The sequence below is a fragment of the Pinus tabuliformis genome, chromosome 9, assembly GCF_031772625.1.
Source record: "Pinus tabuliformis cultivar Carrire ecotype Pingquan chromosome 9, CPIR1, whole genome shotgun sequence".
Taxonomy (NCBI): domain Eukaryota; kingdom Viridiplantae; phylum Streptophyta; class Pinopsida; order Pinales; family Pinaceae; genus Pinus; species Pinus tabuliformis.
The window spans coordinates 1656748063-1656820151 of record NC_142307.1 but is presented as its reverse complement, the minus strand read 5'-3'; the positions used below and the strand labels follow the sequence as shown (position 1 = coordinate 1656820151).

The 72089-nt window shown below is 38.1% G+C and overlaps 1 protein-coding gene and 1 pseudogene across 1 annotated transcript; one reads left to right on the top strand and one right to left on the bottom strand.

Moving 5' to 3' along the window:
* Window positions 1–44933: 44933 nt before the first annotated feature.
* Window positions 44934–47724, bottom strand: LOC149155223 (uncharacterized). The gene is made up of 2 exons (XM_089445186.1): window positions 47531–47724; window positions 44934–45965 (listed from the first exon to the last, which is right to left on the bottom strand). Exons 1-2 carry the CDS (start codon window positions 47694–47696, stop codon window positions 45283–45285), a joined length of 849 nt encoding a protein of 282 aa, XP_089301312.1. The 5' UTR covers window positions 47697–47724; the 3' UTR covers window positions 44934–45282.
* Window positions 47725–47867: 143 nt separating this feature from the next.
* LOC149155222 (non-specific phospholipase C2 pseudogene) lies at window positions 47868–64922 on the top strand (annotated as a pseudogene).
* Window positions 64923–72089: the final 7167 nt, after the last annotated feature.

Sequence of the window (72089 nt, the reverse complement as noted above, 5' to 3'; positions counted from 1 at the left end):
CATTTATGTTTTAGTCATTAATACATATTTGTTATTCAACATATTCTATTAATTTGGAAAACAACATATTTTATTAATTCTGAAAACATTTGTAAAGAAGAATTTTAATCATTACTCAACTTCGAGTTTCACTCTGAACATATTTTTTGGTTGTGGGAGGAGTACCATTTTACCAAAAAAGACACCACAAAGATAGGCGTTGATATACCCAGAGATCAAAACGTCGCCAAAAAACATACAAAATGTATAAGAAACCAAACATGAAAACAAAGACTAAGGGACCTGGTCTTGACAATGCTCTGAATGGGTTGGTGGATGAACTACTGGGCATTGACCATTGTGGACATGGAATTCCAAATTCTCTATCCTTCGATCACTTCCAGCCTTTCAAATTTCCACCTTTGATTTCTCCTCACTGATGACACCCTGTCCAAAATATCCTTTTGTTGTTACATAACATCGTTGTAAGAACCAATGACTTCCAAAAGGTCTTCCTGCCGAAGACAAACGAGCTCCGCTTGCTGAGATGAAATCTCTTGAAGTTTCCCCACAATAGACGAGAACGAGGGAGGCTCTCTCTCTTGGCCCGAAGCTAGGTGAATTTCATGGGCCAACGCGCTTGCATTTAGCTCGCCAGCTCTAGCGCCATCCTAGATTCCACCACCCACACAAGTAGACCCTCCTAGGGAAATGCCTCCCCGATGTGCACGACCCTATTGGAGAAGCATGGGGACCAACACCTCATACCACGAAAGACAGTGCAACAACACTGCAACGATACACCACGTCCAATACAACTTGATAGTTACCCCTGCACAAAAGCCTTCTTGTTGGACATCTTCCTACCCCTGAAGATGGGAATAGAGCCAACACCAAAACAATGACGACACCACACAGACCAACCAAATGCTACATAGGAATTTAGACCCTTACCACCCACCCGGAACAACATGACCTCCAACTAGGCTTCATCAACCGGATCAGCCCCACCCCCAAGATGACACTTCTCGACATAATGACCTTGCACTAGAAACCCCACAACAAGAGCCCCTGACTCCTTAAAATAGGAAACAAGAACCACATGGGAGCTTAACAACCCAGGTTGTAGCCCCCCATTCTCAATGTTAAAAAAATCAACATTTACAATAAATTTTTTTAAGTTATATGTTTATCTATTTTCCTATATATCAAATGCAATGCATATCACATTAAAAATTAAATTAAAAAAAGAAAAAAATGATGTAGAAGAAATACAAGAATGTGGCTGAGATATGTTTTTTTTATAAATATAAATAATTTTACTAAGAACCTACATAGAGCCTTTCTATAAAATAGAAATTTACAAAGTAATTACTTTAGATTGTTAAGTGTAAATTAATTGGAAATGTAAACTAAAATAGGTCTTTCTTAACTCTAGATCACCCAGCCCCTAGAGGAATCAAATCTCTCTAGGTGCAAACATTTCCTTGATCTCTCAAAAAGAGGCTTGTTTTTAGAGATTCAATTCCTCTCAATGATTGGTATATATGGAGTATATTGATTATGCCTATAAGCATGTGTATTTTGGAATATGGTTTCTAGAATTTTAATTTGTTTATAGGAAATTATTATGTAGATGGTAAAGACTTAACTTACATAGTATATTTTAGAATTTTCTTAATAATATACACAAATCAAAGAGACTATTATTTCCAAAATAATTTTTTTTTCAATTAAACTCATTAATTAAAAAAATCAAATAAGTAAATATCATGTAATATTGATAATCTATCATAGTAACCTATGGTGTTGTAAGAAAAAAAGGTCTATTAATTATTTAATATACAAATGCACTACTTGCAATATTCCATTACAACGTTTGCCACCTAAATTTATTGAAAATATTATAAAACAAATATGTTTGTCCCTCTATGGAATCTTTGCGGGGATGGTTTAAGATGATATTGTCACACCTCTGTTACTAAATACATAAATAATTTTTTATTTTTTTTTATCGTAGGTCAAACCCATATCATCATTAAGCACACATCAAGTTCATATTCACCTTGACATTTAACACTTTATGGCACACATTATATCTATTCGGCATTCGACCCATATGGCACATATTATAATTACTTGGCATATAGCACATATGGTTTCGGTATTTACAGCTATACTTGTATTTGTAAAACGTAAGCATTCAACCTTATATATATGCATCAAAGAACAGTCAACTGTCTTATTCATGTTTCAATGTTCAAACACTATATGCATAAAGGGTCGACTACATACATATGTTTTCCACATTCGTGTGCCATGTGTAAATTAATGTGGCGTGGGCTGTAATGGTCTGACCACAGTACTTACAACCACCGCTGCACTATCAACTTAAAGACACCAGTCCGGAGAGGTTTAGGTGGCAGTCTCAGGCTTCTCCAGCCATGTGACTCCTTGGGTGCGGGGATCTCGGTTTCGACGATCCCTTTTCCCGCCTTAACTCTACGGCTCAGATCTAAACCCTCAATCCAACGGATGACAATCGGTCAAGGTTTTACGGGGATATTTATGCCCCTTCCTATGCCTCCGGGTTCATTTGCTTGTTCACTTGTATTCGGCTCCGGCTCTGCACACCAGTCCAGGGTTTCTTCTACCAGCATCGTCGCTTTGCTCAGCGAATGTCTAGCAGATGATAAATTTTGCCCACTGGTCTCTACAGGTATGCGTTTTTGATTTAATGGCGATGAATTCACAGTTCATATTGCTCCATTGAATTACAGGATTTACAATTCGTTACAGTAATGTTTAGCTTTTTTATTTGCTTTGCTTCAGCCAGCATGCGCATGCTATGTCATGGAACGAAGCTGGGTTCCAACGAAGGTTCAACCCTCTGGTTTCCATGTAAGCTACGATTACCTCACTGTCTGTCATATATTCGCAGAATTTCTTTAGATATTAAGACAAGGTGTTTGGATGTGCAGGCCTCCGCCTCCACGCGGGCCTTCTTGCATTATCTGCAGAGGTACTCTCTGTCGAGAACCCTCCTGGTTGCATTCTCCTGCCCTTAGGTTATTTAACAGGGCACTATGGTTATCTGGTTATTTTCGTAGACTTTCGTTCAGTTCCAAAGTTTATATTTACTAGATTTACAGAGACCTTTGTATAGTTTTGAGTTTTGCTTGCGGGTTGAGCCTCCGCGCTCAAGCCCTGCAACCGGCTTACCGAAGCCTATGATTGTCATAATTTTTGTTCTTGACATTCCAGGGTTTATTTTACTCCCTGTGTTATTCGGGTTTTGTCCGGCGGCCGAGGAGATGGCCAAGTTATTGACCCGGTGTTGTATAAACAGATTAATAGACTTATACAGTCCATAGCATTGTTTACAGTTGAGGGACAATACTCTATTCTCCTTTTGTTAATATCGTGATTGTTCATAGGATTTGTTCATTTCAGCTATGATTACATGCTTCAAAGGGCGGCGAACCCCCACTGTTCTTATGCTATCAGTATTTATAACTTTACTCTGTGCAAACTTAATTTGTATCGGTTACAATGCATGCATTCCGGCACTGCTCGTTTACTGTTCTTTCGTTCTCTAGAAATGCACGCATAGCTTTTACAATTATTCTGGGTTTTGTACCATTCGGTTGCATGCATAGTTCTGCATATGGTTTATGCGTCTTTCCACAGTTATACAAATAGTCATCTATGTTCTTTGGTTATAATCTCATGCACAGGGTAAATATATTACTTGCATCTCTATCATAGTTTAATATAAACGCACAGTTTAATATAAATGCATGGATGGTAACATAACCATGATGCCCTTTCTAGATTTGTATATGCGGGTTTACAAGAAATACATATGGTTTTCCTTCTAGATTATACCCGAGCTAGCTACCCTCTGCTATGCTCTCATGACTCACCTCTGACCACAGTCGAGGAATAACGGCATTCGCTTGATTCAACTATACAGTTTAATATTATTACCCATGTTTATCTATGCGTTTACAGATTCTGTCACGACTTTCTGTGCATAGTTTCGATAGGGTTTCCAAGGTTCTTTATTTCAATTCGTTTACCTACAGTACCGCTACACCTGTCTCAGCGGTTCACCCTTGTGAAGTTTCGATCCTCATACCAGTATTTGGTACAATAATATCTGCTAACAGAATCCATATTTCAACCCGTGAGGGTACTTTATCTCTGTCACTGAGATCAGTGCTTAATAATTTCTCGCTGGTTATAATACCCTAATACACTGGGTATTCTGCAATGACTCTCTTTCGCTATGACATTCCGTCATACAGAGAGGAGTCTTTCCTGTATAATCACATTAACTACAGCTTCTAGAGAAATCATAACGCATATTTCCTATTGATTCTCTTAATAAATAAAGCAAATACAACTGCTGTTCAGGGGTTTTCACAGTTTTGGGACCATACCTGGTTCACCCGAACTGGATTTGGTTCTCAAACAAATAAGTCACCTGAACTTTAGTTCTGCTCGTCCACCCAACCTTGAGACTCATCACTCAGATGCAGTTCTCCCCCTGAGCCATCCTGCAGGCCTTCAGCCCTCAACAGGTTCTGTGCACCTCTGTGCCAGGTTATCTGATCCTCATCAGACTTAACCCATTCATTTCTTTCTTTTCTCTTTCTCTGTTCTTGGAAAGATTTTCCTTTTTCCTTCTGTCTGTCTCTCAACAAAGATACAGATCGAACACGTGACCTTCAATCATATTCTGTCTCACGCTCTTCCATCCAAAAGACACCCAGACCAGCATCCCCTCGTTCCATTTTACAGGAATCAAGAATCGGTTCAATAACTGATTCAAGAATCAGTTCAACAACTGATTCGTAAGTTTTTTTTTTTTTTTTTTTTATTTAGAATTACTTTTTACTCAGGGTAGTTGCAAATAGGGATATGACATACTCCCCCCCTTAACAGGAACACCGTCCTCGGTGTTCATTTCTTGTTGGAACTTTAGATTGTATTCAAGGTATAATCATCTAATCCATACACAATGATGATCCTTCCTCTTTGGAATCCAAGATTTCATTCCAATTATTGACAATACCCGAAACAGTAATGATATAATCATAAGAAATATCATTAGTTATAAGCATCAATAATCATAAGCATTCGTAATTGCAAAATATGCTCGCCACCACCTGGCCCTTATTCATTCATAATAAACAATTCTGTGTGAACTTACCATAGCCTACCATCTTATGCTTTGAAAATCATGAATACTTTCATGTAAGCCTTTTAATAGAGGTTGGACAATTCTTCAACCTTCCATGGTAAATAGTTCCTGTAATATATGACTAACAAATTCAACCACATTAGTCACTATATTTTGAGTCAAATGAGATACTTTTGACTAGCAATCAATTGTGCAATGTTAGATGCTTTCTAAATCACAGTACTTTTACAAGTACTTGAAGAGCACTAACACTAATCATCAAATGATGAATCACTGCTCACGTGCATACTGAACGAATTGTCACTCAATACATTCGTAAAGTACTTCGAGAAGTATCAAAAGAGCACCTAGCCCTCTAATCATCAAAACAGTCAATCACTGCATTAAGCAAGAATTGTCTTAGCTCCCACTAAGATGTTCACAACATTAATAACACAATAAAGGGAATAAGATTCCATTTATCCTTTATTGAGCACTAAGCTCATTTCTTGTTAAATGTGCATAACATATTTTACACAACTATATGTAAAATTCATTTTTAACATGACATATAGCTGATTAGTTAATTCCTTTAGCCATGAGACCACAATGGACTAAAGAATTCCCAATCCATGGAAACTGGTTCTCACAACCAAATCGAGTCATTTTCACATCCAGACAGTTTCTTTGATAGAGACCTTACCAGGTCTAACATGGAATTCCACTGGCCCACCAGCTCAAGAATTCCAGGGAGAGGAGATCTGGGCAGACAAGTACCATCAACCCTTCCGGGCAGGTAGCTGCCATCAACCCAACTCCGGGCAGACAAGTACCATCAACCCCTCCGGGCAGGTACTGCCATCAACCCAACTCCGGGCAGACAAGTACCATCAACCCCTCCGGGCAGGTACTGCCATCAACCCAAGCACTTGCAGGTCCTACTCGACCGCAATTACACTGGTCTCGCCAGTAAACGCTATCTGATCCTAACCAGACATAGCGTACACAGGAAAATTCTTTTCCTCTTATGCCATCTGATCCTAACCAGACATAGCATGAATATTTTCTCTTTTAATACTCTTTCTCAAAGCAATTTACACAATGAACCATATGAACATTATCATTAGCACAACAAACATGCATGTATACCATGCATTTACACTTAACCCCAACATGGGTCCACAACATCAAGATTGATGGGAAACATATCCATCATACACGTTGTATGCATGCAAATTTTTCAAATAACATAATTCATGCATATCATATAACATCATTCTTTCTCATTTATAATTGTATTTCACATTGCAGCAATTTATGTGATGAGTTTTCTTGTTGCCATTAAGCTACCACTACTTAATCTCATCAGCAACGTTAGTTATAAATATGCATCAGTTAGCACGTATTCAATTTCCAAGAATTCTCATGCATATAATATTGTCATGTATAAAAGCGTATGCAAATATTCAACAATGTATAAATGTCGACAACAGTTGAATTAATAATCTAACCATTTCCAATTTTGCCATAGTCTGTGGTCTTACTCCAATCGTCATTACTGGAGTGTTATCTTACGTTTCATTATGGCTAACTTTGGTCATGCATTGTTAGTGTAATTAAACATAATTTCTCTAACATATGAGAACATAACTCTCATGTCACGATGACTAATCTTTGTGCATACTATTGCTTATCATATAAGCCCTTCTTTAATGTATGCAACACTTACTCCCTTCACTAGAAGACCACCATCATTTCATACGACAAACCACATACCTCTTTCTTAAGGAAGTCATTTTAATCCTCATTTCTCTATCTTTCGATGTGAGGATTTCTCAAGATTCCCTTTCAAGAAATTATTAAAGATGTCTATCTTTTGGCATAAAAACCAAGATACAAAAACAAGGTTTACTTATCCTTTATGCATCAAATCAAGCAATCAACACAGCTCTTCCAACAAGACAATCTCTCCAAGAGAGTATTATTTTCATGGAAGCTAACATGACCACTTTCTCTAAGTACACACAGACTCATAATTCCAAAGTCAAAATAGCTACCAATATGCAACATGTGTTCTCCTAACACAATTATTTTACTTTAATGTACATAGTTCCTTTCACGAAACAATTAAGACTTTTTGGTTCTTGTATGAACACTATTCTAATGTGTTCTTAAAGGACAGAACCTTTATTTCCATTTTCAAGAACTCTCTTAAAATCCTTTATCTTCATACATGAAGTATGCATACTCTTAGGATGAGACTATATTTACGTATATAGGTAATATACTCTTTCCTCAAGAAATTAGGGATAAATATCTATGTGCCTAGAAGCACATCCTTAGTTATCTTTTATCATGCATGTAATGCATAATCATTTCACTAGAACTTAGAGACTAACTAGAATCATAATGCAATTAGCATATATATATATATATTTTCCAAGAAGCTTTTATCAAATAAAGATACATATTTTAATTCCAGAAAACTTGACCACCTTCCATGCTATGTCCTTGGGACATTCATATGCCTCATCCTCTTCTCTCAAGAAGATACTTTGGCTATATTTAGCAAGGATTTTACTCCAAGAAAAACAACGAGAGACAAACATTTCTCTCACAAGACTCACATGTAGTCCGACTAGGAGGAACTACCAATTCTTTTTACTAAGAAGCATATAAAATAACCAATTCTTTTACTGCAAGTATTATCATAAGAAAACATATAAACAGTCAATCTTTAACTGCATGCCTTATCCCATTTTCTTTACCAAGAAAATCTATAAAAGAACCATTCTTTTATTGCATGCATTCAAATACTTTCTCTACTAAGAAATCATATAAGACATTCATATGTGTTCTTCAAGAAAGTGGACAAGACACTTATCTTATCCCTGGATCAACATGCATAACTAACAAGTTAACCACCCTTACCGAAAGCAATGGCTCTACTTTATGCGATTAGAAGCATAATCTCCTAAGTGTCACACATGCACCAGAGTTACCACTTGATGCTAGACGCAACAACTATCATAACGGTACTATGTGTCCATTTCAGAACAATGACTTCAAGGAAGCATTACGAAAATCATTAACATCAATACACTATAGTTATCTTTTTCCAACTCCTTAAGCATGGTCAAGGGAATACTCTCATGCACATCAAGCACTATCTAGTCATTTCCAGACTTAGAGTTTTCTGCAAGATTCTGATACCCAAGCTTGCTCTATCTGGTCATCACCAGGCTTAGCGATTTCTTTTCCCATCTCCGTCTGTCCCTACAGCACGGTCTTCTTCCTTCTTCTTGCTTCCTTTTCCTTTCGAAGCATCTATGGTTGGGGAAGGTAATTAGAGTTTATTGACAACTGTATTAACACAGGTAGTTTATTTATGAATAATTATCACATGTAATTATACCATGAATGGGTCCTAGAAATGTTACCCATCGAACATGCCTCTACCCTTAACTTCACACTGGAATGCAACATGCATAAGAAATCCATCATTCCCATAGTGGAGATAAATTCAACCATCATTTAATCGAGGCTCCAATGGTTTTTTTTTTTTTTTTTTTTTGTCTCCCAACAAGTAATGATTAACATCAGCACATACCATGCTAATGGATTTCAGTCAATTAGAGGGTAATCATCATTAAAACTATTAGGACATAAGCATATACTATTCATCATGCATTCTCATGGTGAATAAAATTAAGAACTCTTCTCGTGCACAACTGGACTATAGCACCGAGAGAGTAACAAAAATAAAATCTTCATACACACATTTCATGCATGCGACATCAATCAACTTTCACTTGGTTACGATCTGTAACGATCTTAGTTCAATTGAATTAACACTAACCAATCTCAACCACCAATCGTCTTCATGCATCCATGACAAGACTGATTCAAAAGTTAGTTATGACAATTAAGTCTCGTTGCTTGACTCATTGCATGTTTTCAATATCTAAAGGGGTTCTTCTAATGTCCTCTTAACAATTTTTTCATCCTATTCAAGGATGTTCCCCTAAGTTTTGTTCATTGTAACTTCAATTTGTTCATTAAATACATCATTGTTATTGCCATATTTGCAAATCAAACTTGGTAGTTGATTGTCACTTTCGTCAATGAGTGTTCAATATCGTTCTTAAGTGCGACAAAAGTTTCATTGTCTTTTATCCTCATCAGGAATCCAACGTTATGAACGTAGTTATGCAACAACTTATCACCTACTTCTCAAAGAAGTTATAAACATGAATCACACCTGTCACGCCGAAAGTAGTGTACGACATAAATGAATATGCGAATGATTAAACTCATACCTGAGTTAATGGCGTACTTCAATATCCTTTCCGCTTACCAATTCCCAAAGGCGCCAGTATTGCAACCTTTGGCTCTGATACCATTTGTCACACCTCTGTTACTAAATACATAAATAATTTTTTTTTTTTTTTTTTTTTTTATCGTAGGTCAAACCCATATCATCATTAAGCACACATCAAGTTCATATTCACCTTGACATTTAACACTTTATGGCACACATTATATCTATTCGGCATTCGACCCATATGGCACATATTATAATTACTTGGCATATAGCACATATGGTTTCGGTATTTACAGCTGTACTTGTATTTGTAAAACGTAAGCATTCAACCTTATATATATGCATCAAAGAACAGTCAACTGTCTTATTCATGTTTCAATGTTCAAACACTATATGCATAAAGGGTCGACTACATACATATGTTTTCCACATTCGTGTGCCATGTGTAAATTAATGTGGCATGGGATGTAATGGTCCGACCACAGTACTTACAACCACCGCTGCACTATCAACTTAAAGACACCAGTCCGGAGAGGTTTAGGTGGCAGTCTCAGGCTTCTCCAGCCATGTGACTCCTTGGGTGCGGGGATCTCGGTTTCGACGATCCCTTTTCCCGCCTTAACTCTACGGCTCAGATCTAAACCCTCAATCCAATGGATGACAATCGGTCAAGGTTTTACGGGGATATTTATGCCCCTTCCTATGCCTCCGGGTTCATTTGCTTTTTCACTTGTATTCGGCTCCGGCTCTGCACACCAGTCCAGGGTTTCTTCTACCAGCATCGCCACTTTGCTCAGCGAATGTCCAGCAGATGATAAATTTCGCCCACTGGTCTGTACAGGTATGCGTTTTCGTTTTAATGGCGATGAATTCACAGTTCATATTGCTTCGTTGAGTTACAGGATTTATAATTCGTTACAGTAATGTTTAGCTTTTTTATTTGCTTTGCTTCAGCCAGCGTGCGCATGCTATGTCATGGAACAAAGCTGGGTTCCAATGAAGGTTCAACCCTCTGGTTTCCAGGTAAGCTACGATTACCTCACTGTCTGTCATATATTCGCAGAATTTCTTTAGATATTAAGACAAGGTGTTTGGATGTGCAGGCCTCCGCCTCCACGCGGGCCTTCTTGCATTATCTGCAGAGGTACTCTCTGTCGAGAACCCTCCTGGTTGCATTCTCCTGCCCTTAGGTTATTTAACAGGGCACTATGGTTATCTGGTTATTTTCGTAGACTTTCGTTCAGTTCCAAAGTTTATATTTACTAGATTTACAGAGACCTTTGTATTGTTTTGAGTTTTGCTTGCGGGTTGAGCCTCCGCGCTCAAGCCCTGCAACCGGCTTACCGAAGCCTATGATTGTCATAATTTTTGTTCTTGACATTCCAGGGTTTATTTTACTCGCTGTGTTATTCGGGTTTTGTCCGGTGGCCGAGGAGATGGCCAAGTTATTGACCCGGTGTTGTATAAACAGATTAATAGACTTATACAGTCCATAGCATTGTTTACAGTTGAGGGACAATACTCTATTCTCCTTTTGTTAATATCGTGATTGTTCATAGGATTTGTTCATTTCAGCTATGATTACATGCTTCAAAGGGCGGCGAACCCCCACTGTTCTTATGCTATCAGTATTTATAACTTTACTCTGTGCAAACTTAATTTGTATCGGTTACAATGCATGCATTCCGGCACTGCTCGTTTACTGTTCTTTCGTGCTCTAGAAATGCACGCATAGCTTTTACAATTATTCTGGGTTTTGTACCATTCGGTTGCATGCATAGTTCTGCATATGGTTTATGCGTCTTTCCACAGTTATACAAATAGTCATCTATGTTCTTTGGTTATAATCTCATGCACAGGGTAAATATATTACTTGCATCTCTATCATAGTTTAATATAAACGCACAGTTTAATATAAACGCATGGATGGTAACATAACCATGATGCCCTTTCTAGATTTGTATATGCGGGTTTACAAGAAATACATATGGTTTTCCTTCTAGATTATACCCGAGCTAGCTACCCTCTGCTATGCTCTCATGACTCACCTCTGACCACAGTCGAGGAATAACGGCATTCGCTTGATTCAACTATACAGTTTAATATTATTACCCGTGTTTATCTATGCGTTTACAGATTCTGTCACGACTTTCTGTGCATAGTTTCGATAGGGTTTCCAAGGTTCTTTATTTCAATTCGTTTACCTACAGTACCGCTACACCTGTCTCAGCGGTTCACCCTTGTGAAGTTTCGATCCTCATACCAGTATTTGGTACAATAATATCTGCTAACAGAATCCATATTTCAACCCGTGAGGGTACTTTATCTCTGTCACTGAGATCAGTGCTTAATAATTTCTCGCTGGTTATAATACCCTAATACACTGGGTATTCTGCAACGACTCTCTTTCGCTATGACATTCCGTCATACAGAGAGGAGTCTTTCCTGTATAATCACATTAACTACAGCTTCTAGAGAAATCATAACGCATATTTCCTATTGATTCTCTTAATAAATAAAGCAAATACAACTGCTGTTCAGGGGTTTTCACAGTTTTGGGACCATACCTGGTTCACCCGAACTGGATTTGGTTCTCAAACAAATAAGTCACCTGAACTTTAGTTCTGCTCGTCCACCCAACCTTGAGACTCATCACTCAGATGCAGTTCTCCCCCCGAGCCATCCTGCAGGCCTTCAGCGCTCAACAGGTTCTGTGCACCTCTGTGCCAGGTTATCTGATCCTCATCAGACTTAACCCATTCATTTCTTTCTTTTCTCTTTCTCTGTTCTTGGAAAGATTTTCCTTTTTCCTTCTGTCTGTCTCTCAACAAAGATACAGATCGAACACGTGACCTTCAATCATATTCTGTCTCACGCTCTTCCATCCAAAAGACACCCAGACCAGCATCCCCTCGTTCCATTTTACAGGAATCAAGAATCGGTTCAATAACTGATTCAAGAATCAGTTCAACAACTGATTCGTAGGTTTTTTTTTTTTTTTTTTTTAATTTAGAATTACTTTTTACTCAGGGTAGTTGCAAATAGGGATATGACAGATATAGTTTGCAATCTGCAAAGCAACGTGGTAGTCTTTGATTTTTTCGTCAATCCACTGATTCCTCATGGGGAATTTAAGATTTTTGCTTTCCATGGCGAAATAGAGGGGTCTCGAGTCGATGCATATTTAATACAAATCAAGAGTGACAGCTTCAAAAGCTGTATACTGGTCATTTATGTTCAGTGTTGCATATGTTGAGTCTCCACTCTCGAGTCTCGAGTATTGTTGTTGGTCGTTTTTGTATATATATTTTCTTTCCGCCAATATTCTCTCACATGATCTCTGATTCATTTGTATTAAAAATACAAATAAGAGTTACATTTTTCAAAAGCTGCATGTGGTCAAATAAGTTCAATGTTGCAGGAGATGCTGAATCTGTTTGTCGTTCTCAAGGGTTCAATATTTTGCCTTTCAGTCAATATTCACTGCCCTGATTTTTCAAGGCAAGGATAAGTAGCCATGTTGAAACACTAAATTGGAATCTTCATAGTTGCTATTTTGCCTTTCAGCCAATATTCACTCCCCTGATTTTTCAAGGCAAGGATGAGTAGCCAAGTTGAAACACTAAATTGGAATCTTCATAGTTGCTATTTATTTAATCACGCATCCAGCCAAGAATCTACACGAAGTTTTTAACATTTTTTTATTGATAGATGTTTCTATCATTTTTTTATTATTGATATTTTTCAATGCCTTACAAGGTTCGCCTGTATGGGACAAAATAATTCGGAAATTCGCCTGTACAATTTGATTCGCTTGAAAATACGCCCATCTTAACACGATACGGAATTTTGGGTTGACTAAAAAATATCTTAAAACGGAGGAGAAATCGAGGTTTTTAGGTTAAAAAGTGATAAGAAATCGACGTTCTTATGTTAAAAAGTTATAAAAATATTATATTGAAAAATTGCAATCAAATAATGGTAAGGTTTTTTATTAAAAGATTGTAGACGACGTAAATTTTATATATAAAAATTTTAAATTTTATATATAAAAAGATTTTAATTTTAAAATACATTTTTTGAGTTTTATAAATTTTTTTGATCATTAGAATTATTGAATTATAGTTTTACTGAAAAACAATGGTATGGAATTTAATTAGAAGAGTTCATCTTTTGTGGTATGGAATTTATTTAATGTTAAATAAATTTGGATATGATAGGAATATGATTTAGACATAAATTTCTTAGCAGGTGGAGATCACTCTAAGTCTACTTTTAATATCCATTACTTCATTCTTTACATTGAACTTCAACTTTGAGGTTTTCTTGTTATTAGATTTTACTTACGGGTTTTCTTACTATGCAATACTAATAAATTTGATGCATTTTGTTCATCATTATTTTCCGATCATCTTATATACACATACAAGACTAATGTTTGAGATAAGTAATAAAGAGTGTCCATATGATTGAAAGATTTAATGACTTTTCTTTGAAGTTTTGAAATCAGTATTATAACATGTTTAACTATACACATTAAAGATCACACACCGCCAAAAAAAAAATTCTTACTAAGGTATGTTTACACATTCATGTGACAATACAATACCTTATATGTAGGATCCCATTATGTTAAAAACAACACAATTGATTTGGGGTTAATTTGAATCTCGATGGGAATTACCACTTATTAAATTTAATCATTGATTATACAACATAACCTAAAGTCTAGGCTATCCTTTCTCTACCCCTTATGCCTTAACTACATGCCTCGATATGACTGAGGTTACCGATAGGAACCTTCCTGAAGGCCGCAACCTACAATTGTTGATCTCCTTGGGTACGAGGACTGGATAATGACATGTGCGAGGATCCTCATCGAGAATGCTAAGCTTCTAAATCCAATAATCAATATTCGATCAGGGCAGGTTAGGGTAACCATTCCCTATCCTATTCACCGCTCAACCCAGTCATTTGCGCTAAATGTTTCTTGGATTCGAGCTCTGGAACCAGGATGACAGAGGTGGGTTTCAGGTGGTTCTAGCAATAACAACAACCGCTCAGGTGAGACTAATCTTGAGACCATTGTTAATCAACTGGAGATGCATAAATTGAATTAAGGTTTCCCTTTATTCAAGAAAATATTTTGTGTTTTGCCTTCAATGCTTAATTCACACTCGTTACTGTACCTTATTCTCATTTTTCTCTTGGTAGAATCTAGTGTAGGAGTAAGGGTTTTGTTTGAACTCTACACATTTGACCTAGGACACATATACCCTCTGCCCTCTGAAGATGAATCTAGGTATATGGACTAGTTCTTTGTTTAGTTCCTTTTTAACATTGTAGATGATTCTCATGCAATTTTTGGATTATCATTCTCACAGGTATTACAAGTTTCGGCAAGTTCCAGAAAAAATGATATGGCATTTGTTGGGTATTTTAAGGAAATGGTGGTGAGGGTTTTCACATTAGTCTTCTCGGACACAAGGTCACCAACAGGAAATTCACAACTCACCTCTTCTTAAACTGTAGAGTTTTACAAGGCTTCTTGAAAGAAATGTTATTGAGCTCTTTTATGTTCTCATGTAGGTGGAGTACAACTTACAGTCAAATAGAAAGAATGTTGAGAGAGCAACTCAGACCTATATCCTACCTAGCATGCCCAAGTTGGAGAGTTCTATTTATTATTCCTCCCTATGGATTTGTCGTTATAAATACAAATGTAAATTTTCTCCGTACTTGGGAGGAAACAATTGTTTGGTAATTTATAGTTGTAATTTAATGAACCCTATTTCCTCTCAACTGTATTTTAAAGTTGAGATTAAGGTGGTTCAATTTGTATTACATATTTTAGAAGTGTTTGGCCTTCAGGCGTGCCTCATCCGTTGATATGGCTCACTCTATAAGCTATTTTTGGAAACATTATGGTCCAGACATTTTGTATACTAATTTTTCCTTCCATTTATATGTGATGCCACAAAGGCAAACCATAAGTTACTTTAATTTAACTTTCCAGGGTTAATTCCTCTCAACGAGAGTTTATATTTCATTCTTGTTTAAGCTTATAGTTCACAGTGTTTTCCCTTTTACACACACACACACACACACACATATATATATAGACACACACACACATATGACTATGTTACTAGGTTGGTGAAGGCTCCATAGGGGTCACTGAGTGGGACCGAACCCGGCTGTTGGTTCCCTTTGGTGATATGGATCTAAACCCTTTCGGTACCTATGTATCAAGAACCATGTTTACCTTGCTCATGTTTCTCTTTCATCTCTTAAGAAAGAACTGCAAGATCTATGCTCGAAACAGTAGTTTCTACACAAAAACAGTTGGAATATTTTAGTTTTGTTTTCTTCTTTTCTACAAGGATTACCAAATTTTATAGTTTCTATTTTAAGGTGTTTTCACCTAGTTATCGTGTAACCATCCTTTTGTTACTGATTCTTCCAAAGGAAATGATTTCCTTCACACCACAATTACCAGTGTGAGCACTCTCCTTTAATCTCAGAGGTACGCTGACTCCCCTACTCATTTCATGCGGAATGCTTCCCATGGAGAAGTTAAAAAACCCCATCCTCATTTGGTAAAGTTGGGTTTTACGTTACTTGGGAGCCTGACTACTTGAACATATCCCTTATAGGGTTATATACATACATACATACATATATATATATATATGTATAAGAAAAATATAACTTTAGCAACAATACAATCACACCATTCCTCATGGTGTGCAATGCTCCCTTAATCATTTATGTCTTAGGCGTATTACTAGGTTCCTCAATTAATTAGTTTTGCTTTAATTTCAATCTCATAACATTGTCTATCTCAGCAAAACCTAATAGGTCTTCCATAATTACAGTAAATCAATAAAAAAAATATTTCCTATCAAAAATCCTACTGTATAGCATTCTTTATAGTTCAACTTAAAAAAAATAAAGTATTTTCTTTTCCAACAGAATTAAAACTAGAACAAACAAATAGAATATCCAAGCATCAAACACTTATCTAAAGAGTACCTTATCCAAGGATTTAGCAGGGCAAAGACCATTCCACCCAACCTTGAGAAGGGAAATCATGTCAACTTCTCCCTCGAGCTTCCACTCCAGAATAGTAGACAACAATAGCTAACCTAGAGTCAAATAATAGGATTCAAGACACTGTAGTCCAGCTTAATACTTGTTGATCTTTGTCTTTACCGGCGTTCTCCACTAGCCCTAGTCCAACTGAGGCTTCACTCCTTCGTAGTGTCTTGCCCAGATTCATAGACTTCTTTTTCTTTTCCTTTCAGTAAATATGAAAAGAATAACCTCCTTCTTTCCACTGAGATCCTCCCTTATCTCTAGGGAAGAGAGGGGTAATTGTTTCTAAATGTTTAGAGGTTGGAATCCATTTTCAGTGTTCCCTCTTGAATTCTAATGTTCTCATAAAAAAAATATAAATATTTTTTTTTTAAATATATAAAACAAAGGTTTCTCTACGCTTCCCCCAAACCCAATTAGTAATGTCTTAAGTAATGAAAGTAATGTAAATTACAATAACATAAATATATCTCGCGGGTGTTACATCTTCCTTCCCTACGCGGAACACTGTCCTCGGTGTTTACTCTTGCCCTTAGTATGGGTCAGCGTATACTTGTTCCATAAAAATTTAATCTTCCCAGGTGGCCTCTTCAGGGCTAAAGTGTATCCATTGCAATTTAACTTGGGTGATAGCTCGCCTTCAAAACATTGTTTCTCTCTTTTCGAGAATACATAAAGGCTCTACCACGAACTCTCTATATTGTTCGACCTGTCAGACCACCATAATTATGTCATTGGTTCTATTTAGCCTTCAAGCTAAACATACATACACACACACACACACACACACAGACACACACATATATAAAATTTTAATATCGTACTTACTTGTATATCTTGCGAGTTAATAATGTGTCTGGAATCATACACATACTTCTTTCACAGGGATACATGAAATACATTATGAACCTTTATATGGCTTGGAAGTGCAAGTCGGTATGCTACAGGCCCTACTCTTTGCAGAACTTGGAAAGGTCCATAATAGCGAGGTGCTAGCTTTGCACAACTACCCCACCTTAAGGTACTTTTCTTGGGTGTTATTCATACATAAGCATGGTCTTCTATCTGCAATTATTTATAGGTTCTTTTCTTATCTATGTACACTTTATGCCTATCTTGGGCATCCTTTAAGTTATGTCAAACCATTTTTACCTCCTGCTCAATTTTTTCTAACATATTGAGTCCTAGGATTATCTTATCCTCATGATTATTGCAATTAGCGGGTGTTCTACACTTTCTACCATACAGTACCTTGTAGGGATTCATTTTTAATTTTTCATGGTAATTATTATTATAATAAAAAATTCAACGAGGTGAAGATATTCTTCCCATTTGGTTGGTTGTTGCATCATATACATCCTTAACATGTCTTCTAACGCTTGATTCACCCAATCAGTTTTTTCATCCGTTTGGGGGTGATATGCGGTCCTAAACTGAATTTGAGTTCCCAACCCAGTAAAAATAACTTTCCAAAATGCCAAGGAGAATTTCACATCCCTCTCTTAAATTACTATTTTTGGCATGTCATGTAACTAGAATATCTCTTTCATAAATATATTGGCAATTTCAAATGTATTGTAAGTATATTTAACAAGAATAAAATGAGCAGTTTTGCTTAATTTTTCCACCACTACCATCATGGAATCATGTTTCCTTCTATATTTTGGAAAACCTGTTATAAAATCCAATGTAATCATCCCCCATTTCCACTTAGGAATTGGGAGAGGATGGAGCAAGCTAACAGAGTGTTGGTGTTCAACTTTTACATGCTGACACTCCAAACATTTTGCTAAATATCTAACAATATCCCTTCTCATACCATGTGAAAATTATTCCTTCATGATTGCGGAAAATATGTTTTGGTACCTAGGATGGGCAGCATATGGACTACAGTGAAATTCATCTAGCATAAATTGTTTAATGTCCAACTGGTTAGGAACATAGATTCTTCCTCTGAAGGTTAACAAATATTTATCATTTCTATCATACTCTTACGGTTTTCTAGAATTTTGCACTTGTTTAGCTTGCTTCCATAAGAATTCATATTTTGAATGCTTGAGAGCAACCTCAAGTTTTTCTAATACGTCAAATTTAATGCTATTATAAAGAATTAGATATACAAAATTCACTTTCCTACTTAAGGCATCAACAACACGATTCCCATTTCCTTTAAGGAGCCTTATATCAAAGTCAAATTCACTTAGGAACATGGTTGACCTATCTTGTCATGAATTTACATTAGGTTGCTTGAAGAAACTGGTTGAAATACTATGAGCTGTCATCAAGAAGAATTTCTTTCCCAATAGATAATGTTTCCATACCTTGAGGTCATGAACCACTGCGGTTAGCTTTAAATCCCAAGCGAAATACCTCTATTCATGATCCCTTAACTTAATTGATTCATAAGCTATCAATTTACCATATTGCATCAAAACTCCTCCCACTCCTTCTTCACATGCATCAGTACAAGCAATGAATTCGTTTGATGGATTAGGAGCCTTTAGCACTGTGGCTCAAGTCAATCAATTTTTTAATTTCTCAAAACTGCGTTGGCACTTAACAGTCCATTTGAAGGTTTTGCAATTTCTTTTTAGAGAAGTTATGGGGTAAGTGATACTAGAAAACCCCTCGATAAAATAATGATAATATTTAGATACTCTAATGAAAGATCGAATATCTGCAACATTTCTAGGGATAGGCCAATCCACGATAGTTTTAATCTTCTCCAAATCAACAACTAGGCGTTCAGATGAAATCACATGCCCCAAGTACTGAATCTGTTCCTTAAAGAAATCACATGCCCCAAGTACTGAATCTATTCCTTAAAGAAATCACATTTACTGAATTTATCGTAGAGTTGATTTTTCCTTAAGGTTTGCAATAACATCCGAAGATGTTCTTATGCTCCCCCACATTTTTTGAATAAATCAGAATATCGTTAATAAAAATCAAAACGAACTTGTCTAGATAAGGGCGAAATTTGCCATTCATTAAGATAATAAAGGTTGCAGGGGCATTAGTCATATTTAATGGAAAAATAACAATTTTGTAATGGCCATAGTGAGTTCTGAATGTTGTTTTACAAATATCCTCTTCCTTAATCCATATTTAATGATAGCCCAATCGTAGGTTAATCTTAGAAAACACGGTGGCAACCTTAACTTGATCGAATAAATCAACAATTCTTTGAAAAGGGTACTTAATTTTTATGGTTGGCTTATTTAAATACCTATAATAAATACATAATCGTAGTGTGTCATCCTTTTTCTTGACAAACAACATCATTGCCTCCCAAGGTGACATGCTTGGGTGAATGTACCCTTTATCGAGTAGCTCTTTCAACTACATCTTAAGTTCACTCATTTCAGTTATACTCATATGATAAGGAGCTTTCAACATTGGGGGCACTCCTAGAACAAGTTATATGGTGAAATAAATACACCTTCTCGGTGGTAGTCTCAAAATTTCCTTTAGAAATACATCCACAAATTTCTGAATGATGGGTATATTTTCTAGGGTAGCTAACTTGTCCTTGGAGTTAGTATAACCCATTTGTATTGCATAAATTTGGCTTCCCTTTAGGATGCATGTAATGATCCTTAATAAGAACACAAGCGATAACAAGAAAATAATACATGCAGTAAATTACAAAAATGAAATATTCAGGAAACACCCATATAAAATTTATAAATGGAGAACTTCAGAGTCATTTTATTATATTTATGCAAGTAAAATACAATAGATGATGGAATGGTGCACCTTTGATTGCCTAAAAGGAAAATCAGGAACAACCCCAGGTAGGAAAATGGCTGAGTTGAAGGCTACCCAGCTGTTGTACCAATCTGCATTGTGCAGCAGAGAAACTACTACTTTGCTAAAGTTCGAATGGTTGTATGGTGCACTGAAACTGACTAGAAATTTATATGATTTTAACCCTGGAATCCTTGGCCAAAACCCACAAAAAATCATAAATGGTTTGGCCTGATTTGGACTTCCCAAAATCAACCCCCAAAGGCACAATTCAATCCCCAACAATTCTACATTATCTGTTACAAAGATACGACTTAAAACCCCACCTCTAGTGCTCAGAAAATTATGAAACTTTATATTTGGGATCCTTGTCAAAATCCCGAAAAAACTAGAAAGGATTTTGGCTAGTTTAGACTTTTGATTTTCGACCCCCTTGGAGCCTCACCTTAGCTCTAGCTACCAATTTTGACTTGCTAGAAACTAACTGTAAATCCACCAAAAAACTTCTCCAAAATGTTGAGTTTACTCGTGCTATCCAAACTTTGACTCCACGGATGATCTCTTGGCCTAACTCAGTTTCTCCCAAGTACCACGAAAATTTGTTGTGTGGCCTCAACGTTGTCCCCCAACCCATCAGTTTGAATTGTTGGAATGTTGTCTCAGCTGGCTATAAAACCCTGCAAGAACGTTGGCCTAATGCTACTAACTGATCTCCCCAAATCCTGGACAAGCAATTAGATCTCTCCTTGCCTCAATCTCCCTCTACGTGTTTCCTGGATACCTAGAAATACACACTCATTGCTCTGTGCTGGTTGGTGGTGCTATGTCACTACCCCGGAACTTCTAAAATCCTTGTATAACTACCTCTCTAGGGCAGGCATAGATGGTCCCCCGAAGTAGAGGTTGAATCTCCCTCTTGAGAGATTCATGGCTAAATAGCCAGTTGACTTAGCTAAACGATAGAGTGAATAGTGAAGTGATTTTGTTTGCAAGATGTATGAATGAATCCAAAAATGAGAGTTGCTCCCTTCTTATAACTCCTTGGGCCTCCCTTGCCTCATGAGGGCTCCTCCATCCACTTATTCGACTTTCCCTCCAAGCTATTCGAATGGGCCAATTCGAATTCCCATGTGGGTGGCCCCCACATTCCAATAGCAACCAAATTAAGTCAAATTGCCTCCTAAGTCCCTAATTTGAAAATGATGGGTTCTCTTCCTTAGCCAAGATTGTGCAAAATTGTGTAGCAACACCCTGTTACAAATGTGTTTGAGAAGGGACATGATAGTCCTCCCCTCCCAATTGTTGCTTGCACTCAAGAAACCTCAAATCTGGGTGCTCCAATATGTGCTCACCCTCCAAGGTGGCATCCTCATCTAGCAAGTTCTTCCAATGCCCCAAAAATCGCTTGTCCTCAAGCAATGCCTGAACGAGCATCCTCTCTAATTGTTGCTCCCCACTATCACTGTAACATGTGCCAGGGTCCCACATGTGCCACTGAATCGTCTCTAACCTCAACACTGTCTTGATATGAAAGAAACCTTCATTACTAGGATCCCACGCCATCTTGTCCAACAAGAAGCTCCCCTCGCTCCACGCACTCGCTTGCCCAGTGGAAGTACCAGAAGTCCCTTGCTCCATCAGTGACTCGCTAAAGCCCAATGGAAGATCTGTATGATCTCCCCCTGTAGTAGCCGACACATCCCTAAAGGTTATTGAGTTGTGAAGAGTTGTGATGCCCCAGTTCCTTGCTAGTCGCAGAGCGGTGCCACCGTGTTGATGTTGCGCTACGTTGATTATGTCATACTCCCCATCACGCATAGATAGTATCCTGCTGTCCTAGAACTCGATGGTTGAATGCTGAAAGACATAAGAAATATCCTCCCTGGGCAACTCCATGGCACCAAGGCCTACCCATCGAAATCTAGCTCTGAACCTATGAAGCAATAGAGAATGTCTACCTCCCCATATGATGAAACCCTCTCTTAGCTCCCATTGTCATCCCAAGAGCGAACTATATCACTCTCTAGCACAACTCTACTCATCATGAGTGATCTATCGATCAACTAAATCCTTGCATCCCATAGGGACACCTACTGTGGCATAGCCCTAACAATTGATGGAATCCCTTTGGCCCTCATCTCTAGTCCCTACATGCAACCCATATATAGGCTCCATACATCATGAACTAATCTGAGGCATGTTAAGTTGTCTAGTGTCTGCCATTGTGTAGTACAAGTGAGCACATGAAACCACGTGTGCCAAATAGCAACCCCCTAAATGCAACCAATAGATGTGTATCTGATATGCGCAATCAACTCAATGTATGTGGATCCATCCTACTCCTACCAACCATCACCACTAGTTCGGCTACCCGCCCCCTGGAGAATGTGTCGATACAATGTTGGGAACCTGGATACATACTAGACAACTATCTCAGCTGCACATGGTACCCTCTGCTCATCCATGGTCTAGACATGCCTTGTGGAAAGAGTGAAACATGTATCCCCCATGACCGGCTCCCCAGGCATAAAATCAGTGATGAATGATATCCCATCCATGTCGGCCATCACCTCATCCCTCGACTTGTGGCTATCAACTCACACAGCGATTCGACGCCCCGCTGAGAATTCTCCCCTCTATCGCACCAAGTGTCATCCAAATATCTTAGGTGAGCTCCCCGTCCGTTACTGCTCATGCCCATAGTGTCAAAGGAAAACAATGATATCGATCATTCCTGTAAGTGACGTAGAAGAGGGTCAGGAGTGTGAGTCCCCGCAGATACCATCAAGTATCACTCATTTGTGTCCCCATCGATCTTGGGTGAACTACACCCAAAGGTATGCCCGGTATCTCCGTCCATGGGTGTCCCTAGAGGGAACACTCCAAGACCTCGTTGTGCAGCACCATACTCCTCTACATACCACCAATCATCCAAGTACTCCTGGACATGCCACTGTACACTACAGCCAACCCCTGTACACTGCTGGATACCCTCGACTACAGCTATGCCATCTGGTACCATCCTACTTCCTACCTATGTCACTGCACCTGTCACTCCCCGCATGTACTCACTGCGATGTGAGGCACTCCCACTCCACAATGCAGTGCAACACACTACAACACACCACCATGCATCTTCATGCCCACCTGTAGACCACTACTCAATGCTATATGCTCCCATATATCCCTGGATATGATGGCCTAGAGCTATGTTTGTATGTGTCAGGCCACACTTGATCGGTATCATCACCTCCACCATCGCAACATTATCCCCACCAATGAATGGATCATCCCTCCAAATCCCCCCTGAGGGATCTGAGAAGTGACTCTCCCGATGTGTCAACAGTGATGCCAGCATTGCTCCACTCCTTTGCGCCCCACATAAAATTGAAGAGCCCTCAACTCCATGCAAGGCACTATTTGGTGGCCTACCAATGTCACCTCCTCCGATAACCTCCTGCCAGAGTATGATGATCACCCAGTGATCCCGTGTACAAATTCCATACTAAGAAAACCAAAAGAGTCTATCCATAAACTGGTCTGCCACTGGTGTTGACCAAGATTGCCATAACGAAAGTGCATGCTCAAGTGCTAGGTAAACTGCACTATCCTGATTGTAGTCAACCGATATACATGGTAAATGATTGGCAGTCCCTTCTGGATCCCAATGCCAATCGGGCTTCTAGCATCCCTAGTGCGTGGAAACTCCTGTTGAGCTCCAACTGGGTTCACTGCCATCTCTAGAGTCCACTACACTGGGTACCAACTCAGAATCTCTCGCCACCCAACCCTAAGATTGCGATCGAATACACAAACTCTTGCACATAGAACAACCCCACGATGAGGGTGTTGCACCCTATCCAACTTAGTTTGTCTCATCTCACCACCCTGGTCAATACATACAATCTGACTAGGTAACTCTGTCTCCTTCTACCCAATGGGCCATGGTAACCTAATAGCACTGCCAGCCCCGTCTATGTATGTCCGAAGAGGGATGCTCTCATGCTCCAACCTGCACTCTAGCTTCACTAGTAGGGAATCCAACTTCTCCTCAATGTGAGTCAATTTGGTCGTCGACTCGACACAAACTGCTCTTATGCCCTCCAACTCCTTGTTCTACTGCAGAATTTCCTCTCGCACTAATGCAACCTTCCTTTTTAATGCTACAAGGTCATCGTGAAACTGATGGAATTGTCATGGGCATCTATCACCTATAAACTCGGTCACAGCTCCAGATACCTCAGAAACTGTTGGTATCTCGTCCATGGATGGCACCCCCTCAACAAATGGTTCTGTGTGAGCAGGGTCCACCCTCTCCACCAGGGTGTTAACTGGGGCTATCAAAGAGGTCTCTAATAAAGGTGACTTTTGCACCACACCATGTATATCGATGTGCTCCTCACCATACTGTGGTCTCTCATCATCATGCTCAACCTCCTCCTTAGGTTCTTGACATCTAAAGCCAGGTCTCCACCAGCAAAAGCACCCCCTAGTCTCACCCTCTCATCAACTTTGTCCTGTCTGCTCCTTTTCAGGAGATCTGGTGCCCTGATCTCACCAAATTTCCCCACAAGATGGGGATAGTTGCACCCCCATGACCTGCTCACCCATAACATCTTTGTTGTAAGGGTGAGGATGGGTTTTGATTCGGATCTTGAGGGGAGGCCCCCAAGATTTGAAAAAAAAATAAGTGGATCTTGGGGGGTAGGCCCCGAAGATCTAAAAATTTGAAATTGCCATAAGAGAAAGAGTAGAATGCCCAATAAACAAAACCACAAAGATTTTTTTTATTAAAACAGATAGTAACTGTAAGGACTACATTGTGGTGGATAATGTATCATTTTACAAAATGCAACTTGTTACTTATAGTTTTTTTCAGTTACAATACGACGGGTCAATTCCATGGGTGAATGAATACCATGGGTGGATGTCACAATACCATGGGTCAATTCCATGGGTGAATGAATATCATGGGTGGATGTCACAATACCATGGGAAAATACCATGGGTGGACGTCACTTACAATACCATGGGTAAATTCCATTGGTGGATGAATAACATGGGTGGATTAATAGCATGGGTTGATGTCATTTTCTATTTGGATCATTCCTCCCTCCGTAAGAAGAAATGGTCCCCATTACTTGTAGTTCCCTCCTTAGAAGCCTTTGTTGAATATGAAGAGCTATTGAAGAGAAGGGTTTTCTGTGGTTAACCCATAACCATGATCAATGAAGATCCGAGGATAGAGATAGCCTATAATGCTTGTGACCAACTGTAATGCTGACAGTGTGCAGCCTAACAAATGGACTTCGATGAAGTGTGGGTTTGTGGATCACCCATAACCATGATAAACAAAGATCTGAGGATAGAGATACCCTGTAATGCTTGTGACCAACTGTGATACAATAGTATGCGGCCTAGAAAATGGACTTTGATGAAGTGTGGGTTTGTGGATGACCCATAACCATGACAAACAAAGATCCAAGGATAGAGATACCCTGTAATGCTTGTGAAAAACTATGATACTAACAATGTGCCGCCTAGCAAATGGACTTCGATGACAAGGATTTTGTGCGGTTGACCCATAACCGTGATGTTGGTAGTTGATGAAGTAGTAGCTACCTACATAGCCTAACGTGGGAGAGCACATCTCCAATGAACCCAAGTTGAATGTTTCTATGCTGAAACTGATGAATGTGAAGCAGGTGCCTACTAAAACGGGGTGGGAGTGCACGTCTCCAAACGGAACCCACTCTGAATGCTGCTTCAAAATTAAAATGGACATAACTCGATCAATATAACTCAGAATATTTATTATAACCTATTTTTTGAAAGAGAAGGAGTGTTTTTCATCTTCCCATGAGTTGGAAATCCTTATTTGGACACTCTAGAATCTCAAATTCACGTGGCAACATTTCCACCATCACAATAATTCTGAAAAAAAATAGTTGATTTTAAATCAACGATATCTCCCACATTCGAACTCCGATTTGACCCATTTTTTTTGAAATTGAGCGATTTTTTTAGAAGAGCTTAGATATAAAATCACTTTTATGAAATTCCACACCAAAATTGCAAAAATATATAGGATATCTGCCGTCCACAAATTTCCGTCAGAAACATTTTTACAACATAGTTGATTTTAAATCAGCGATATCTCCCTCATCTGGACTTCGATTCAGACGATTTTTTTTTTGAATTTGGGTATTTTTCTGAAGGAATCCAGATATTTTATTTGTTTTTGTAAATTTCATACCAAAAATTTCATATCTGATCTGCAAATTCTCCGCCCCAAAACATATTTTCAAAAAAATGAAAAATGAAAAATTAGTTCCCCTTGGCCCAAGAAAATGCTCTATGGAGGACACACAACATGCCTGAAATTTGTTGAAAATTGCTGCAAAATTTGAAACTGAAATATGCATCAAACCCTCATTCCCATGGAATCATAACCTGCTCTGATACCATTGATCCGGATCTTTGGGGGAAGCCCCCAAGATCTAAAATATTGAAATGGATCTTGTGGGGGAGACCCCCAAGATCTGAAGAATTGCAATGTTACAAAGAAAATGGCAGAACACACATTAATTAAAACCACAAAGAAATTTTATTAAAATTGATAATAACTATAAAGGCTATATTGTGGCGGACAATCTATCCTTTTACAAAATGTGGCTTGTTACTTATAGCCTTTTTTAGTTACAATACCATGGGTCAATTCCATGGGTGAATGAATACCATGGGTGGATGTCACTTACAATTCCATGGGTAAATAACATGGGTGGATGAATACCATGGGTTGATGCCATTTTGTATTTGGATCATTTATCACCCTCCTCAACTGGGCCAACCTCTCATCGTCCCAATGCGTTCTACCCCAAAATTTATGCATACTGGATTTCCCTTGAGCCATGGGTTTGTCTCTAGTTTCACCTGTCACTGTGCACTCATACCCAAAGCTTCCTTGATCTTTTAGATAATTTCCCACAGATAGGCAAATATCATGCTCTGATACCACTGTAAAGATCCTTAATAGGAATATAAGTGATAAAAAGCAAATAATACATGCAACAAATTACAAAAACGAAATATTCAGAAAACACCAACATAAAAGATGCAAATGGAAAAATTCTGAGCCATTTTATTATATTTATGCAAGTCAAATACAATAGATGATGGAATGGTGCACCTGGGCTTGTCTAAAATCACAAGCAGGACCAAACCCAGGTAGGAAAATGGCTGAGTTGAATGCTGCCCAGCTGTTGCACCAATCTACGTTGCGCTGCCGAGAAACTACTACTTTGTTGAAGTTCGAATGGCTATAAGGTGCACAGAAATTGCCCAGAAATTTATATTCTTTTAATCCCAGACTCCTTGGTCAAAACCCACAAAAACCTAGAAATAGTTTGGCCTAATTTGGACTTCCCAAAATGGACCCCCAAAGGCACAATTCAATCCCCAACAATTCTGTACTGTCTACTACAGAGATAGGACTTAAAACACCACCTATGGTGCTCAGAAAATTATGAAACTTTATATTTAGGATCCTTGTCAAAAACCCAGAAAGGATTTTGGCTTGTTTAGACTTTTGATTTTCGACCCCCTTGGAGCCTCACCTGAGCTCTAGCTGCCAATTTTGAATTGCTGAAAACTTCTTGTAAATCACCTAAACAATTCTTCAAAATGCTGTGTTCACGTGTGCTATCCAATCCCTGACTCCTCGGATGATCTCTTGGCCCAATTCAGTCGCTCCCAAGTACCATGAAAATCTGTTGTGTGGCCTCTACGTTGTCTCCTAGCCCAGCAGTTTGAATTGCTGGAATGTTGGCTCAGTTGGCTATAAAACCCAGCAAGAACATTGGTCTAATGTTGCTACCTGATCTCCCCAACTCCTAGACAATCAATCAAATCTCCACTTGCCTCAATCTCCTTTTGCGTGTTTCCTCGCTGACCAGAAATATGCACTCCTTGCTCTGCATTGGTTGGTGGTGCTATGTCACTTCCCCGGAACTCCTAAAATCCTTATAGAACTGTGTCTCTAGGGCATGCACGGATGGTCCCCCAAAGTAGAGGTTGAATCTCTCACTTGAGATATTCGTGGCTAAACAGCTTGTCGAATCAGCTAAACAACAGAGTGAACAATGAAATTATTTTGTTTGCAAGATGTATGAATGAATCCTAAAATGAGAGCTTCTCCCTCCTTATAACTCCTCGGGACTCCCTTGCCTCATGTGGGCCCCCCCATCCACTTATTTGACTTTCCCTCCAAGCTATTTGAATGGGCCAATTTGAATTCCCATGCGGGTGGCCCCCACATTCCACTAGCAAACAAATTAAGTCGAATTGCCTCCTAAGTCCCTAAGTCGAAAATGATGGGTTCTCTTTCTTAGCAGCTTCGTGTTACAGATGTGTTTGAGAAGGGACATGACAATGGAATGTTTCAATTTATTACCTATGATGGATCGTAACTTATTGTCTCTTTTACTACCTTGAATCTCTTGTCTATCAACTTCTTTAGTGAGGAAGTTGATTGTTTTTCACAGTTTACTAGGAACCTATGTCCCTCCAACCAATCCATTCCTATCAACACATCATAAGATCACAGAGGTAATATATTTAAACTCACCGGTAATATATTCAAACTCACCTTAATCTGTTGTCCTCGCATCTACATAGGGAAACCTTCCACCTTTGCTATTACCTTTCGCTTTTCCCAAGTGGCCAATTGTACTAGCCAGGAATTTTTAAACTTTACACTTGGTAATTGACACAATTCAACTATTTTCATACTAACATAACTCAGACTCGCACATATGTCAATTAAAATAGAAATGGGATGGTTAACTATCTTACCTTCAAATTCTACCATTGTGGATTAGTATTCAACTTAATGATCTTCCAATGCAACCTTAATTCTCATTATGCTTCTAGCCACCTCCCCAACTGTAGCGGCTTCTTGAATATTAGTAGTTGGCTCTGTTCTAACTTGGTGAGCAATTTTTTTGTAGTAATGGGTTTCCCCATAGCCCCATTGTTGTAAGGGAGGATTATGTGACTGACTAGGATCTAGATTACTTGATGGTTCAACTTGCTTAAATTCATCTAGTGTTCTTATTCTTTGCTAACTCTTTCCCTGGGGTAAATTCATATGCTTTTTGTGTGCATATTTAACACCTATAGACATTGTGTTCTTATTATTCCTTTAGAACCTTTTCTTTCGCTTTTCACTCAACTAGCCTCTACTAGTTTCCCCTTTCTCCTTCATCTACTTATAACAAATGTGGGCTTTTCTAATAGCTTCATCCATTGTCTTGGAATTATTAAATATTAGTCTTTCCTTCATGAAAGTTGGTAGGTTTCTAACAAAGTGTTACACCATAGCATTCTCTTCCTATATATATGGAACATTTATTAACATAGAGGTAAACATGGTTACAAACTCATTCGTGGACTATTGTCCTAATTCCAAACCATGAAATTCCTTTTCCTTCTCATCGTAAAACTTCTTGGTTACATATTTATCTTTAAAAGGTTTTTGAAAGGTGTCCCAAGCCACTTCTTGTTCAACAATACCTCGAATCATTTAATTTCTTCCCATCATAAGGTGGATTTATCTTGAAATTGATAGATTTCCAACTTGACCTCTAAATTATCATGATATTCGTAGACATAAAAATACTTATTCATATTAATCAACCAGGTTTCAGCAGTTTCTTCCTTTTCACCTTCAAATTGTGGGGGCTTACGTTTTTTGCACTCACCCTGTAATTCATCCTTTGGCCTCTTGGCCCCCCTCCCACCAGAATTATTTCCAGACTCTTCCTCATTATCCATTCAACCTCCTTCAATTTTTGGGTGGTCGTCCCATTGTCGATGCATCTCAACTTTGTTCCCATTATCTAGTCTAGGATCTAGGTTCCTTTGGTTTTGTCTATCTGAGAGGATATTCATAATCCTTTCCTGTTCCAATCTCGAACTCTCATTGTCAGCTCTTAAATTTCCGATTTGAGCTCACAACTCTTCGACTGTTTCTAGTAGCGCAACATTAACATTCTGGGTTTCTTCTCCTAACTAAACCCACATCTCTGGATTGGCACCTGCACAAGGAATAAATCCATATCCCATTGACGGTCCTCTAGGTGGAATAACTCTAGTTCCCCTCCTCATCTTTCTTTAGCTACCTCCTTGCACCATTAACACTTTGGTTATTTAGATTTTATTGACCAGGTCACAGTGTTGCAACTTGTGGCTCAGATACCAATTGTAAGATGTTTAACCATACACATTAGAGATCACACACTAAACAAAAAAATAATTCCTGCTAAGGTAGTTTTACACCTTCATCTAACAATACAATACTTTATATGCAGGATCCCATTATGTTAAAAACAACACAATTTATTTGGGGTTAATTCGAACATGTATGGGAATTATAGCTTATTAAATTTAATCATTGATTATAAAATGTAACCTAAGGTTTAATCTATCCTTTGCCTACTTCTTACGCCTTAACAAGATGCCTAGATATGACCGAGGCTATCGAAAAGAACCTTCTCGAAGTCTGGAACCTAGAGTTTTCAATCTCCTTGGGTACAAAGATTCGGTAATGACATGTGAGAGGATCTTCACCCTGGATGCTAAGGTTCCAAATCCAATGGTTTATTTTTTATCAAGGCAGGTTAGTGTAACCATTCCCTACCATGGTCGCCACTCAGCCCATTCATTTGCACCAAATGTTTCTTGGATTCGAGCTTTACAACAAGGATGGGGCTGGCAGGTTTTAAGTGTTTCTAGCAGTAGGAACGACCAGTCAAGTGAGACTAAGCATGAAACCATTTTTAATCAAGTGAATATGCATAAATTGAATTAAGGTTTCCCTTTATTTAGGATAATATTTTGCGTTCTCCCTTAAACACTTAATTCGCACTGGTTACTATAACGTATTCTCATTTTTCTCTCGTCAGAATCAGGTGTAGCTACAATGGTTTTGTTTGAACACTACAAATTTTAACTGGGACACATATACCCTCTATCCTATGATAATGAAGCTAGGTGTATGGACTGATTCTCTGGTCAGTTCCTTTTTAACAATGTCATTGATTCTCATATAATTTTTGGATTGTCATTCTCACAGGTATTAGAAGTTTCGCCAAGTTACAAAAAAAGGATATGGTAGCTGCTCGGTCTTTTGATGAAATTGTTGGTGAGGGTTTTAACATCAGTCTTCCTAGGAATAAGGTAACCACCTGGTAATTCATAACTGACCTCCTCTCAAACCCTAGATTTTTACAACACTTCTCAAAAGAAATATTGTTGATCTCTTTTTTTTTCACATGCAGGTGGTGCATGGCTTACAGTCAAATGGCAAGAAGGTCAAGCAAGAAAACCAAACCTATATCCTGCCTGACATGCCTAGGTGCAAGATTTCCATTTATTGTTCTTCCCTATGCATTTGCAGTTATGAATACAAATGTAACTTTTCTCTCCCTTCCTGGGAGGAACAAGTGTCTGGTAATTCATAGTTTTAATTCAATGAACCCTATTTCCTCCGAGCAGTGATTTAAAGTTGATATTAAGGTGGTTCAATTTGTATTACATATTTTAAAAGTGTTGGGTATTGTGGTGTGCCTTGGCCATTAATAGGGCTCACTTTATAAGTTATTTTTTGAAACATTATGTTCCAAAATTTTTGTATACTGATTTTTCCTTTCGTGTATATGTGATGTCGCAAAGGAAAAGTTTCAGTTCTTTTAGTTTAACATTCCAGGGTAGAATCCTCTCAACAAGGGCCTACATTTCTTTCTTGTTTAAGCTTACATTTCACGGTGTTTTCCCTTATCTATATATATATATATCTATATATATATATATATATATATATATATATATATATATATATATATATATATATATCTATATATATATATATATATATATATATATATATATATATTGATATAGATATAGATATAGATATATATATATATATATATATATATATATATATATATATATATATATATATATATATATATATATATATCTATATCTATATCTATATCTATATCTATATCAATATATATATATATCTATATATATATATATATATATATACACACACACACACACACACACACACACACACACATATGAATTTGTTACTAGGTTGGTGAAGGTTCTTTAGGGGTCACTGAGTGGGCCCAGACCTGGCTGTTGGTTCCCTTTAGTGACCTGCATCTAGAGCCTTCTTGTACCTATGTACATAGAATCATGTTTACCATGTTCATCTTTCTCTTTTAGCTCTTGACAAAGGCCTGAGGGGTTATGGTCGGAACAATAGTTTCTATAGAAATACACTTGGAATAATTTTAGGTATGTTTTCTTGTTTTCTATAGGTATTACCAGATTTTATAGTTTCTATTTTAATGTGTTTTCACTTAGTTGTTGTGCAACCATCCTTTTTTATTTATTCCTCCAAAGGAAATGATTTCCTTTATGCCACAATTATGACTATGAGAAATCTCCTTTAGTCTCATAGGTGCCCCAACTCATGGCTATCCCATACTAGTTCAATGAAGAATACTTCACATGGAGGATTTAACAATCCCCACCTCATTCAGTACACTTGGGTTGTATGTTACATGGGAACTTGACTGCCTGAACGTATCCCCTCCATGGTTCAATATATATATATATATATAAGAAAAAGACAACTTTAGCAACCATACAGTCACACCATTCCTCATGGTGCACAATCCTCGCTTAATCATTTATGTCTTAGGAATATTAGTATGTTCCTCAATTAAACAATTTTTTATTTAATTTCAATCTCATCACATTGTCTATCTGAGCACAACTCAACATCCCTTACATAATTAGAGTAAATAAATAAATTTTTGTTTCCTATCAAGCACCTACTTCATAGCATTCTTTGCAATTCAGCTTAAACAAAATGAGGTCTTTTTCTTTCCAATAGATTTAAAACTCGAACAAACACATATCATATTCAAGCCAAAAACACTTATCTGAAGAGAAACTTATCCAATAATTCAACAGGGCAAAGCGAGTTCCACCCATCATTGAGAAGAAAGATTACATCCACTTCTCCCCCCAAGCTTCCACTCTAGAACAATAGAAAAAAATAGCTAATTTAGAGTGAGATAATAAGGATCAAGACACTGAAGTCCAAACTAATACTTGTTGATATTTATCTGTACCATATTTCTCCACTAGCCCTAGTCTAGCTCAAGGTTCACTCCTTGGTAGTGTCCTGCCTAAATTCACAAAATTCCTTTCTTTTCCTTTCAGTAAAGATAAAAAGCAGAACCCCCTTCTTCCCATTGAGATCCTCCTTTATCTCCAAGGAAGAGAGGGGTACCTATTTCTAATGGTCTCGAGGTTGGAATATGTTTTCCGTGTGTCCTATTGAATTCCATGTTTCTCATAACAAAATAATATAAATATTTTTTTTTAAATATTTATAACACAAGTTTCACTAGGCTTCCCCTAAGCCCCAATTTCTGAAGTGTTAAGTAATGAAAGTGACATAAATGAAGGTAACTTAAATATAACCCTAGGGTTTTGCAATTATGAATTTCAACTTTTAAAATTTTTGAAAATAAATAAATAAATTATATGTTAATTTTGAGATGTATATTCTCGAATTTTTTCCATATTGAATTTAACATAGTCCATTTTTTCCATATAGAATCGAATCCGAATCCGAATTTGAATTTGAATTTGAATTTGGTAACTATGATTTAAAGTATTTTGGATCTCTCCCCACATACTACATCTAGATTAAGTTTGTTCATCTATAAATTTACTCGCACAACTATTTCCTAGTGCACATTTAATACATCTTGATTAAGTTACTTACTATGTTGAGTTTGATCTCTCAAGAATTTGTACATTTGGATGAAGTTGGGCTATGTTGGACCACAATGTTACACTTTGGAGATCAATCTCTACATAGTTAATACATTTATATTAAGTTACTCGGCATGTGATCAAAACCCAACCACATTGATACACTTCTCGGTTTGTTTCTCAGCAATAAATACAACTAGATTAAGTTAGTTTCGCTCTGATCCAAACCCAAGTTGTTAGTTTTTTATGGAAGTAGGCAAAATTTTCTCTCAATTTCTTAAATTCTAACTGGAAAACAAAATATTTCTTTGTTGAAGATTACCAAGTCTTTCGATGAAATGGGAAGTCATAAGCTTGTTTAGCATCGAAAAGTTAACATAGAAATAAAAATTATATCAATTTTCTTTTGATGGATATAGCCGACTATTGCAGCTATAAAATGAAAACTAGAAAAGCAACTTTAAAATTAAATAAAATGAAAGTAAATAAAAATCATTATCGGGGAGTCTAATTCCTCTTGTAAATAACTCTTTGTTGCTTCCCGGCCAACCACCTAGACATGAGAAGGAGGACCAAATGAGCTTCAATGCCTTGCAAACACCCATCATCAATCAATTATAGAGAGCTAAAGTGCATCTAACATAATGTGGATCTCCTTGTATTCATTACCATCAACTAGAATTTCCCCAAACAACATTTTAAATGCGAATAGATATGCAACATCCATTGTATAGATATGTTGACCAAAACCACCATAGTGGCCAACATGTAGACCCAATTAACAATTTCATTCACCACGCCAGTTGCAGTTAAGAAACAACGTTCCATTATATTTTCATGTTCATCCTCGCAATGTCATGTTAAATGTATTGGGGTGTATGAGAGCAGAAGAGCATCGCTGAGAATTCCACCCTCTGGTGGGCTATTGAGCCAACTTGATCCTTGCAATTGGTAGCACCTCATCATCATTAGGCATGTAATAGTTTCTTTGTACTCGCCAACCCAAGAACCAAACGAATTGCAAGATGAAAGGGGTTAGTGTAAGAAACAAAAGTTGAAGTCCCATATTTAGAAAATAGGGCTAAGTTAGTGGACACTGGATAATGGACTGAGTGTGGGCGAAATAATGCTAACTGTGTGAACATTGTATTGATTATTATATTGTGTTATTTATTTTCCATAATGCTCTCCATATTTGTTGCTTCAGCAACATAGTTTAGAATGACAAGTTTTTCCTATAACTTTAGGATCTATCATGAACTGTTAAAGGTTTTGTTATGTACCTATGGGTAGCTGAGATAAAGCTTTTATATGTCACGGGAGGCAGAAGGGATAACATAGTGCAAAGGCTGATTCCATGATCTAAAAGATGAACCCCATGTGCATAGAGTATGGATACCAAATTAAAACTCCCCATGTCTTTCCATGGCTCGGGCCTTTGGAGATTTTTGTATCAATGAATTTGGTGTTATCATTTTCCCTAAAATTACACACAGACAACTAACCAACACAAGTGATTTATCATGCATACAACAGATGGGGTAAAATCTTCTGCCATGTAATTTTTTTTCTATAAAAAGAAAAGGACTAATTTTATCCCCATATTGTCTTTCTTACTCAACATATGCCCGATTTAAAACTACCAATTTTTTATTTGTCCATAAAATTTCATGTTGGTGAAAACATACATATACCATAGGATTAAAATTACATATACCATATGATTAAGCTTGCGTATACAAGAGATATTACAAGCAACACATTCAATGTTTACTTTTATCCCCGCACATTTATTTTGCAGTGGATTCGAGGTTGACCCCTTATAGATGCATAAAATCGAGAAAAGCATACAATGCATCATTTTAATATAATATAGGAAAAAAACCAAAAACAACATACATGGGAAAATGAGGCTCTCTCCAGGTAATCACATCCATCTAGATGGATCTATGGTAGGCTTGGACATGCTAGTTGAAGGTTAGTAAACTATAATGATTTCTGAAAAATAATCCTTGAACAATGGTATAGGCAATCTTAGGACACAAAAATGTTTCCATCCATATGTACACAATTCATATATGTCAAGGCAAAAGAAATCCAACTAGGACAACAAGACTGAGTTACAATGATGACTTATTTTCAATGTTACGGTGATGACTTGGTACATCTATTGCTTATATCCAAACCAAGTGTAACTCAACAATTCATAAGCCTTTGTATCAAATTCACAGGCCTGGGTACTGTATAAAAAGTGTCGAAAATTCGTAAATCAGGGGATATCAAACGTAACTTGGCGGCGCTTGTTGAGGATAACTTTTGCACAAAGGAGAAATTATTAGTAATAACAACACCATAAGAAGTTGGTCCTTTCAAAATAGGGATTGCATCATCAACCATCAAAATAAATGCAAATTTCCTAGCATCAATGATCAAAGTACTCACCTTTGGTAAAAAGCAGGCATGAATCTTTTTTCTTCATCCAACATTCTTTTTCAAATGTATCCCTTTGTTTCTTGTGTAAAATAAAAAAATCTACAATAACTCATGTTGAATTAGAGGAAAAACATGAACCATACTAAATTTCTTTAAATGATCCTTATTCTTGACTTAATATATCCATAGATTTGATCCCATAGTTTATTTGTGGAGCCGTTTTCAGGAACCAATGCTTGTTTTCTTATTATTGTAATTGTATACTTGTCAACATCTCCTTCAACAACTTTTGCAACCAGTTTGTATTTTTTCCTCTTGAAACCCTTTCAATAATATTTTGTCTTGGAATGATGCTTTAGCATTTGTTGTCTATAGTTTCTTCTTTAGGCCCAGTATATACATACTCCACATCTTTAACACCTCCATCATGCACTATCATTGCGATTGTTCCTTTTCCTATGAGCATGTGTTCCTTCTTATCTCTTGAAGCAATTGTCTCTTGGTGACTTTTATTATCATTCAAGTACACAAACAACTCATTTTCTCGTGTCATGTGGTCTATGTAATATCTCCTTAGCATATTTTTAGTCAATAGTGAGGTAATAGAGAATCTAAGATCTCTCTTCTCGTCACACTTTTGCATGAGAAGATTCATACTTCATTTCTACAATTCTTGTGATAATGAGCAAGTTTTCCACAATAATAGCACTTGCATTCAATACCTGGGCTGAAGTTTCCTCTTCTTTATTATTTGAAGTTGTGATCTATTTGGCATTGTCTCCTGTCTCCTTGGTGGCCAAAACTTTGTGTTCATTTTCCCTTGCTCTTTAACACAAAGGAATGTTTACAACTTTCTTCTTCATCATATAGCTTATTTTTTTGCTCATTCGATAAGAGCAGTCGTCATAATTGATTAAATGTCAAGGGCATAGGTCATGTGGATGAGCTAAGACAAAATCTATTTCTTTATTTATGAGGCATTCACATTGGTATAATTAGACAAGGTATTTAACTTGAACATAGGCATCATGATTTGTAAGGCTCAAGGAAGCATTATTGCAATAAGATTGCATTGTAGCATGGTCCTTGCCTTTTGTTGATATTTTTCTATCTTTCAATAATTGTCAAAGAAGCATAAATTGGCCTTACATGCTATCGTCTTAAGGCATTTCCTTTGCAACATCTGGTGCAATTTCTAGTTATATATTTCCCTATATATCAAATGCTATACATGCCACATTAAATTTTAAATTATTTAAAAAAGAACATGCAAAAGAAATACAAGAATATTATTGAGATATGAAATTTATATAAATATAAACAATTTTAATAAGAACCAACATAAAACCATCCTACAAAATAGAAATTTAGAAAGTAATTACTTTATATTGTTAAGTGTAAATTAACTAGAAAAATAAACCAACATAGATTCATCTTAGATCTAGATCTAAAAAGCCCCAAGACGAGTCAAATATCTCAAGGTGTAAACATTTCCTTCGTCTTTGCTTCTGAGATATTTGATTCCTCTCAATGATTGGTATATATGGAGTTAAGATGGATCTAGGTTGGTTACGCCTATACGCATATGTATTTTGGAATAGGGCTTCCAAAATTTTAATTTATTTATAGGAAATTATTAAGTGGATGGTAGAAACTTAACCTCCACAGCATATTCTAAAATTTTCTTAATATATACACAAATCAAAGAGTGACATTTATTTTCAAAATAAATAATTATAATTTTTTCTCTTTCAATTAAATTCATGAATTAAAAAATATGAAATAAACAAATATCAGATAGTATTAATAATTCATAATATTTACCTATAATATTATAACAAAACCTATTAATAATTTAATATATATAACTTCACTCCTTACCATATTCCATTACCAACTTTGACACTTACATTTATCTAAAATATTATAAAATAATTCTATTCGTCACTCTATGGAATCTTTTTGCAGGGATGATTTAAGATAATATATTTTATATTTGCAATCTCGAAAGCAACGTGGTAGTCTTTAAATTTTTCGTTAGTCCACTGATTTCTCGCGGGGGAATTTAATATTTTCATATTGTACTTTTTAGTTTTGGCGAAATTTGGGTCATCCGCAAATCTCCATCACCCGGCAAGGCAGGCTCAAATGAGCCTTCAGCCAGCCTTGAACCTTCGGCCAACCTTCGGCCAGTCCTGAACCTTCGGTCAGCCTTGATGGTGTCCCACCACCCCACCTTCCAACCAAACATCCCTCAGCCTTCGGCCTACCTGCCCTCCAAATGAAATGTAAAAATTGTGCACCCTTTAGGTATAAGAAAAAAAGATAGCATGTAACCAACTGAATCCCGGAAATTTCCACAAGCCGGTCCCTCTTCTCATGAGAAGCAATGAGTCTCCCATCACAAGTGGCATGTTGTTGGAGGGGTCAGATGGAGGTGAGGATTGGCAGTGCGCTGTCTCTCCTGTGATGTTCCATCTGAGGTATGGCAAAGGGATGATCTTCAGGCTGTCAGGTCTGAAGGCACTTCGAAGGTTGATTTAGCTAGATTTCCGGAAAGGAATCCGTTAATTATCCCTGCCCTCCCAGCATGAGCGCTAATGAAGTCCCTGCGTGTCGCCGTGGGAGTGTTGAGGAGAGATGTATGGGTGGAGGTGGAGGAGTGACAGTGCGCTGTATTCCTGTGAAGCCCTCATCTAGGTGGGGAACAGAATGAAGGCTAATGGTGTCCGACGTTGGTCAGTATGACAGTTGTTCGTTTGTTTCACTCACCCTACGCTCTGCTAGGGTAAGTACAAAGTCCCATGTTGTAGTCAGTAAAACTGACAACTGGATTCTTAGGTGAGTATCCATAATTGTATAAAAGTGTCTGGTGTCTGGTGTCGCCGCCGCCCTGCTGGTTTCAGCTATTTGAAGGAGTACGGTTTTGTTGGTTAGGAGTTTTTGGTCAATTTAATATATGATGTCAATCTTTAGGAGGCACTGTCAGCTATTTGAAGGAGTACGGTTTTGTTGGTTACGAGTTTTTGGTCAATTTAATATATGATGTCAATCTTTAGGAGGCACTGTCAGATGTGGAAGGTTGGAGGGCAGGCAGGTAGAAGGCTGAGGGATGTTTGGTTAGAAGGTGAGGTGATGGGACACCATCAAGGTGGGGTGATGGGGCACCATCAAGGCTGGCCGAAAACTCAAAGATGGCCGAAGACTCATTTGAACCTACCTTGCTTTCAAATGAGATTTGCGGATGAGGGTTCTCGATTTGATCTCTACTGAATAGAAATCAAGAGTGACAGCTTCAAAAGCTGGACACTGCCCATTTATGTTCAGTGTTGCGGATGTTGAGTCTCCACTCTCGAGTATTGGTGTTTGCCGTTTTTCTATATATAGTCTCTCACATGATCTCTGTTTGATTTATAATAAAAATACAAATAAGCGTCACATTTTCAAAAGCGGTATGTGGTCAAATAAGCTCAATGTTGCAGGAGATGTTGAATCTGTTTGTCGTTCTGAAGGGTTTATATATATATATATACCCTTTCAGCCAATATTCACTCGTTTTTGTCGTCCTGAAGGGTTTATATATATATATATATATTCCCTTTCCACCAATATTCACTCCCGCAATATTCACTCCCGTGATTTGAGAAGGAATCACTAAATTGGAATCTTCATAGTTTCTATTTATCTAATCATGCATCCAACCAAGAATCTACACGATGTTTTTAGCATTTTTTTATTGATATTTTTCAATGGCCCACTTTAAGGTATTTTGGATCTCTCCGCACTTAATACATCTAGATTAAGTCGGCTGGTCTGTAAATTTACCCGCACAGCTACTTCCTGTGCACAGTTAATACATCTCGATTAAGTTACGTGGTATGTCGAGTTTCATCTCTCCGGAATTAATACATTTGGATGAAGTTGGGCTGTGTCGGACCGCAATGTTACTTTGGAGATTGATCTCTCCACAGTTAACACATTTAGATTCAGTTACTCGGCATGTGATCGAAACCCAACCACAGTGACACACTTCTCAGTTTGTTTATCGACAATAAATACAACTGGATTAAGTTAGTTTGGCTTTGATCCAATCCCAAGTTGCTTAGATTTTTTTTGAGAGTAGGCAGACTTTTTCCCTTAATTTCTTAAATTCTAACAGGAAAACATACTATTTCTTAATTGAAGAATACAAGGTCTTTCACTGAAATGAGAAATCAGACGTCTGAAAAAACCAGAGCTTTTCAGCATCCAAAATTTAACATAGAAATCAAAATTATATAAATTTTCGTTTGAGGGATATAGCCTGCTATTGCAACAATAAACTGAAAACTAGAAAAGCCACTTTTAAATTAAATAAAAAGAAAGTAAATAAAAATCATCATCGGTGACTCTGATTCCTCTTGCAAATAGCTCTCTGTTCCTTCCCGGCCAGCAGCCTAGAACCGAGGAGGCCCAAATGAGCTTCAATGCCTCGCATTCACCTATCATCAACCACTTACATAGAGTTGGAGTTCATCTAACATAATGAGGATCTCCTCGACTTCATTACCGTCCAGCAGAAGTTTCCCGAACAGAACAGCATTTTAAGTGCCAATAGATATCCACCATCCACTGTATACATAAATTGACTAAACCATCGTAGCTGTGGCAAGCATCTAGAATCAATCTAGACCCAATCAACAATTTCATTCGCCACCTCAGTCTCAGTTAATCAGCCACGTTCCCCTATATTTTCGTGTTCATCCTCCACAATTTCGTCTTGAATGGATTGGGGTGTATGAGAGCAGAAGAGCCTCACTGAGAATCCCACCCTCTGCTGGGCTCTTGAGCCAACTTGATCCCTGCAACACTGTATGAGCTTTAGGCATGTTACAGTTGTTTTGCACCCGCGAACCCAAGAACCAAACGAAGAGCAAGATGCAAGAGGTACTGTAAGAAACAAAAGTTGAAGTCCTGGATTTGGGCAATAGAGCTAAGTGAGTGGACACTGGATTATGGAGTCGGTGGGGGGGGGGGGGCCGGCTGTGGGAATAGGGCTAAGTGAGTGGACACTGGTTAATGGAGTCATTGGGGGTAGAGAGAGCAGGTGACAAGGAGAGTACTTGAGTTACCAGGAGAAGGAGAAGGACAAGGCTTTACATCTAGACACTAGTCATAAAGGTTCAATAGAGCCAGGAAGGAGGAGAGGGCGAGAATGGTCGGGCAGGGGGAAGACTATGTAGTCAGAAACGAAAATGGAAAAGCAATAAAAGACCAGACTGGAAAGAAACTTAGCCGGTTGATCAGAAACCAGAGAGAGAGAGAAGAACTTGTTCCATAAGGAAACAATCAACTAGAACGAACAAGCATGGAGATGAAGTGAATTTATCTGCAGTGTTGCCCATTTTCTACAGTAAGCTGATGTCTCTAGAGAGCGTCGCCCGCCACTAGTAGTACATAGTGAGAGGGTTGCCATACGCCCTCACCTGGCTGGCACCCCATCCCGCTGGGAACCCATGTTTGGCTTACTTAATTGGGTCGTGCTCCATGCTTTCGGAAGCAGTTTCTAACAAAAGAGAAATGAAATCAACAATATTAAAATGGGCATAATGATAATTTCAACATTGTTTTCACTAAGAAAGATAGATTTCTCAGAGGTCGCTTCCCACTGGATCGCTGAATTTTGCAAGTATACAGTATTTGAGTGTGATTAAGGGTATATGACTACTTTTACCCGTAATAGGTTCAAGGATCAGGAAAACAACAAACTTTAAGCCGTAAGTCAATTTTTGATAAATATTGCGGTGCTCTTTATTATGATTATTATATACATAGAACCGTCGATTAAGATAAATACAATGCAGTACACACTCAAGTTTGTATATTTTCAAAATTAATATATATTTTCAAAATTAATATCAAATAGAAATGAAGAAACACGTTTTATATGAGATGAAAATATTATGTTTTTTTCCTATAAAAGTTTAAATTTCAATTAGAATAGTATTTCGTTTTAAATTTTGATTAAGTCGTATTTTAAATAATATATTTCAGGTGAAACCGTTTAATAATGATGGTAAATGATATTATTTTTATTTTTATTAATATTATTAATGTGTTTATTTTCTTATTTTGTAATATAACAAAATTGACTTAAAATTCAGTAAACATTTACAATGAAAGTAAAAAAATATTTTACGAGGGAAATTTTTTTTTTTTTTTTATTAATATTATTCATGCGTTTATTTTCTTATTTGTAATATAACAAAATTGACTTAAAATTCAGTAAACATTTACAATGAAAGTAATAAAATATTTTATAATGGAAAAATTATTTTCACAATATAAGGTTATATTAAACTATATTTAAAAATTAAAAATAAATTAAATAAAAAAATAAATAATATATATGTATATGTATATTATAGTATTTTAAAAATTTAATTATTTTATATCTTTTTTAAATATATATCTACTAAATAACTATAAAAATCAAATTTTGATGTTTGGTACTAATAGATTATGATTTTTTATAAATAACAAGAATTAATTAACTTACATTTTGAATAATACTAGATAGTTATTATATTTATTATTAATAAAGAATTAAATTAAGAAAAAATGGAAAAATTTGCACATATAATTCTTGTTAATGTTTTAATAGTGATGAATAAATGTAATTTATTTTGTTTAAATTACAATTATGTTTTTAACGAGAGACATTTCCAACTATCTTTGAAAAGTAATAATAAGAAAAAATTAACTTTTCTTTTTTTTCCTTCAATGATTGATTTTTTATGGTATAATTATTTTGTTAGGAATAAAATTTATCCCTATTCTAACATCATTAATTTCTCAATCTTTGAGGACACCTACTTGACAATGCATAAATTAGAAAACAACCTTGAAAATAACTACTATCATTAATTTCTTAATCTTTGAAGACCCCAATCTCACCACGCATAAATTAAAAACCAATATTATAAATATATGAAGAGACAAATTTCTTCAACCACCTTGAAATAAATTTAAAGAAACTTAACATAAATATCATAAATCTAAAATACATATAAATTTTATTAATATATATACAAATAAATTTATTTTTATTTTATTGTTTATTTATATATTTTAATATATTTTTTAATTAAAATAATTTTATTATTTTAATAGAACTTTATTTAATATTATTATAACAATATCTATCTATTATAATAACTAATTACAGAAGTGTAAATTTAACAGCTACCCCATAAATTAAAAAAAGACATGAAAATTCTTAACATGCGTTGCCTTTAACTTTTTTAATTTCTCAATCTATTTACTTAAATTAAGAAAGGACATAAAAATACGTTCTTAACATGCGTTGCCTTTAACTTTTTTAATATCTCAATCTATTTACTTTTGCTAATAGAGTTTACATTTGTATTTAGTTCGCTTGGTTGTCATCTCAGCCCAAGTGGGATGAAGTACATTGGATTGAGCCCTAAATTGGATTAAGTACATTGGTTTGAGCCCATGAGAGTGGGGATTTCTGACAAATCATTAAAAAAGTGGGTTTGGACTAATTCAAACACGGCTCTTCTTTAGAGTTTCCTAATTCCCAGCACCTTTGGCCTGTGGGCGTCTGAATCCTCAAGTAAAGGGGTGTCGTAACTTAACTTCTTATCACTGTATCATAAACGTATTCTTTTTAGAGAGACTATTTGAACTAGGTTTAATCAAAAGATTTAGATTTAGATTAAGAATCTTTAGATTTATATTTCTTAGTTGGAACAACAGAGACTATTAGAATCCACCCTACTTAAGCTTCTTCTAGGTTAGTCTCTATGCCCCAGCCACACTCTGTCTATCAACACGTCTAACTCTTGTCTAGCCTTGTTAATCGGTTAATCAAGCTTAGTTGTACTGCTGGTAGTCCATAGTGTAGGTTCCATTGAGTAAGTGAAAGCCTTAAGCAAGACATGGTAACGACTCCCTTTCCTTATATATTCGATTATTTATGAGAATTAGTTGGGCTTGCGGACCCGGAAAGCTGGGGCTAAAGGGGCGAATCACGTCGTAAATGTAGACTTCGTAGATTTTTGACAAATCATAAAAAAGATGGGTTTACACTAATTTAAACATGGCTTGCCGGGCTGTGATCTCAGCCCAAATCCGATGAAGTACATTGAATTGAGTCCTCCAAATTGGGTATTTTTGACAAATCATTAAAAAAAAATGGGTTTGCACTAATTTAAACATGGCTCTTCTTTAAACATGGCTCTTCTTGAAAAATCATAAATGTAGATCTCGTAGATTTTTTACCAATCATAAAACATGGGTTTACACTCATTTAAACGTGGCTCTTATTGGAAAATCGTAAATATAGATCTCGTATACATTGATAGAAATGGTTAGCCTTTAACTTTTTTCATCTGTGGTTGAGACTGAATCCGAATCGTACGACCACCCATAATAAATTCAAAACAATCAAGAAAAAAAGTAAGTAACGACAATATGCATTACATCAACTTGCACTTAAACATACACAAACCCTATGGACTACATATGACAAACTATTTTCCCTTTTCTTTATCCTGCAGCTTCGGACATACCAGGGTCATATAAAATATATCGTAGTTTTCAGTAGAATCCGTTCATGATACGGCTGTTTCTGCTTTCACTGGAATACCCCTCCTGTTACTTCCTCTTCTGTTACTACCTCTCCTGTTACTGCCCCTCCTGCCTCTCCTGTTACTGCCCCTCCTGTTACTGCCCCTCCTGTTAATACCCCTCGTATTACTACCCTTCCTGTTACTGCCCCTCCTGCTACTGCCCCTCCTGCCCGTCCTGACCCTCCTGTTACTGCCCCTCCTGTTACTGCCCCTCCTGTTAATACCCCTCCTATTACTAGCCATCCTGTTACTGCCCCTCCTGTTACTGCCCCTCCTGCTGCCCCTCCTGTTACTGTTACTGCCCCTCCTGTTAATACCCCTCCTGTTACTACCCCTCCTTTCACTGGAATACCCCTCCTGTTACCATGCTCAAGCTCTGACGGATCTGTTGCCATTTTGTCTAAAGATTCCTGAGGTTTCACGTGGAAAGATTCCACAATCTCTTCCAAGGTTTTGCCTTTCGTTTTCGGAACACAGAAGTATATGAAGATTGAACAGAGAGCCGAAACAGCTAAGAAGAGGTAGAACGTTCTAGGCACAGTCATTGCTTTGGAAATGCTGAGAAATGTCATTGAGACCACCCCACTCATGCCTCGTTCAACGGCCACCCCAAGGCTGGCCGCCTTGGCCCGGAGTCTAAGAGGGAAAATCTCGGCTCCCAGCACCCAGTTAACAGGCCCCATTCCAACTGAGAATATCAAGAAGTAATTATATTTAGTATAGTTCAGAAATGCAAATTGATCATCCAAAAAATGTTGAAAGAAAAAGATGAGTTTCATGCCGGTTGGAAAGCCAGAGGAGGAAAGAACAAATAAACACAAAATGGTTAGCTGCTGCTTAATCACTCTTGATTCTCCCATACTTGATTCTCTCATTTACTTACTGGGCTAGTTTTTTCTTGTTTTTTATTACAATGACCGAGTTACAAATATATAAATATCAAATTTAGTAAATATGAAATTATGCATACTCTAATTATACCGGACTCTTCTCCACCGACTACTTCATACAAACTCACACTCTTAACTATTAACCTTTATTCTCTTGGCTGTTAACCTTTACCCGTTACCCTGGAAAATATGTTAAAGTTTATTGAACTCGGAAAAATCGATCACAGTAACTTATAATATATTTTCTTAAAAACGCCTATACACCAGCTTTAAACCTAAAACGACTCTACCCCAGCTTTAATCCTAAATTGTTTCAATGGCAACGCCCTTGCCTCCATCAATCCTAAATTCAACAACCTGTGAAAAATAAAAAAGTAAGTAGGAACAATATGCACGGGAGAAATACAAAAGAAAATGGTCTAGCTGAAAGCATGGAAACAGTTGAAATTCACATTTTCTCTACACACAAAGGGCTTTGCATCAACTTTGAATCTAAGCCGTTACAGTAGTACCCTTGCCAACCACTTATTCGAACTCGAAAAAATCGTAAATATATTTATGAAAAAAATTAACAAAAAAAAGTTAGACTCAAGAAAATATGTTAACTGCTGAAGATTTAGACGTATTTGGCAGCCCTGACTGCTGAAGATTTAGAGGTATTTGACAGTCATAAAACTTTTCTCCTTATAGACTCTTAGTGGATAATTACAGGTGGAGTCGTTAACAAAAAAAAATTTAGACTCAAGAAAATATGTTAACTGCTGAGAGGTATTTGGCAGCATAGATTGCTGAAGATTTAGAGGTATTTGACAGTCTTTTTTGCTTTTCACTTTATAGAGTCTCTTAGTTGGTAATTACAGGTAGAATGGTTTTCCTTGAATAACAGTGATGAGCCAGCTTATATTCTCAGATATAATCCATTTCAAAATTAAATCATAATTTTTTTTTCCAAAACATACTTAATTCAAATAAGAAATAGAAAGGAAAACTACCAAACTGGGACTATTAAAATGAGTATTAACGGTATACGTAGATAAAAGACAAAATAAGGCTTAAGAAATGAGTATTGACAGTATACATAGAATATATACAAAGAAGGCTGAAGAAATGAGCATCGAAAGTATGTACTATATATGAACCAGAACAAACAGAGCAGGAAAAACTCTTATGGGACAAGTACAGCAACAACAGAAGTAAACTGCCGAAATAAGTTCAGTATGCACAGAATAAAAATGCAAAGAGCCTGATGAAATAAATATTGACAGTTATATACACACACAATAAACACTGTAAAAGTTGCCAAACTTGTCATATCCAGACCATCTGATCGGTCGTCTATTCCAATCAAGTACTCCAAACATACCGTAGCCGAACAGAATTGAGATGGTGGAGGCCAAAACTGCATATGCAATCACAAACTTGTTTCTGGGAATCTTCTTCGTTGGCTTCGAACTATCCATATCCATGGCCTCCACGGCCTCTTGCCCTTTCCCACCCTCGGAATCTAGAGCTCCAGCAGCTGACACCATTGTTGCTGCTGTGTTTGCACCCTAGAGGATGGGGATCCTTGATTTATATTCTTATCGCGCACCTCTGGGAGTTGAATCCAAGATCAAAATTCGTGGACATAATTTCTTCGACAAATACTTTCCGGGGATTGGGTTGATGTCTTTGTAAATCATCTACCCATGACTTATGCCAATGCGAGATGCCTCATCTCCATGTGCATGATACATGTGAACTGATCCATGACTTATTCCAATGCTAGATGCATCATCCCCATGCGCATGATACATGTGAATTGAATTAATTTAAACCACTATTGAGATTTGAATTTTCACAAGAAGTTTTGAAATTTTTCCGCCCACATTATTTTGAATTTGGCCGTGGATGAAGCCGCTGAATCCAAAAATCGATGGGGTTACCGGCCAGAAGTCGAATCCCATATCCACCACTGATACCAATTTTTTGAGTCTTTTCTTCAAAGATGAGGCAGAGTATGTGGATCCGGATCCGGGGCACTCGTTTCAGGCCATACGAGACCAGTTTTTTTTGGCTCTGAGAACACCTCGGCGGATCCTGCACCCATGAATAGATTCGCGACCAGGCAACTTCCTTGCGGCGTCCCAACATGTCTCAGACTGTCATGAATGGCTTCAGACCCGAGGTTGTTCCCGTATATAACACTCTCGTAAGTGAGTTCACAGTATTCGGTCGGTGGTTTGCTTCGGTACCGGCCTTGACTCAACCCAACAGACTCTACATTCATTCTGCGACTTCCCATGGAGCCACCAGCAATATCCCCAAGGTGTTGGCCAAGGGATACCCACAGAAAACCATCTTTGAATCAATAGTCGAGTCGGGTTTGTCATTCGAGATTTATTACCATAACATCCCGGCCACTCTGTTCTACAAAAATCTCAGAAAATCCAAGTATATTGGCGATTTCCACTCCGTACTCGGCTCAATTCAAGGCCCATGCCAGGAATGGGAAGTTGCCCGATTATGTGGTTGTGGCGCAGCGCTACATGGATTTCAAGCTCTTCCCGGCCAACGATAACCATCCTTCGCACGATGTAGCTGAGGGCCAGAAATTCATGATGGAGGTGTACGAGATGCTCAAATCTAGCCCTCAGTGGAATGAGACATTGTTCCTTATAACTTATGACGAGCACGGCGTATTCTTCGATCAGATTCCCACACCTGTGAAGAACGTGCCTAGCCGTGACGAAACTATCGGTCTCGACCCCTTCTGTCACGCCCCCAATTCTTTTTTCGTTTAATTGAGCGGGTGCGGCACCGCCTAAGTTATTAAGATGTTCCATCGTTAATAAACTTTACGAACTACGCCTTAACAATTCATAATCAACATGAATTCATATTATTAATGTGCGGAAACCATTAACAATATACAATAATAAAATCAACTCGGCAATAATAATAATAATCAATCTTTTTATTATATATGCGAAGTTACATGACCGGGAGCCGCGCTCAACCGGCGTTCCATAAACGGGAGGGCGCCCGCCCGTGCAAGAGCGCACGGCGGTCTGCCAAGACTCCACCACAATACAACTTACAACATATAACATACACCTCTTGTGTCGTTGGGCGGGCGGGCGCACCCGTGCACGAACCCACCGCCAACACACAACAAGATATAATAATACAAGACCGCACAAACTCGGCGTTGGGCGGGCGGGCGCACCCGTGCACGACCTTTGCCCACGCCACAACCCAATCCAAGTGCGATATCCGTATGCGCCACCGAAACCTCTACACGACCCTCACCCGGCTCGGCGGGTGTCGGGAATTTCTGGTTATTCTAAACAAAATACAGTGGAAAAAATCCTCTGTTTCCACTGTTGAGAATTTTCTGATAAATTCCGAAACAACAAAAAAAATATGAACAGAGAGTAATACTCTGTTTTCGGGATTTCTGATAATTCAAAAACACAAGAACAGAGCATAAAATAATACTCTACTTTGCCTCAGGATCAAAAACTGATTAAAATAATACTCTGTTTTAATATAGCGAAAACAGAAAAAAAATTCACTTTGCTGCAACTGGTGTTGCAGCAACGCAGTTTTTTTCAGTTGCTGTAACTTGTGTTGCAACAACGTTGTTCGTGGTGTTGCGACAACGTAAATTTTTGACGTCAAGTATTTTTTGAGTTACGGTGTAACAGCAACAGGGATTTTTGACGTCAAGTATTTTTCGACTTACGGTGTAACAGCAACAGGAAAAAAAAAACTTCTATTTATGAACAATAAACTAACTGATAAAATAAGTCTTCCTCACGTAGAGGGATCTACACAAAATATTATGCTAAAGAGCATCTTCCTCTTGACAAAGGGATTACAACAGGAACGCTTCAGTTCCACAAAACAACTATCTCAGAAAATTTCAGCACTGTTGTGCAATACAAAAAAAACTCTCTTGTTCTAGACTGCTGTGTGTTACAAAAGGACTTTCAATCTATATTTTTCTACACTGCTGTGTCTGCATTTTATAGTGCGGGAAAGGGTCATCACTGCTTTAACATGCTGATGAAGTCTCTGCTGCTCATGATTAACAGATTTGAATTTTTGCTGTATTTCTTGAGTCGGTGGTGATGAAATCTATGACTGATAAATGCTACGTGGGCTCGAGGCTAGTTCTTTTCTGTTTCAGCCGTTCTGCTCATTAATACAGTTGTTGAGAAGTAATGGTGTAGCGCTGGATCTGATCTTTCCTCCTTCGTGAACTCAAAAATAATTAAAGAGTGAAAAGATGGTAATGGCGGTGGCTTAAAAGATCAAGAATAAATGTGGGGCGCCGGATCAGGACAAATGAATAAAATAGCTGCTGATGTTCAACTCTTCACTGCAGTTCTACCGCATATACACCGACTCATTTATAAGTCCTCTATTGCGGCTCGCTGATGCGATATCGGCGATCACTCATCGACGATGTCCCGCATCGCTGCTGCTGCACAGCAGTTGGAATTAATATTCCAACACTCCCCTTTTAATTTCAACTGCTGGGCGTTCAATCATACCCAGACATTTCATAAAAAACTCAAAACTTTTCTGATCCAATGGTTTGGTCAGAATATCAGCAACCTGCTCCTTCTCTGTTGTCATGGGAGATTTAATTCCATATCTCTTCCTTATAAGAAGATCTTCATCAAAGAATGACTGTTAATACAGTTAAGCAATAATGATAAAAAATTACAGGCTCCCCTTTAGTATATGCATTATCTTCTTTCGGCAGAATCTTCTCAAAAGAAACTTAGATCGACTGGAGAGCTCAAGGGACTTTCGAACTGTATTTTTTTCCTTCTCCATACTTGTGTAGCTTTCTTTTTTTGCATGGGTCTAGCTTGTGTAAAAGCCCATGTCAAGTTACAGTCACGTGCCATATGCCCAATGTTAGGACACTTGAAGCATTCAACATTGTTCATGAATAAGAATTCATGATTTCTTCTTGCAAAATTGTTTCTTGGAGATTGTCGGAGACTATAACATCTATCTCTATGAAATGCTCTGCAGTCTTTTGCCATATGACCAAAGTTTGAACAAGAATAACAATAACCAAAAAATGAACTTTGATACCTGGTATATGGAGGTTTCCTTGATGTACTTCTGAAGCCTTTCTGCCTTGAAATTCTTTGCTGATAACCATTGCCTCTCGCATCTTTGTCGTCATCAACATTTCTTCTTGGAGCTGATTTTCTACTTGGAGTAGGATTTCTTCTATTGTAACCTTGATTTTTCTCCTTGCCTTTGCTGGAACTAGGGGCATCACAATTTCTTTCTGCCTTCTTTACATCTCCTTTGCTTAAAGCATTTTCATTTTTGTTTGAGGGTTCACATACATACCCTAGTCCTGATTTATCATATGGAGATCTGTGATAGCTGAGCATATCATCCAAGGCTTGAGAGCTCTTCAAGATTTTGTTCATCCCTTCAACATTTTTTCTAAAGAGGACAATATCTTCTTCCAATCTTTCACACTCATCATTCTTCTTTGTAAGTTGTTTCTTAGTTTCTTCCTTGCTACAAGTAGCTTCAGCTGCTACTATTTTAAGAGAGATGATATCTGTCTTCATTTTGGAAATTTCTTCATCTTTTGCTTGACTGCTCTCCATTCTCTTCTCAGCTTCTTGTGCCTGCTTCCTGGCTTCTTGTAATCCAGCCTTAAGAGAGGAGACCTCTGCTTTGTACTGTCTAATCTCTTCTACAAGTTTGTTCACTCTCTTGTGCCTTTGTTCAAGTTGACTTGACAAGATATCTTCCTGCTTCTTTGCTTTATTCAACTGATTTGTCATGGATATGACCTCTTCATGATGCTTCCTTTTGCATTGATCAAGTTCCTTCTTAATCTTGGCGAGCTCTTCATCCCTTTCTTTTACTTGAAGCTTGATGAGGTCAACCTTCTCATTTTCAGCTTCTATGATAGGTTCAGAATTTCCTTGTTGACTGATTGTCATGGTCAGTGCTCCCTTTGCATGAAGGTCATGAAGTCTGTCCCATATATCCTTTGCTGATGAATATTTTTCTATATTATTATTTACAGAATCAGGCAGTCCATCCAAGATTGTCTTTGCTGCTTTTGCATTATGCTCCTTAGATTCTCTATCCATCTTGCTATCATCAATTACTGATTCCCAAATTTCAATCCCTTGAGACTGTACGACAGTCCTCATTTTTATTTCCCACATATCAAAATTTCCATTAAACCTTGAAGCCTCAAATAGAATGCTTTCAAGTTGATTGTCTTCTATTTTGGGAGTAGAGGGAGACACATTCTTAGCAGGATTGGTGACTTTCTTCTTTGACCTTGCCATTTCACTGAGTATCTTAAAATAACTGATTGTTTCTTCAACAGCAACACAGAAAATTAATCTGAAAATACCTTGACGGCGTTTTCACTTTGCTGGATAATTTGCTGCAGTAAGAAATCTTCTTTCAGCTTCTTTGATGTCTTCAAATAGCCTGGTCAAGCTCTGATACCATGTCGGGAATTTCTGGTTATTCCAAACAAAATACAGTGGAAAAAATCCTCTATTTCCACTGTTGAGAATTTTCTGATAAATTCCGAAACAACAAAAAAAATATGAATAGAGAGTAATACTCTGTTTTCGAGATTTCTGATAATTCAAAAACAAAAGAAGAGAGCATAAAATAATACTCTACTTTGCCTCAGGATCAAAAACTGATCAAAATAATACTCTGTTTTAATATAGCGAAAACAGAAAAAAAAATCGCTTTGCTGCAACTGGTGTTGCAGCAACGCAGTTTTTTTCAGTTACTGTAACTTGTGTTGCAGCAACGTTGTTCGTGGTGTTGCAGCAACGTAAATTTTTTACGTAAAGTATTTTTTGAGTTACGGTGTAACAGCAACAGGGATTTTTGACGTCAAGTATTTTTCGACTTACGGTGTAACAACAACAGGACAAAAAAAAACTTCTATTTATGAACAACAAACTAACTGATAAAATAAGTCTTCCTCACGTAGAGGGATATACACAAAATATTATGCTAAAGAGCATCTTCCTCTTGACAGAGGGATTACAACAGGAACGCTTCAGTTCCACAAAACAACTATCTCAGAAAATTTCAGCACTGCTGTGCAATACAAAAAAACTCTCTTGTTCTACACTGTTGTGTGTTACAAAAGGACTTTCAAACTATATTTTTCTGCACTGCTGTGTCTGCATTTTATAGTGCGGGAAATGGTCATCACTGCTTAAACTTGCTGATGAAGTCTCTGCTGCTCATGATTAACAGATTTGATCTTTTGTTGTATTTCTTGAGTCGGTGGTGATGAAATCTATGACTGATAAATGCTACGTCGGCTCGAGGCTGGTTCTTTTCTGTTTCAGTCATTCTGCTCATTAATACAGTTGTTGAGAAGTAATGGTGTAGCGCTGGATCTGATCTTTCCTCCTTCGGGAACTCAAAAATAATTAAAGAGTGAAAAGATGGTAATGGCGGTGGCTTAAAATATCAGGAATAAATGTGGGGCACCGGATCAGGACATATGAATAAAATAGTTGCTGCTATTCAACTGTTCACTGCAGTTCTACCGCAGATACGCTGACTCTTTTATAAGTCCTCTATTGCGGCTCGCTGATGCGATATCGGCAATCACTCATCGACGATGTCCCGCATCGCTGCTGCTGCACAGCAGTTGGAATTAATATTCCAACAGCGGGCTCATCCACCCGAGTTGCGGTAAACTGCGCCTTCTCCAAGTGCGCACTACCTTGTGTGACAAAGAGCGATGTCCGATCGGTTGATGCTCCAAATGAACTGCAGGTCGCCATGTTTATACGCACACTACCTTGTGCGTTGTCTCCTGGCCGACGCTACAAAACATAACAATGAACGCCCCTTGCCTTCGTTTCTCACCGTCGGCTCGGTTATGTTCATCGCCCATCATCCATCGCATATAAACATGGCTTCGCTCGCCCATAACTCACGCGCCTCTTATGCGATGGTGACCAACACTTAGTCATTTTTGCGAGTTGGAGGAGCGCGCGCTCGGTATGAACCGCAGGGCGTTACATCCTCCCCCACCAGAAGTCATTGTCGTCCCGACAATTCCTGCTCTCCTCTTCAAATTCCTGTCGTACTTCGCGATCTTGTTCTTCCATCTCCAAAGTGAATCCCCCATTTCCCAGCTGTCCTCCTCTGGTGCATCCTTCCATCTGCAAAGAAATTCCCGTCGCATGTGGCAACCAACTCCTGTAGTTCTGAGACTCGAAATCTTCTCCAACTCTAGTCCTGGTCTGTCCACAATCCCGGCTGGTCCTCTTGTCGGTTCAACCCTCTATGGATGGTCTGAATTGTTAGGATATTCCGACACATAGGAAATAGTTAAGTTCAACTTGGTCTAGTATAGAGTTAGGTATAGAGTTAGGTAAAGTGTGTTTCTTTACCGTTGTACATTTTGTAACTTACAATCCGACGGTCACGATATGTAGTGATCTGACGGTTCACTCTCACCTCGGTATTACCGACACTTGATCCGTGGCTTGACATCTGATTGGTCCATGAGTTCTATTTAAAGCGCATGGAGGGTCATTGTTCGGGTAATCCATGCATGAGAGAAGCTTATGTAAATTTTCATTCTTTGATTAATAAATTGCCTGTAGTACCCACGTTGGGACAGGCCGTGGACTGTTTCCCTCTTTGAGGGTTTTAACCACGTCAAAAATACTGGTGTATTAATCTGTGATCTGGTTGTGAGTGGTGTCCTTTTGGTATTCTTTCTGAGGAACTTACCCTGTAAATTCCTACATGGTATCAGAGCTATTTGAGGGCCGCGTCCGTTGGTGATCCAAATCTGAAGCCGATAGAACTGCATGCGGCTGTCGTTTCCTAGATCTGTTCTTTCTGACTGCTTTCGGGCCGAGAGGACTGCTTTGTTGGGTTTGGAGCATCTGTTCCAGTGGGGAACCCCTTTCGTTTCACGCGAAAAGGTTTCCGGTAGCCCTAGCTGCGTCATTTTTCAGATCGGGAGGTATACAGTGTTTTTGCAGTTTACTGCTATTTTCTCTCTGCTTATTTCGGTTTAAGTTTATTTAGCCTTTTTTTTTAACTGGATCTATACGTTTCATTTCTGCGTATGCTTTTTGCCCTGCGACTCTGTGCGATCTGAGCAAATCAGAAACAGAAAGGAAGGATTTTTCTCATGCGTATGCTCTTTTCCCTGCACCTTAGTGTGATCTCAGAAAATCAGAAACATTGAGAAAAATATTTAGTTTTTCGGCTAAAGCTAACTTTGAGATTTTTTTTAAAATTTCTAGGTTTTTGGCTAAAGCTAACTTCGAGCCGCAAAGTTCGTTTTTCTTTGCATATTCGTGTTGGGTTTTGTGTTTTGTAGGGAAAAAGAGCTTTCTCAAGGCAAGCACGCAAACCAAGGCCCCCCCCCCCCTCTCTCTCTCTCTCTCAAATTTTTTATATAGATCAATTGGTTCAAAGCTATTTTAAGAGAGTAGAGGTCTTGGGTTCAAGTCTCCATTTTGTGGGGGCAGATTTTTTTTCATTCCCGCACATTCGCGCACTTTGCCGGCAACTTCAACAATTGTTTTTTTTCAAAAAGCCATAACTTCTTCATCCGGAAGCCTTTTTTAGAGCCGTTTTTTTTAAAACAGCCTAATTTTTCGAGATCTATCCATTGGAACACTTACTTTCAGCATCTTCAGCTTCAATTAAAAAAAAAAAAAATGGAAAGTCCATGCCAAGTCATTCTTGACAGCACTAACTACTTCCAATGGGTAGCCTACATGGAAGATTTACTTAGAAGTAAAGGTCTCTTCACAATAGCCACAGACCAAGAGAAGAAACCAAAAGATGAAGACAAGGCTGCAAAATGGGAAAATAGATAAGATCAAGCACGTGGTTTGATAGGGATGTCTATTTCTCCTGATCTTAGATTCCATTTTGCAGAACTTGAGACTCCTCATGAAGCATTGGAAAAACTCGCTAAAGTTTTTGGGATTAAAAATGAAATTAGAGCCCATCAACTTGAAAATGAGTTGCTTACTTTGGATCCTAATAATTTTTCTTGCATTGAAGATTTCTTGTCCAAATTCAAGACCCTTAGATATCTCTTGGAAGGTGTTAAAGTTAAGAAAGAAGATGGTAACCTTATTTATTCCATCCTTACTAAGTTGGGACCAGCCTACTCTGTATTTGTTTCCACTTTCCATTCTACAAGGGAAGCTTTCATTTGTCAAGGAAAAGACTACAAGGCCCCTTCCTTTGACTCCTTTTGTGATTCCTTAATAAGAGAACAAGAAAAACTCTTACACCTTGGTCTTCTTAATCTTGGAAACTCTTCCAAGAAAGCGTTAGCCGCCCAGCAGCAACCAAATTCAAAGAATCCTAAGAAGTCATATCCTAAAAAGAATGGTCCTAAACCAAACAAGGGTCCTAAGCAAACTCAGCCTCAAAATGAAAGATCATTTCAGCAAAGTGATAAGACCAATAAAAACAAATGGAAGAAGACTGATAGACATTGTAACTTTTGTAATCGAGATGGCCACTTAGAATCTAAATGCTTTAAGAAGATGGAAGCCTTGGAAGCCGCAATGAAGAAACATAACATCCATGTGGAGCATACTTCAACTTCAACTTCCGGAATGGCACTTTCTGCATGTCGTTGTCAATCATCTCAGTCTGGTTATGCATTAAATGTATCTTCTTCTTCTCCTTCTCATGAGTGGCTCATTGATTCTGGAGCCTCTTATCACATGGCCAAAAACCAAGCCATGTTTTCTTCTTTAAATGATTGTAACACCAAAAATATATATGTTGGTGATGATAGATCTCTTAATGTTGTAGGGACTGGAACTGTTCATCTAGACAATGGTCAGTTTAATGATGTATTATGTGTTCCAACCTTATCCTGCAACCTTCTATCTGTATATCAGATAACTCATTCAGGTGAAGGTAAAATTGTTGAATTTTCACCTCATGATGTTGTAATCAAGGATCTAAGAGATCCTAAACAGATTCTAGCTACTGGTATTGCTGATGATTCCACAAGGTTGTATAAGTTTCACAACTTTGGGTCATCAAATCTTCCCTCAGTATTTGTTGCTCATAATGATGAAGTGAGCAAACTTTGGCATGAGCGATTTGGTCACTTAAACTATCGCTCCCTTCAGCATCTATGTAAAGAAAATATGGTGACAGGTCTTCCTATGGTATCTTGCAGAGATGGTGTTTGTTCCGGATGTGTACTCGGAAAACATCATCGGGACAGTTTTGACAAACGTGCCTCTTGGCACGCCTCAGCCCCTTTACAGCTTGTGCACAGTGATTTATGTGGTCCACTTCCTGTTGCTTCTTTCTCTGGCTGCAAGTATTTCTTAACTTTCATTGATGATTTCTCTAGACGCACTTGGGTATACTTCTTAAAACTCAAGAGCGAAGTATTTAACACATTTTTGGCCTTCAAAGCCTTTGTTGAAAAACAATCTGGACATCAAATTCTTAAGCTAAGAACTGATAATGGTGGAGAATATGTTAAAAACACATTCATCAACTTTTGCACCGAAAATGGAATTCAAATGCAACATACTGTTCCATACACTCCACAACAAAATGGTGTAGCTGAAAGGAAAAATCGCACCTTAAAGGAAATGGCTAATTGTATGCTGCAATCTAAAGGACTCAGTCTTAGTTTTTGGGCCGAAGCAATTAATTGTGCAAATTTTATAATCAATCGCACTCCTACTAAGGTTCTAAAGAATATCACTCCAGAAGAAGCTTGGAGTTCCATTAAACCAGATGTAAGTCACTTTCGTGTTTTTGGAAGTGAAGCATGGGCCCATATTCCAGATGAAAAGCATAAAGCTTTAGAACCTAAGAGTGAGAAATGTACTTTTGTTGGATATTTTGAAGATGTAAAAGGTTATAGACTTATTCCATTTAAGTCCAAAAATGTTATCATTAGAAGAGATGTAAAATTTGATGAAAATAAATCGGCCTGCGAGCCTAGTCCGGCGGATGTGCCACCTCTTCCTATCTCTTCTACTTTTGAAAACATTTCTTCTTCAGATGATGAAAGTGAGGATGATAATCCTCCCCCACCTTCTCAGGATCCTCAACTTCCAAGATGGGTCCGTGCTACTCGGGATGCAGCAGGTGATCTTGCCGGTGATCCTACAGATCAGCGATGTACACGTTCTCAGTTTGAAAGAGCCTCTTCTTTACTGGCTCAAGCTCCAGTAAATCATGATCCTGACACTTTTGCAGAAGCTTCAGGCCATCCACATTGGGAAGCAGCTATGAATGAAGAATATCATTCATTGTTGACAAATGATACATGGGATCTTGTTCCTCTACCAAAGGGACGCAAACTTGTAAGATGTAAATGGGTTTACAGAACCAAGTATGGACCAGATGGGAAAATTGATAAACATAAAGCTCGTCTTGTTGCTAAGGGCTTTTCACAGGTTGAAGGCATTGACTACACTGAAACCTTCTCCCCTGTTGCCAAAATGAACTCTATCCGCCTTGTTCTTTCCCTTGCTGCCTCTTTAAAATGGGAAGTCCATCAGATGGATGTTAAATCTGCCTTCTTGCATGGGGACTTGCAGGAAGAAATCTATATGGAACAACCCATTGGCTTCATACAAACAGACTCCAGCCTTGTTTGTCGACTTAAGAAATCCCTTTATGGTCTCAAGCAAGCTCCTCGGGCTTGGTATGCCAAAATGGATAGCTTTCTTTTAGAATCTGGCTTTTCTAGGTGTCATTCTGACAATACTGTTTACACCAAGAAAGTGGGCAACTCTCTTATCATCCTTGTTCTTTATGTTGATGATCTTATCCTTACTGGTAGTGATCCCAACCTTATAAACCATGTGAAGTCTAGCCTCAAAAGGAAATTTGAAATGACAGACTTAGGACACTTACACTATTTTCTCGGTCTTCAAGTCTTGCAATCCAAGGAGGGTATTTCCCTTTCCCAGTCCAAGTATGCTTGTGATATTCTTCATCATTTTCACATGGAAGACTGTAAGCCAGCCCCTTCTCCCTTTTAGTCTGGAGTCAAACTTTCAGTCTCTTGTACTTCTCCTGAAGTTGATGCTACCTTATACCGTCAACTTGTAGGAAAACTCTTGTACTTAACCCATACTCGTCCTGATCTTTCCTTTGCTGTTGGCCTTGTTGCTCGTTTTATGCAAAACCCCCGTGAAAGTCATTGGAAAGCAGCTAAAAGAATACTTCGTTATGTTCGAGGTACAATACAGTTTGGGATTCATTACAGTGCCAAAGCAGCTCCTCTATTAGTTGGTTTCACTGATTCTGATTGGGCTGGTGACCCTGATGATCGGAAGTCTACTGCCGGTTATGTCTTCACTCTTGGTTCAGGACCTATTACATGGGCTTGTAAGAAACAGGCTGCCATTTCTCTTTCGTCAGCAGAAGAAGAGTATCGTGGTGCCGTGGAAGCTAGTAAGGAAGCCTTGTGGCTTCGTCAGATCCTATCAGAGTTTGGCTTTGAGCAGCAGCATCCAACCACACTTTGGTGTGATAATCAAAGTTCCATTCAGCTATGCAAAGATCCAGTCCAGCATCAGCACAGTAAACACATTGAACTACACATGCACTTCATCAGAAAGCTCATTCATGACCATGTTCTTGAAGTGCAATATTGTTCAACAGATGATCAGGTTGCAGACATCTTCACAAAGGCTCTCACAGAGGCGAAGTTCACTAAACTTCGATATATGCTTGGAGTTCAGGAAGTTGTCACTAAGGGGGGATAGGCTCTAGTGCCTCCTTCCTTCTCCTATTGTGTCATATTTGTAAATCCTTCAATCCTATCCCAAGTTGTTCTTAAGGGGGATGTTAGGATATTCCGACACATAGGAAATAGTTAAGTTCAACTTGGTCTAGTCTAGAGTTAGGTATAGAGTTAGGTAAAGTGTGTTTCTTTACCGTTGTACATTTTGTAACTTACAATCCGACGGTCACGATATGTAGTGATCCGACGGTTCACTCTCACCTCGGTATTACCGACACTTGATCCATGGCTTGACACCCGATTGGTCCATGAGTTCTATTTAAAGCGCATGGAGGGTCATTGTTCGTGTAATCCGTGCATGAGAGAAGCTTATGTAAATTTTCATTCTTTGATTAATAAATTGCCTGTAGTACCCACGTTGGGACAAGCCGTGGACTGTTTCCCTCTTTGAGGGTTTTAACCACGTCAAAAATACTGGTGTATTGATCTGTGATCTGGTTGTGAGCGATGTCCTTTTGGTATTCTTTCTGAGGAACTTACCCTGTAAATTCCTACATGAATCAAGTCTACATCTCTTCAACTGACTCACATGAAAAACTGGGTGTTTCATGTTCATATGGCGTGGAAGCTCCAGCTCGTAAACAACTTCCCCCACTCTCTTCTTCACTCGGAATGGTCCCTCATACTTCCGTGTCAATTTGCTCGTTGTCCCCTTGGCTGGCTGAAACTGCTCCCCGGTAATCCTGAGAAACACCATATCTCCCACACCGAAGTGTGCCTCCCGTCTTCCACGATCAGCATACTTTTTCATCCTCCTTACAGCATCGTGCAAGCGTAACCGTGCTAACTCCAAGGTCTCATCCCAAACCTTCATGAACTTCCTCGCATGAGGACTTCTCAAGAAGCCTCCCGTCACTAGGGTATGCGGTGCAACCGGCATCTGTCCATTTACCAACTCAAATGGACTATACCCCATCACGGAACTCTTTTGAATATTGTAGCTAAACTGAGCAATATCCAAGAGTTCGGGCCAATTCGTCTGATCAGCCGTCACATAATGTCGCAAGTAGTCCTCCAGCAATGCGTTGATCCTCTCAGTCTGCCCATCTGTCTGCGGATGGTAACTCGAACTCATCAACAACTCTGTCCCGACCAACTTGAACAATGTGGTCCAAAATCTCCCTGTAAAACGCGGATCTCTATCCGACACAATACTCAACGGCATCCCCCAATACTTCACTATGTTCTTAAAGAACAACTCCGCAGTCCGCTCGGCTCCACAAGGTATCTTTGTAGGAAAAAAGACATCATACTTGGAAAAACGATCAACCACGACCATAATCACATTATACCCCTGAACCTGTGGTAACTGAGTGATGAAGTCCATCGAGACGCTCATCCATGGCCTCTCTGGAATCGGTAAAGGCTGCAACAGTCCTCCTTGTCTCTGAGTATCCGATTTATCCTGCTGACAAATGATGCACGTATGTACATACTCCTCCACATCCTCTCTCATCTTCTCCCAAAAGAATCCTCTCTCCAACAATGCCAAAGAACGACGCTGCCCTGGGTGGCCAGCCCACGGAGAATCGTGGCACTCCTTCAAAAGGTGTCTCCTGAGTCCGGATGACTTTGGAACATAGAGTCGGTTTCCAAAGAACAAGAACCCGTCTCGTAGAAAGAACTTTCGTGTCTTCCCCTCCTTTATCTGCTTCACTATATTCTGCGCCAAAGTATCGGTTTCAATACTTTCCTTGATCTTATTCTGCATCTCTTCTGACATCTGAACTCGACTCCTACTCCTTGCTGCCCGGTCTTCTTCCTCCTCCAATGCTGCAAGTTGTCCCTTCCTGCTAAGGGCATCTGCTACCGCATTGTGTCTACCCGGTCTATACTCGATAGTCATGTCGAATTCTGCCAAGAAGTCCTGCCAACGAGCTTGCTTTGCAGAAAGCTTCGGTTGTGATGCAAAATAACTTGTTGCAACGTTGTCAGTCTTGACAACAAACGACTTCCCAATCAAGTAATGCCACCACACATGAAGACAATGGATGATGGCAGTCATCTCTTTCTCATGGACCGGATACCTCCATTCTCTATCCTGCAACTTCCGACTCTCATATGCCACCGGATGCCCATCCTGCATAAGAACCCCTCCTATGGCAAAATCTGAAGCATCAATGTGTACCTCAAACGGTCTCTCGAAGTCAGGAAACTTCAGTATCGGTGCTGTAACCATCCTCTTTTTCAAGTCATCAAATACCTCTTGACATTTTCTCATCCAACTCCACCTCTTGTCTTTTTTCAATAAGTCTGTCAGTGCCGATGTCACCTTGGAGTACCCCTCTACAAACTTTCGTTGGTAGTTGGTCATGCCCAAAAACACCCTCATCTCATGGACATTCTTCGGTTCAACCCAGTCCTCGATCGCCTTCACTCTGCTCGGCTCCATCCGTATGTACCCTTGACCAACAATATGCCCAAGGAATGGAATCTTGGTCTGAGCGAACACACACTTAGACTTCTTCAAGAACAACTGATTTGCCCTCAGTGTCTCGAATACCATCGCCAAGTGTTTCTTATGATCCTCCATGTTGTCACTGAACACCACTATATTGTCCAAGTATACTACTACGAACGAATCCAAGTATGGTCATAGAACATCGTTCATCAAAGTGAAAAACGTAGGAGGAGCATTGCACAAACCGAATGGCATAACAAGGAACTCAAAGCTACCATACCTTGTTACTATCGCGGTCTTCTTCTCGTCTCCTTCAGCTATCCCCACCTGATAATACCCATGCCTCAAGTCCAGCTTGGAAAACACTCGGGTTTTCGCAAGCTTATCAAAGCAAACAACAGCCAATGGCAAAGGATACCTGTTCCTTACCGTCTGCTTGTTCAATGCATGGTAATCACAGCACATCCATAGTTCATTCGAATCATTCTTCCGCTGGAACAATACCGGAGCTCCATAAGGGGACCTTGAAGGTCTAATGAAACCTGCCTCAGTTAACTCCTTTAACTGGCGTTTCAATTCCTCCAACTCAGGTCCTGACAACTGATAAGGTGCTTTAGCCGGGGGTTGCTTTCCTGGCTCAAGCTCAATGCTATGGTCCACTGCACACCTTGGTGGAAGTTTCTTCGGAAGCTCATCAGGCATCAAATCCGCATACTTGGTAAGCACATCAGATATCTCAGCTGGAACAGGCGTCCCCACTCCATCACCTTCAACATCCTTGAACATCACCGCATATGTCTCCATATTTGAATCCTTCATAGCCTTCTCCAAACTCAGTGCCGAAACATGCTGCACCTTGACTTCCCTCCTTTGCCTATGAGTGGGCAAAGTCCAAGTTTGTGATTGTCCAACCAGCACCACCTCATCACATAAGGGGACAACAATAGCCTTGTTGCCCTTCAAGAAATCTTGTCCGAGTATCATATCCAAGTCGTTCATCTCCATCACCGTGAAGTCCAACTAACCTTTCCAGCCTTTTATCTGAACAGGTACATCGTGTACCGAACCCGCCACCTTAGCTCTAGAGTTCACTGCCTTGACCTCCATATTTGATGGGGTGATCGTCAGCCCAGCCTCTTTTGCCAACCGTGTCGTCATAAAGTTATGAGTGGCACCCATGTCCACCAGAGCTTGAATGGTCTTGCCATGAACCATCAAGTCCACGAAACCCAGACTGTTCATCCATGATTTCTCCATAACCTTATCAGCTTCACCTGTCATGAGCAACCCTGCTCTATCACGCTTCACCATTTCACCTTCACTTCTTTCAGCAGCTTCAACACCCTGTGAACCTGCTTCATCAAGCTTCTTCAACCCTGAATCTGCTCTGATACCACCTGTCACGCCCCCAATTCTTTTTTCGTTTAATTGAGCGGGTGCGGCACTGCCTAAGTTATTAAGATGTTCCATCGTTAATAAACTTTACGAACTACGCCTTAACAATTCATAATCAACATGAATTCATATTATTAATGTGCGGAAACCATTAACAATATACAATAATAAAATCAACTCGGAAATAATAATAATAATCAATATTTTTATTATATATGCGAAGTTACATGACCAGGAGCTGCGTTCAACCGGTGTTCCATAAACAGGAGGGCGCTCGCCCGTGCAAGAGCGCACAACGGTCTGCCAAGACTCCACCACAATACAACTTACAACATATAACATACACCTCTTGTGTCGTTGGGCGGGCAGGCGCACCCGTGCACGAACTTCGCCCACGCCACAACCCAATCCAAGTGCTTTATCCGTATGTGCCACCGGAACCTCTACATGACCCTTGCCCGGCTCGGCGGGCTCATCCACCCGAGCTGTGGTAAACTGCGCCTTCTCCAAGTGCGCACTACCTTGTGTGACGAAGAGCGATGTCCGATCGGTTGATGCTCCAAATGAACTGTAGGTCGCCATGTTTATACGCACACTACCTTGTGCATTGTCTCCTGGCCGACGCTACAAAACATAACAATGAACGCCCCTTGCCTTCGCTTCTCACCGTCGGCTCGGTTATGTTCATCACCCATCATCCATCGCATATAAACATGGCTTCGCTCACCCATAACTCGCACGCCTCTTATGCGATGGTGACCAACACTTAGTCATTTTTGCGAGTTGGAGGAGCGCGCGCCCGGTATGAACCGCAGGGCGTTACACCTTCTTTTTCAAATTTGATAGGTTAGGGGTTCGAGTACCCACTATCGTGATTTCGCCATGGATTGGCAAAGGAACAGGTTTAGACTCTCTTGGCGCTATCTTCTTCCCTTCATCCATAATTTGATTATTTTCCATAACATTGAGTATTATATTAAATAAATTGTTGTTGTAGTGGTACATGGGGCTAACAGACCATATCCATCTTCTCAGTTTGAGCATTCATCCATTGCTTTAACAGTCAAGAAGTTATTCAATCTACAGTTCGATTTCCTGATAAAAAAAAATAATCTATTCAATAAACTATCTTTCACCTCGTAAAAATTAAGATAATTTTATTTCTTTCTTTTTTCTTCCCTGCTTCTATGCATCTGCCTTTAAGATTCATCCATCCTACACGAATTTTTGCACCGAACATGAATTTTACACGTTAAAGTGGGTTGCTGCCGGTTATGCCTGCCCTCTTTTCTTTCAAGATATGCGTTATTGAGAACAACATTAATTTAAAACCGCTAACCCTAATTTTGGTTAAGATTTATACGTTAAACGTTACTTTCCTAAATAGTGTCATTGAAGGAAGGGAATGGGAATGCCATAGCGAATTTTATTACTTAATTTTATATCAAAGGAATAGGAATTATGTGGAGTTAGTATGCGATGTAAGAAGTTAAACCATCACTAGGTGCTTGGTAAAGATTCACTAAGTTGATTAATATCTTCTCAAGATTTATTATGCTAATTAATATCTTTTATAATGGGGATATATTTCAAGCTTAGATTGTATGTGAGGTAAGAAAGAAAATAATTACTGGATGCTTTGTAAGGATTCATTACGTTGACTAATAGATTCTCAAGATTTATTATGCTCATTAATATTTTTAATTTATAAAAAAGGTTTGGGATTATATTTCAAACTTAGATTTATTTTAATGTTTCAAAATTAATATATTTGAAATTTTCTTTATATGGTTGACCAGTGTTATTGGTTTTATATGTTTGATAAATTTTATTTTAATTAGTTATATGGAAAATTGTTTACACTTTTTGTATTTTAAGGTTTTCCAAAATAAAATATGAATGATATTTTGTCTCAATTTTATTTTTTTACATATTTTGATGTGAATTTCAATATTTATATTTAATTTATTTATATTTTTAATAAAAATGTAAAAACAATATTGTATGGTTATAAGGAATACGCCTTGCTATTTTGAACTATTATTAAAAAAATAATAATTAATTAATTAATTAATAAAAATGTATATTACTATCAAGCAACAAATAAAATTTGTGTGAGAATAAAATATCAATCTATTCATATTCATTTATGGGGACTTTTGAACTCTAGGCTATTTAACCTTATATGGTGCCACAAACATTTTTTTAGCCTTGAATACTTTACTACGAGGTACCGACTACTAAAAACATTGTTCTACCTCATATCATCATTCTTACCGTATTGAAATTCCTTGCTTTATATTTCAATAGCTATTTCATTAAACGTAGAAATTATGAATGCAACTACTAAATTAAATTCTCTTTAATGTGAAAACATAAACATGAAATCCTACAAATATTAAGTTCAATTAGAATGGATTCCAAAGGAAAAGAAGTAAAATTTGCAATAATTTAGCAGGAATTTTACAAAAATATTTTGAAAGATCACAAAGGGAGAAGAGATGTATTTGTAAAGGATATTTAGCAATGTTAAATTTTTTGGTATCATGGGTATGCATGTGGGAGGAATGAAGGAATGGAGGCAAGTCCCGAATTGAATCCTCAACACCATTTCTTTGTAAATTTTATAATACACTTTTAATTATTTTTTTTTCAGCAAAGTGAGGAAATGCCCAAAAATTTACTTAGAAGTTGGACTGAACCATTGTGATGGTTGACCTTCCAATGTAGACCCTTAAAAATGAATGTTGTGATGAAGAAGTGCAACATTTAACAAAGAGGAGAAAATGAAGAAAGAAAATAACAGAGATGAGAGAAGGAAGCAATATGCTTGATGATCATAATAGAATAAGACATTGACTTCGTCCCATAATGAGAAAGGATTTTTGTTAAGCCATAGTCATCTGCAAATTTCCTACCAGTGAGTAATATTACACCTAATCTGTGTACAACCCACCCTTTTCTAATCAATTCCTACATAATAAAATCTCCATAAAATATGGTTTTTCCATTTGGGCTTTACATGGATAAAAATGCTCTATGTTTATGGTTCATTGAAAATCTATGTGGTCAACGAATTACTAAGAATAAGTGTTATGTTCCTATAATTTAAAACATATGTCATCACCTATTTTTATTCAATGGAATAGATGGAAGAAACCCATAGCTCAATCCTCCAATTGCTTGATTGGTGGCATGGAGAGAATAATTAAGTGTTGTGTTACTAGGTCACTAGAAACATTAGTAAATAAGCACTATTGGTACTAGATGTTATTCCATGTTAATAATCAACAAGTCGTTCTAGGTTGTGTGAACCTTATGAACTAATCCCCATAATTCAGTCTCTAAAACTGTTTGAATTTTGAGTTGCTAAACACCTACAAGACTTTCCCTCATTCCTTCATTCAATGGATTTAAAGTTGAATTAATAATGCACTAAATCTTGTCCTTTCTTATGAGTTTTGCATTAATTCTTGGTTTAAATGTTGTATAATTGCATTACAAAATAAATTTCTACTTCCATACTATATATATTTCCCTAGTTAAGAATTTCCTTATTCTATCCATTCAAGGCATGGACATTACCTACAACCATTGTGTTGGACAATCGAATTTACCAACAACAAAGTGATTTTAAATTAGTGATTATGTCTTATTTCATGATCGTGATGAGTTCAATTATAATAAGAAGAGTATAACATCTTACATTTTGTGGCGATGTATAGTGATTGAAAAAAATATATTGTGAATAGAAAACATGGAATTTAAAATTTTTAATGTTAATTAAATGAATTTAATAAATATTTATTTTTAATTTTTAATTAGTTTTATTTAGATATAGCAATGTATAATTGTAACATCCCTTGGTTGATCTTTCATGCAAATAAAAATAAGACCAAGGTCATGGGATACGTATTCCAAGTTGAATAGTGATTAAAACATCATAACAGGCATCACTCGTAACTTATTAATGGCTATGAAAATTGGCAAAGGCATTGGAAAACACAAAGAGACAATAAATGGAATTTAATTATGAAAATAAAATAAAATAGGTGAAAAGAAGATGAAGGGACAAAGGTTTGCATGCAAGGGAAATTAAAGGAAAATGAAGAAAAAGGAGATATCAATGATAAAAAGGTGTCAAAGTATCAACTCATGGCTTTTGCACAACTTTTGTCAGTTTAGCATTTGGATCTCTTACAGTCTAGCACAATTAGAGAATTATTAGAGCATGCTTGGAGCACTCTAGCATTCACTTGAAAATGTAGAAGCAAGAAAGGGAAAGCAAGGAAGTGCAAGGAGACAGTTGGATCAACAACTACAACAGGCTTACTTTGCAGGTAACAGGTTGCATGTGTGATCTCCTTGTTGATTTTTGGATGCATGGTATATGCATGTGCTTCCTCAGTTATGTGTTGTCATTGGCATGGAGATTTTCCTAGATTAAAAGTGGTTTCAGCCTTGCCTTGTCATTTCTTAGATAGCTATGGTGTTGTGGGTTTTCCACTTGTTTTTCTGATTGGTTCTTATGTTCCCTATGGTTGTGGATTGGAACAAACACTTTGGAGCCCTAGAATAACTTGGGTTGAGTTACTAGCTCCTGGAGCTTGCAGGTTAGGACAAATTCTCTAGAGCCTTGGGGTTTGAGTTACTAGTCATTGGAGTCACAACTTGGAACAAACACTCTGGAGCCCTCATTTAGCTATGGGTCGAGTTACTAGTTCTTGGAACCTTGGATAGCTTGGGTAGAGACCGATGTGGTTGATGTTAGTGATTTTTGGATCGTAAAGGTGAGATCACTATGGTTGAGGGTTGAGGTGGTTTGGCTTCTAGAAGCCCTGGTTGATTTTGGTTTGATTTATCCCTTATGCTCCCACATTCATGCTTGGAATGTGGCATAGGGGTGATTGGATGAAAGAGAGATTTGGTTCAACTAAATCTATGGTCTTGTGGTACCTGGAAGTCTTTGACTTGGTTAACATTTTTATACGTTAGTGTGAGATATTTTCCTATTATGATCTATGAGCACTGTAGTGATTATGTTGGTGATTTTATGGTTGATTTTCCATGGTTTCCATTTTGTTTATATGTTGGTTATATGATATATTCTATCTATGGCTCTTGACACGTTTTGATAAGTTGCTATATGGTTGATGAATGCATGGAATAACAAGTGTTATTATAACTATCTTGAGAGGGTATTTGAACTTCTTGGTGATTCTCGATGAAGTGCAAACTCTTATGATCAGATATGCATTCATGACATGTAGCTTCTATGTTTACTATATGTTCGATGAAATGTATATCATGGATTAGGCATGTCTGGGTTAAGTTACTGCTTGAGCTTTGATTGGTTTCCCTTGTCATCATCTTGTTTTTGTTTTAGGAATGTTACAAGTAGTTTTCTGTAGTGGTCTAGAGGCTAGCCTAAATAAGTAGATAAGATCTTAGAACCATTGACAAAAAACTAGAGTTTTTTGGTCATAACTACATGGAAGCAGGTCTATGTGTGCGGTTGGGACCTCATAAATGCACTGATGTTGTGTTGTGCACGTTGTTGGGGAGTAACCCTTGTGAAAATAACTCTATCTCAGGGATTGATCACCTGGGGAGGTTTCCAGGCTCCTGGTTGGTTTGTAGTCCATGAGGAATGTCCGTAAGTTGTCAGTGTGTCAGCCTCACTTCCATAATTGGAAATTGGAGGTCAGGTCATATCATAGTGACATTATTGTCATGTTTACCTTGCCAAGCTGGTAAAAGTGGGTAGATGTGGGAGGAGGCATTACAAATTGGTATCAAAGCGAGGTTGTAGCACTAGACCTCAGAGTAAAAGTAGATAATCATAAAGGTTTGTGTGTTGGGCATGCAAGTATGATGGTGAATGGTTTTTATATTCATCAAAGTTATATGCATGCCTTTCATTCTTTTATTGTTGTGGATACATGCATGATAGATGTTATTTGATTAGTGCAGTCATATGCAAGTGCATCTGCTAGTCATGCATGACAGTTAACTTGTTTTTATATGCATTGTAGTCATATGTATGATGATTATTGTCATTGTGGTTAAGTTCTTGATATTATTATGTATCATGCTAATTTGGATTGGCCTGCACAGATGGTTATGGTTATTATATTCATGTATGCATTAGTATACTTGCGATAATGTGTTGTACTAATAGGGATTGAGTTATGTAGATGTGATAGCCTTCACTGAGATACACTGAGGTATGATCTTGATTATGTCTTCTATTTGGTTTATCTAACATTGTATGATTGCAGGAAATAGAACATCAAATATTAGTGAACAACAGTTCAAATGACTCCCCTTACAGGCTTGATATGAAATTAGTGGAATGGGAAAGGTCAATTGATCAGCAAGGAGAAGAGTACTCTCCTAATATAGTAGATAGACTGAGAAGTTTGAAGGAAAAAATCAGAAGTTGTAAGGCAGATAATAACAAGTTGGTTGAGGCATAGGAAAGACTTGCCAAAGCTCAGGAAAAGCAAGCCGAAGTTAATGTAGTCATCCTTTAGAGCCTTTCAAATTTGCAAAAGTAGGGACAGTTGAGGATCAGTTATGCAAATGAAGAAAAGACAAATGGTGATCCAGGTGTATGTTTCTCGTCACCCACCTATTCCACTGGGCCCCCCACCACTGTCTCTTTCAGCTTTTCAGTTTTGTTAATTGTAGCACAATTTACTATTTTTGGTAGTTTTTCAGGTCTTGAACTTTCGGAGCCATTTTGAGGCCATAAACGACGTTGTTTTTCCCTAAACGAGGTATTGTGCATGTCAAATGGAGATCGTATGCCAAATTTACGACCCTGGGAAGTTGATGTACCAATTTACCAAAACGGGTCCCATAGTTTTGGCGCTTCATCTCCTAGGGTTAGGTTTTTGGATGTTTAGGGTTTTCCATTGCTTCTCAATAATAAATAGGTCTTTGAGCCCCATTGTAACACAATTTAGAGGCATGTAGTACCACATCTCTTCTCAAAGATAAGATAACATCGGTAAAGCTAGTCTTATTTCCATTATGTTTGTAAGCATATTTCAATATTTGATATTAATGAAATGAAGTGTTATTTCTACTGCATCTCTATATTTATGGTTATATATGTAAGTTGTTGCATTCCTTTTTAAGTTTGGATCAGTGGTATCCGGGGGGTTTTCTCTTTATTTTTTTTCTTTGCATGTCCCCAATGAGGTAGAGATATAAGGAGTTAGGGCTTGAAGTGGTCAAACCTTTACGAGGCCAGCCTCGCAAATCCAGACAACCTCCCATGGTGGAAGAGAAGAAAGATGAAGGGGCAGGAGATGCTTTCAAAATCTTGCTCAAAGAAGCCCTCGAATGACAGAGGAATGCGATGATGGACAACTTTTCCCAGATCCTTTAGTGACTACCCAAAGGCGACGCATATCCTTCCAGCAGCTACTCTTGAAGTACCACACCCTTCAAGCTACAACTTAACTTTGACATCTACATATTTGAAGGTCAAATAGATGTGAATGCTGTAGAAAAAAGGTTAAATATGCTAGAAGGATATTTTTTTGTTCATGATTTTTCCATCTAGGAAAAGATTAGTTTAGCACTTTTCAAAGACACCCCCCATGTTAAGGACTGGTGGGAAATCCACTGTGAGAAGAAGGACAAAAGTACACCCTCACTATTTTCAGCCGCACCCACTTGGAATTCATTCCGGGGCGCCATCAAGGAGTATATTACCCTGTCGAGAGCTATGAGGATAAATACATAAAGTGGATCATGCTGTAATAGGGAAGGGACCAAGACGTGTCAGAGTTTACCAATTTTTCCGTACGAAGTTGGATATTAAGGATTTTGAGCAGCATTGGGTACTCAAGTATTGCCACTGCCTACACATGTACATCCATGACGACATGGAGTTCATGGACATATCCTCGCTTGACATGACATACCTATATACTGTCAAGATTGAGCATAAGTTTAAACAAAAAAAAAGAAAGACTTTAGATCTATGAATTCGAAGCAGGGGAAAGGCGCCCCCAAACAGCATAGCAAAGGAAAAAGCCAAGGCGGGGAAACCCAGGATAACCCGCAGAAGCCGCAAGAAAAGAATAACAACATGAAAATAAAGAAGGACAAGGGAAAGTGGTGAGAGTTCCATAAGATCTCCACTCATAACACAAGTGTGTGTTGGGCCAAGAAATCACTGGTGGCCGAGTTGAAGGGTTCTAAATCAGACATATGTTTTGACTTTGATTCAAACCGACAAGGGGAATGACAAAGGGAAGCAAATCATTGACGCAGAGCCCAGTGCTATTGTGG

What these genes read in the sequence shown, in the direction of transcription:
- LOC149155223 (XM_089445186.1), bottom strand. Translation starts at nt 47,696, where the DNA reads ATGGTGTCAGCTGCTGGAGCTCTAGATTCCGAGGGTGGGAAAGGGCAA. An exon ending in CTCAATTCTGTTCGGCTACG is followed by an intron (nt 45,966 to 47,530) that starts GTATGTTTGGAG and finishes TGATATTCTCAG; the next exon opens with TTGGAATGGGGCCTGTTAAC.